Source organism: Prosopis cineraria, unplaced genomic scaffold (assembly GCF_029017545.1).
Source record: "Prosopis cineraria cultivar Desert tree isolate PC_DT_omini unplaced genomic scaffold, ASM2901754v1 PC15, whole genome shotgun sequence".
Lineage (NCBI taxonomy): Eukaryota > Viridiplantae > Streptophyta > Magnoliopsida > Fabales > Fabaceae > Prosopis > Prosopis cineraria.
This window is the reverse complement of record NW_026555346.1, coordinates 1729496-1782316: the sequence shown is the minus strand read 5'-3', so window position 1 is coordinate 1782316 and position 52821 is coordinate 1729496. Positions and strand designations below refer to the sequence as shown.

Sequence of the window (52821 nt, the reverse complement as noted above, 5' to 3'; positions counted from 1 at the left end):
CCTAAATTTTAACATGTTTTCAATCTTTAAAGTTTTATTTTTTAAAATAAAAGGAATAACATTTTAGATGATTGAATTACATTATGTTCTCATTTTGTTTCTCTTCTTTTATTCTTTTTATAACCGAGCCAAAACTACAAGTACTAACTTATAATGAATCAAAATTTAGGAATTGCGCACAATCATGTCAAAAATTTTAAAACTAATTGATTAATTTTCTCTTTTTATTTAAGACTTGTTTAATGCTGTTTTATATTTTTCAATTGTGTATATTGTGGAATAATTTTTTAAAAAAAGTTATGAAAATAAAAAATTTGCTTGAATTATTATTTTTAAAAAATACATCTAAAATGGTGAAATAAAAGGTGAAAAAATTATTTACTTTAATAACATGATTGACATTAATGATAACTTGATGTTTCCTCCCTTTAATCTAATTTTACCGAAAAAAAGAAGACAAAATATATAAAAAATACTCAATTTTTTATTTTATAGAAAAAATAAAATTTTAATTTTTCATAGCAGATAACAAAGACATATTGGAAATAGGTATTTGTATTTTTCTGTTGTCAGCACAAAAAAATATTTTGAAAATAGAAAATCTGCCCTGGTATTTTTTTGTCGTTGCCTAAACTTTTAATTTTTTTTAGATTTAAATTTTATAGATATACAATTTTTTTGGGTAAAATACAGATATACAATTCAATCCAGACAGTTCCTCGAAAGAAGGAGCAGGGGAACGCCGTCGTATGAATGAAGCGAAGGATATCATTAATGGATATTTTCCAGTTGTGGCAAAAAAAAGAATAAAGAAAAAAGAAAAAGGCTTGCAGCTGCAATGAAACTATTTACTTCCCGTCATATTTTTAACCCATTCACGTAAATAAATAAATATTAATTATTTAATTTAAAATACAGTAGCATTTTAATTTTATTTTAATTTTTATAAATAAAAAATAATTTTTTAAAATAAATTAATAGTATTTATTTTTTAATATAATAAGAATATGATAGTTCATTTATTACAAAATATATTAACAATCTCTTATATTTAAAAACTTAAAAAGTATCTTATATATAAAAACGAATAGAGCATTTAGTATCAGCTGCATCTCTAAATTTAACAAAATGGATTCGTTTTAGCGACAGTTTTTTTATTTTATGTATATATCTGCGTGATTTCTTTTCTTTTCTTTTTTTCAGCGAGCTATGCGCGCACGTTTTTATTAACTTGGCTCGGCATGTGCGTTTATTTTTTTCTAGGGAGAATCGCGCACAAGGTTATTGGAATTTGGAAGATAAAAATCGCACCTTATGAAGAAAAAATCTAAAATCTAATACATTTTTAATTATTTTTGCAGGTTTAAATATCCCAAATACAAGTATCTTTCTTTATGAAAATACACATTCTTTCCAAATGCATAAGTTTATCAAGTGTATGTATAATATAATATTATAAAAAATATGACAAGATTCATACATAATAACATAATATCTGTTTATTATGCAAAGTCTAGATAGTTAAGATAAATGATAATATACAAGTTTCCTAAATGTATATATAACATAATATCTATAAAGAATAGGACGATATCCGCACACGAACAATACAATATTTATTTATTATGCGTAGTTTATATGGTTAAGTTTATTATTAATAGATAAGTTTAACTTAATCATATAGACTATATATAATACAATATTAGTTTATTATACATAATTAGTGTGATTAGGGGTAAATGCATCTTTTTACAAGAAAACATATTTGCCTTTGAGGTATTTGAGCTTGTAAAAATGATTAAGAATGTATTGGATTTTAGGTGTGATTATTTTTTGGGTGCCTTGAATGCTATTATTCCTCTTTTTTAATGATGGCCTGACGTGAAATAGCCCATGAAGAGAAGAAAAAGAAGAAGAAAAACAGAGGTTGTAAACTCACTTTTAAGTTTCAAGTTTTGGATTGGGTAAGCGGTTTAGGTTTATTCACTCAATACGTATCTCAATTATAATCATCATGATATTTTATTGACACTTAAAATTTATTAAAATATATTTTTTCAGAAATTTTAAAATAATTTTCATGGTCAAAGCAATTCTCATACATGTATGCCGTGCTCTCAAAAAAATGGAGATTTAATAATTTTGTAGTATTATAGAACAAAATCTTCAACGGTGATTCAGTTAAGCCCAACGATTGTTAATATTTAATCAAACAATAATTATCGTGACATGTGAGAATGAGCAAGATTAAACAACTCACGGGGCTTCAAATCTGAGAGTTAAACGCCATGATTGTATCGTGCGCATGTAGTAACGCGTACGTTTAGATATCCCCACCGGAGACATGAGTCTAATGAAGTGAGCAGTCCTTAGACATGTGCATCGTTTATTGAACTAGCAACTTTTGCGGATTTGTGGACGATCCATTTTCAATATATGAACGAATAGGAATGGCGCTGCAGCATCAGATGATTGAATTACATTGTGTTCTCATTTTGTTTCTCTTCTTTTCTTCTTTTTATTGTGTTGTTGGTCATTTGCATTGCAGCCGTCGCTGTCCGTCCCTCTTGCTCTCCTGCTTTTCCTTTTTCCATTGCCCAGTACCCTCACTTTCGATTCGACAATTTTATTCTCACCAGGCCAACTTGCCCGAGTCCCTTTATCTCATCCGCAAATATCACCGCTTCAAGAAATAGGTATAAATCACACAATTTACGTTTTCCTCTCTTTATTCCAGAGCATATTTAATTACATCACCAGATAAAAGTGATCAGGTCATTAATCTTATTTTTAATTTTATTTATATTTAGATAAAAAATTTTATAGTTGCACCATATTCTCTCTCCCAATTAATGAAATTCAATGAAAATAATAATAAAAAATATATTAATAACTATCAAATATTTCGTATTAAAAATCAATTTTTTTTAAAGATTACCCTGTGATAGGAATTGGAAGGTGTGCGCATTTTGTGATATTTATTTATGATGCCAACAAAATACTTTTTTATTTTATGAGGCTCACCACTCCATCAATATCCTTGAATTCAGTACCCAACTTTTTTTAAGCCATTGTCCCATTGACATCACCTTGATCGAAATCATAAGATGTTTTATAAAATATTTTTTTATGTCATCCCCTATTTAACGATTTTTCCGAAACATCTAATAAATATAATTTATCACTGTAAAAGATTATTTAGGGGGCAGTTTTTCAAAAGAATAAAAGTAACACTTAGACAAAGCCAACTTTGTTGGCCGGTGATTAGCAACTACTAACTGAGTATTCCAATATATTAAAAATTGAATCAATTATTAAATTAATGAAAATAATAATTTAAGAGATAATAGTCCAATCAGGAATCAATTCAAAGTTATAAGGATTATAATTAAAATAACGTATTTAAATTTAAATATAGAAAAATATTTATAAAATCCTATACATGCCTTATATATATATTAACTATAAGCTTATAAGATAATAAAATACAATAACATTGAAATATTAATTAAGAGATTTATAGTTGATTTAGGTTTCGTTATTTAGAAGAAGAAAAAAAAAAATAACTCAGGTCAACCCATCAATACGCTTGGATTAACAAGTTCACAACTTTCCCAATTTAATTCATTCATCGCACCTGCCCATTGACCAGTTTACTGGATTATTGGAATATTGGTCCAACCGGCTAGTCTAGTCCCTTTTTTTTTTTTTTTAATTTAACCATCACGGAGCATTCACTGCTCCCTTTCCTTTCTGCACATTGCTCAGTCACATAAAAATCAAATTAATTTCAATAACAATAATACTCACCCTGCTATAACCACTAAGAAACTATCACAAAATCCTAAACTAGTCACATTTAAAAAAATAGATGATGTTTTTTGTAAGTCACTTTGATTTGCATAAAAAATAAATATTAATTATTTTATCCCAATCTCATCTCTCTCTCTAGCTAATTTCCTGAACCAGAACTAGAGATTTTAAGGAAAAAAAATCAATTTTTTAGACAAGTAATTGATCGAGGTTCTAATAATAAAAACTATAAAAAAAGGGATTTTATAATAACAAGAAAAGGGCGTAGTGAACAAGACAAACTAACGACAAGTCATAAAGATACTATATATGCCTAAAACCAGCTCGCTAGCAAATGAAAATGAAAATTACATATAACAAATTTAGCAGTACTGTAACTGTAATTGTACGTGCGTACCAAGCTGAAGAATCAACGACAGCGCATTCTCTGTCGTAGTCATGGAAGAATTAACAGACTAAATTCAGCGAGCATGCACATTGCACAGTCAGAAACACATCAAAGGAAGATTATATATGGAAGATACTTTAATTGCCACAGAAATGATGTACATATGCAGGGAGCCATGTATTTCCCGTAAGTGCCAGGAGCCATGCATGTGAAAAAGACTATGCTACCCTTGAAGTGAATATAGGCAGCTAGCTAGTGGGCAACACATGGAACCACCACTATATCCCAACTCTCGAAGCTTTTCACACTTGCCTGCTTTTGATACCCAACCTCTAGAAAGTGGCTGTCTTTCCCATCTCTCAGCACTCCATAGCTTTTTCTCGTTCCTCTTAATCCATGGACACAGCTCAGTGGGCACAGGTACACCACAGGCCTCCTTTAATTTTCTCTGTTTTTCTTTGCACGTCTCATCTCAAATTCCTTCTGTGGAGGGAATGATATGCATGCTTTGGGTTTTGTAATTTCTTTCGATTATTAATTCCCAAGTTCTGAGTGAAGTTTACCTTTTTCTCATCCACTTTTCAATTCTCAAGAGACCACATATAGACATGTTCAAATTTTGTTGCTAAGTTCGTGCTTTTTAAAGATGTAATATAATTTCTCCCATAAATAATTTTTTTCCTGTTATTGGAAGCACTGCACCTTCCTCCTTCTTCCCTCTTTTTCTTCCTTTCCACCGTCTGATAAAGGACCCAAGAAAAAGCCAACAAATTTGTTTGTATTGCCGCTACCTGTTGTGCGCAAATCCCTAGCATCGTCCTTGTTTGATCGTCCTGTTGGTTTGTACATATATAATTTGAAATTAAACTTTGGGTGAATATATTTCAGGGGATCGGAGTGGTTAAACAGCCCCTGGTGGAAGGTTCAGTTCCAAAGCCTCCTGTGACCGAAAGAAAGGCTAGGCCTCAGAAAGATCAAGCTTTGAACTGCCCGAGGTGCAATTCAACCAACACTAAATTCTGCTACTACAATAACTACAGCCTCTCTCAGCCAAGATACTTCTGCAAGACTTGTAGAAGGTACTGGACCGAGGGTGGGTCCCTCAGAAACGTTCCCGTGGGTGGAGGCTCCCGAAAGAACAAGAGACCTTTAACTTCTTCCTCCTCCTCTTCGTCTCCATCAGCAATATCGTCAAAGAAGCTTCCTGATCTGAACCCAAAGATCCACCAAGGTCAGGATCTTAACTTAGCATGCCCCCCACCAGCACCCGAGGACTACAGCAATAGCATATCGAAATTTATCGAGGTTCCTTTCAGTACTGAAGACAAGAGCACACCTTCTCATCATGATCAGTTATCCGCCATGGAGCTTCTGAAAACTGGAATTCCGTCGTCGAGGACTTTATGTTCTTTGATGCCCATGTCGGCGACGGATTCCTCCGGTTCAGCAATGTATAATTCAAGCGGGTTTCCTAATTTGCAAGATTTTAAGCCTCCTTCCGGGCTTAGTTTCAGTCTGGAAGGGTATGCAAATGGGTTCGGGGGTATTTCTGGAATGCACGAGGGAAGTGGTGGCGATGGTGGTGCGAGGTTGTTGTTTCCTACTGAGGATTTGAAGCAAGTTCCGAGTAGTGCTGATCATTATGAGCAGAATAGAAGCCAGGCGGATTCAACGGGGTTTTGGAATGGCATGTTAGGTGGAGGATCGTGGTGATAAAGTTATTATTATAAAAGCAAAAAAGCAATTGGGAGTTTGGTCTTCTAGCTGTTTCTTCTCCTTCTCCTTCTTTTCCGCTAAAAATTTGGTGAGAGACTGTTTGAATTGATCAGATTCAGAACCACTAACGAATAGGGTATATGACTTCTGTTTATGGTTCTTTAATCCATGAATTTCTGGTGAAGATCTTCTTGATTAATTTTTCTTTCCTTGCTTTCACCCTATTTAATTTTCGCATTTTGAACCACGAGTTTGTGGTCATGTGGTTGCATGCTGAAGCTCGAATTCTTTTCAGGTTAGACCTTGCTTCAGGATATCATAAACTTTGTCCTAAATTGGGAGCTTAATTTCCCCTAATTATAAGTAACACGTGTCAACAACCAAATTGCTCTCGATACTATTATACTACCAGATCTGCCTCACAATTTGCCTCAACAGTTCCACCACCGTTTTACCCTCAGCAAGTCATCGTACGCAAGTAAACCATTGTTTCTTTGTTGTCGGGTACGAAGATACAGTAGTCGGTCACACACACACACATATATATAAGCTGAGATTTTGGTCAAGTCGCGATCTAGAAGTTAATCATTTTAATGGTAATTAAACGAATTCGTAAAAGGGGATATTTCAAGTGTGTGGTTGAATTCGGTCGTGATATTTATGGGTTTAAAAATTAAAACCTCGAACATAAAGTGAGTCCGGAATGATGGGTGTCAAATCCTTTACAGCAAAAAGCGGTTTGCCTAGCTGTCCCTCTTCTCCCACCCCCCCTCCAAAAAAAAAAAAACTCCCCCACCCCTTTCTTTATCATTAATTTTTGCTCGCCAACTGGTCAGAACTCAGAAGTATTGTCAGATCTCAATCACAAACGTCTCGTTCCCGCAGATTCTTTCCGCTCATTAAAGCAGTTTTCACGGATTAGCCACTGTAGGATCTACTAAATAATGGCTATTAATTTAATTAAGCAGACACTACTCCACTTTAAGCCTGGCAACTAGAACCTCGAAAAATTAAAGAGAGCATATTCGAAAGCCAATTACTGGTATTCTTCTCGCCGATTACTTTCCTTTGATGTATTCGTGAGAGTGATTACTAATTAAAATGGAGCGAACAAGATGGCCGTATCAGAAATAGGAAGGCCAATGCGAAGCAGAACTTTTAATTTGAAGAAAGTGGGTTTCCATGTGTTGCGTGACCTGCATGGCGTGTTGCTTTTTCTGTTGTTGGAAGGCTCATTCAACCACATTTTGCTGCATTTGTGTACATTATCATTAATCTTAACTCACTCCATATCCCCCACATGGGGGCTTCCTTCTCCTTTTTTCCCTTTCTTATGTCGAAAGAAAGCTAAAGAAGTTCGGGCTTGACTCTTGCTAGTCTCCTCTTTTTCCACCTATGGGTCCCACAAACATTCCTCTCGGTCCCCGTGCGAGAATAATATCCTCCACTCTGCAAATCCTCCGCCCTCCGTTCATATATAATTATTACACATATGGATTACGCTTTATTCCCTTCTACTATTATTATAATATCCTAGATAGAGTAAACAATAGGGAGCGTCCCTTAATTGGTTGTTTTAATTTACTCGGATCTAACGTGTTAAGCAATAAGCATATATTTAAATCGTGGGTTAGAGCTTCGCATCATGAAGATCTCTTTCTTGCCAAACTCGTCCATATCCACTCCATTCTTGACTATCCATCAGAAAAATGCCCACATATCTTGTGAAATATTCCGAGATCTGATGTGATCACCTTCATCTCTCTCCCTCGCTCGTTTCTGGGGAATAATGCTTTCGGACTAGACTTGTGGTCACCCTTAGAACACCTACTGTTGACCCTCAGTGACAGAGCGACAATGATGAACGAAAGATGATATTTACGCATAAAAAAAGCACTATCGCTGAGTTTATATTTAATTTATTGGTTACGCATCTGCATCAATGCACTATCATTGATTTAGTTATGAAAACCTAGAAGAAAGTGCTTCCTCTATATATATATATATATATCTATTTAATGTTTTGCAAAGCATGGTCTGCATACTGACTCTAAATATTCTGCATCTACCAAGGGAATTTATTCATTATTCCTTATTATGCCAAATCATAGGGATGGAATTTGTGGGTAGGGATTGGAGATGAAGCCCTAGGGCGAGGAGGATGTTTTTGTCTTAACCGTGGTATCTCCAACAATGACTGTAAATTAGGGTTTCTAGTTTCAACGTCAAAGGCAGAGGCTACTTAAGAAAGAAGGACGAGAAGGGCAATTATTAAGATGTAGAGGTGCAGGACCATATACATGGAAGACAAAGGCGATCCATTGAATCGTATTACAAAGATGGACGTCATTGGGATCAGCTTCACACCATCTGTATCGCTATATTTGGCAACAGTTTTAAGTGTAGCTCGACAATCGATGGGCTTTTATGTACACCTTCTGATTTTTCCTCCTCCAACCTCCTTCCCCTGCTAGGTATGATGATATATGTTCCTGTTGCTTTGGAAACGTATTATGCTGTGACAGACACATGTACACTCTAAGTCTTGTGGGGTTTAATCCTTGTGTGAAAGTTAATGGTGTCACTGTCTTGCAAACACGCACACGCACACAAGCGTATATTTAAAATTTCGTTAGCACTTACCCGCACTCTTGAATTTGTTACACTTAGAGCAGGTTATTTTCACATGTCAGAAATTCAGGCAGTTCGTTGTCAAATAATTATTCCCAGGAAGACAGGAAGTAAAATTTGAAACGGAGCTCCAGACTACTAGATTGCTTGATGTATTTGATTAGTGCAAGGGACTAGGAGGCCTTGAGGTGATCACAGATCAAAAACCTTGGCCGTTCTGCCTGTTCATAATCCACTTAGTGCAAAGTAGGCTTGAACTAACGTGCATGTACCGTGTACTTGATTAATTTATACAGGCTAGAGAAGGGGGGGGGGATCAAATAACTGCTTGCATGACATGGCATTCTTTTCATGCTAAAGTTTAAATTTTTAAAACTTGCTTATTAATTTTCATTGCAGTCCTAATAATGTATCAACTATATCCTTTTTATTAATTGTGTTCCAGTTTTAGCCTATTCATGTGTATTTTGACGACTTAACTATTGCAGTAGTTAGGGGTGAGCAAAACGAAATTAAAATTAAAAATTAAACCGAATTAAATTAAATTTTATTTATTTGATTTGGTTTATTCGGATTCGGTTTTTTTAAAAGAAAATTTCATTTGATCAATTCAGTCTAAGAATTTTTGAATCAAATAAACTAAATCAATCGAATTATATATATTTTTATTTTATATTTTTAAAAATATGAATCAATTTCCATTTAGATAAGTAAGAAACATCTTTCTACCTCTTGTAATAGTAGTATTTTTTTGTTTAATGTGATGTTCTAATTTTTGATTTTTATAATTAGTTTTTAGTGTAATAATATTGAGTTTTATTAATTTTTTTATGTATTATAATATAAGATTGCTATTTTTTTTGTTGGGTCTTTGACATTGAGGGGGAAAAATTGGATAAAAAAATATATAAACAATTAGACCTCATAAATCCAAATCAAAGGTCATGAACCAAATGAACTGATCGAATCAAAACATTATAATTTAGTTTGGTTTTAATTCAATTTGATTTGATCCAACCTTTTTATATAATTTGGTTGATTTGTTTTGAAAAAATTAAAATCGAATTGACCAAATGCACACCCCTAGCGGCAGTTACATTTCCCCCCCACCTTTGATTGTATGATTAAATTTTGTGATGTTAGTTGTGTAGTTTCATTTATCACATGTCTTCGTATACGAGTATATGTTATTAAGCTCTCTTCTACTTATTCTGGAGGTTAAAAATTGCTTGATGCCAAATAAAATCTTCTAACTGTAACTGCAGTTTTCCGTTGATATTCGTTCCCAAGAAAATGTTTCCCATCTATATTCACGCCGGTCTTTATAGTTGACGAAGTCATTTGATAGGCCACGCACTCTTCAATTTATTGTCAAATCGTTGCTCGGCTTAATGTACTTTCAAACATTCCTTATGCCATTAGCCGTGTGGATTGAATTTGTTTTTGACTTATAATTCTGACTAAGATTTCATTTCCTTATGAATGTGACTGAATCGTCTTGTCTGTACATGTAATCAATATTCACCGGTTGCATCTTTTTGAATTCATTACTAAAAAAAATTGATATTAATAAGAGACGAACCTGTCATTAAATGATAAAATCTGTCATTAACATTTTATTTAGTGATGGAAATTTTTGTCACTAAATTTGTTAAAAATACAGTGTTACTAATTTGTATGATGAAAATATATCTGTCACTAAAATTAATATATCCGTCACTACTATTTAATTAATTAATTTCATTCATTCTATTATTAAAAAATAATTATATTAGATTTGTCTATTCTATTCCCATCTCCTCTCAATCATCATGGGTGCCTCTCCCATTCACTTAGGATTTGGGAATCAATTTATGTTGGGGCAATGCACGTCCCTCCCTGTTCTAATTGGCACCCTCGCGTTTACTATGCCCATATCCTCCTTGTTTTACCAATTGAGCTAGAAACAAAAGAAACACCTTGTTATATTCCCCCTTATCTATAATTTTTTAGCAACTACCAAGTTATATTCCTTCGCATAAAAAATATAAGAAGCTTTCAACTTTAAGTTGCTCATATATTTTGAATCAAAATTAACTTAAAAATGATTGTATTTTAAACCAAATGGAAAATATTTTAAATAAAAAATTATAAAATATATACTAGGATTTATTTTTTTAAAAAATATTGCACTGAAAAATTTGTCAAAAAAAAGTCAAAACCTGAAAAGGCGCAGAGGAATGGTTCTTTTTTAATTCTTGTGATTATTTTTATCCATTGTGTCTATTTTAAATTCATATAATTACTGCCTTGATTAATTATAAATTAAATATATTCAACATTTTATTGAATTAGTGATTTTTAATGACACAGATTTTATTTTTTAATTTAAAAAATAATAATATATATGTATACCTACATATTAATAATATAACTTTTATATGAAAATGACAACATTAAAAAGTTATCACTATGTATCAAAATATCAAATGATAAAACATTGACAAACATTCATTGATAAAAACTATATTATATTATATTCCCTTTATTTAAAAATATAAAATATTTTTAACCAAATTTCACCTTCAATAAAATAGTTACCTACTATTTAACTAAACTTATATTTGTATATTTACCTATATTAAACACCCTATAATTAAAGCAGCGCTATTTAAAAAAAATCCTTTTATGAATTTAGTTGATTAGCTATCTTCAAAAATTTAAAAAGAATGGATAAAAATTAGAAAAGGAAATGAAATGCTGTTCATCCTGATTCCTAAAACACTCAACTTCCGCGTTTTGGAGATGAGAAGGTCGGGCTCCTTCGCGATCTTCCCAGTCCCATTTTTGGCCCTCTTGATCTCTCCGCCACAACTTCATTTCGTCTGCAGAATGTGGCTCTCTGTGCATCGTATGCGTTTATCAAGAATCAAATATCCTCCACTCAGCCACCGCTTCACCGTTCCGTTAATCGATTGCTGGACGTCTCTTTGGCCGAACGGCAGCGAGGTGAGTCATGCTTGAAATTGATTTTAGTTTTAGACGGGAAATGCTTTAAGTGTTGTCTGGATGCTGCAAGTGATTTGAGATGCAAGGTCTTTGAATCCCCATGTTACGTCCATTTGGGTGCAAAAAAACATTTCTCGAAATGAAGTGACACTACAGTAAATTGTGAGACAAATTTCAGTGAATCAAACTAAACTAACCTTATGAGATTTGATATTTTTGAAACCTTGAAAGCCACTTCTGAGAACTTGAAAGCCAGCATTTTAGATTGGATGAACTGATGGAAAGCAAATTTCAGATTCTATGTGGAAGCGGCATTTTGTGATGGCTTGGTGGAGTTTCCTTTTATTTTTCCATATTGCCAAATAAAATTGGACAGATAACATGCCCAAAAAAAAAAAGGAAAGACAAGGTTCTGACACAGGGCTAGGCTGGGGAATGAGGTGAGAGAACAAAAATAGCCATTGGATTGGTTAGTTTTCCTTTATCTTTTTTTGTTGAGTGCAAGTCATATATATGGATATGGTACTTTGTAACTTTGACATTAGCACCTTTCATTCATACGTATATGCAGATAAGAGGAAATAGGGATCGTGATGATGTTTTCACCGGTTTTGCACAGATTATGCCGTTTATATTTATTGTTGGTCATTTTCCCTTAATTTACATGCAAGTTGAAATCTTGTTACTGTTTGGGGCAAATTAATGTATATATCTTTCCCATGCAGTGTGGTCGTGTTAAAGACGGACATAGTTGCCAAAGTTTATCCAGAACCATTGCTGCTAATCCTCCAGTGGTTGCTGGTGTGGCATGCTTGCTTGTTTTTTTGGTCATCCCTAAACCGAAAAACTAATCTAGGTGAATCTATTGACCAGAAAAATACGTACAAGGGAGTGGTAAATAGTTGTTTTCCAGCAAATTGGAGTAAGGGCAAGGCCAGCTGTAATTTGATGATATTTTATTAGTTATCAGGACACATGAATTTGCTGGCTGGGTCCTCTTCAATCTTCAATACAGTTCCACCTAATGAAAAGCAGTTCATTTGTTTTAAAAATTGAGAGTTGATTTAAAAAAAAAAAAGAGAGAGAGAGGGTGGGGAGAAAGCCACCCTAAACAATAAAGTAAGGGGGCATGCGTTATTGTAATAAAAAAAATTAATTTTTTAATTTTTTAACTTTTAACTTACTTGCAATTCAACCTATCAATCATGACTCACTTATAATTCAATCTTTTAACTTTTAACTCACTTTTAATCCAATCTCTCAACCTTTGTTAGCTTATTTTTTTATATTAGTTTAGATACCACATCAAAGAATAAGAGAATGGTATTTTAGAACAAAATATGAATATTTTTTATTCCTTTTATTTGATAAGAAATTTTAAAAAAATAAAAAATAAGGATCGAGTTATAAGTGAGACAAAAGTTGAATAACTGAATCGTAGTGAGTCATGGTAAAAGGACTGAGTTACAGATAAGTTAAAAGTTGAATGATTGAGAGATTAATTTTTCCTTAAAAATATCTTGTTTCACCAAAAAGCTCACAAGAGAGACTGGAGTCCCAAGTATATAGTTTCCTTTTTTTTTCTGTGAATTATAAATGCCATGTATGTATGTATGTATGTATATGTATATCAAATTAATAATACCTACACTTGTTAATTTTGGCTATCAATCCTTGCAATTTTCAAGAGGCCGGTAAAGTGACCTCAAGTTTGTACTCTTAGATGTTTTTGTTTCTAAGTATAAACTCTGTTGTCAAGGAAATCAATAGAAAAAGAAAAATTGAAGGGTGTTAGGAAAGCTCTGGTGCAGGGTTGGGATGAAAGCAGCAAACAAAGACATTACAAGTTGCTCATGGCATGTCAAGACCAGAGTCCCAGGATAGTAATGGGCTACTAGCCTCCCTTGTGAGGCACCTGAACTTGAATCCTTTATTTGGATTGAACTCAAACAAACATCAGCCACATAATGAAATGTAATAACTGAAAATGTAATGTAATAGGGATTGCAAGAATTTGTTTGATGTGTTATTTAAGAATATGGGAATCAAACTTAATATTTATATTTGATTAAATTGACATAAAAATAAAAAGACGCAAGTACCCTCATAAAAAGATATGATTCCATCCTCTTCTTCAATCCTCACCGATTACCATGGTTAGTCTCCTCCCAACACGAGCCAAGCACCATAAAAAAATCCCTTGCCTTTTTCTCCCATTGCAATAAAACACCTTTCAAGACTAAAAGAGAACAAAATTGAAAAATTGACATATAAAATTAATTTTCAAACTAGATCTTTAATGCATCGACAATGGGATCAACGGAGGCTGTGCACATTGAGGGACGTAGCATCAACTAGATAATAGGGAGGAAGAAGATTATATATGGTATCAAATAAGAGGTCAAAGTTGGTAGCATAATAGTGCTTTGTTTGAACTTTGAAGTGGCTGGTATTAATTTCTGGTGAGAACTTTGAATAAGTTGCCGTAAGCTCAAATTCACAAGGAGAATAGAGAGTGGTAAAGAAAAACAGGGTGGTGTTTAGTGAGGATGTGGTGGGGAAGCAATGAGGAGGAAGATGGGAAAGACAGATTTGGATAGACAACAATAGGTGTGACAAAAGGTGGACGATTTTGATGTTTGGTGATGAAAGTGAGGGCAGACGAAGGAAGGGGTACTATGATAAAAGCTTGATTTTTGATACCAGGAATGAGGATTGCATAGGTCCCTTGATGTAATCCATATTACATTGTTTCAAGTAATTTTAATTTCATGATGTAATCATCTTTACATTACCTTGCACCAACCAAACAACATGAATGGTAGAAATGAATCAAGATTACAAGTAATCCTGATTCATGGAATTGAACCAAACAGCCCATCAATGTTAGCTTCAATTTGACTAGGCAAGTGATGCTCCTGACTCAAGCTGTGGTAGAAGCAAGGCAAGTCTCTGCTTGATCTTCAGTAGTTCAATGTGCTATAATAATATTTATAATTATTAATGCTATGTGTGCAGCTTGTTAAATAAGGATAAGCATGAAAAAATAATATAATATTTTTAACCATGTTAACTATTTTTTGAAGGGTGAAAGTTAATCAATACTAATAATGTTTGTTAATCTTGGACTAAATGAGAATATCATTTGCAGCCCTCTCAATTAACAATTGAAACACGTTGAATATAATTATTTATCAGCGAATAACAAAGCTCTTTCTCACATATAAATAGTAATATACGAGAAACATGCAAAAATTTGATCATCTGTAAAATCTCACACAATCTGCACTGAAGAATGTTTGGTTAATATATATGCGGTCATTAATGGCCAACAAAAAATTGGGTCACTGAATATTTTTCCAAATCTATCTAACATCTCTATAAAAATGGATAAAAAAAGATATCTATGTTCAAAAAGTTAGTTTATCATAGGGAGAATGATAAAGAGATCTCAATAGGATCAATTAATTCAAGTTAAGTTTTAAGTGTTAAAGTCCAAAAATTTGCAACTCAAATTTTCAATTTTGCAATTGTATTATGATAAATTTGCAACTCATTATTCAAATTTTAATATAGTTGAAGAATAATTTTTTTTATTAAAATTTAAATATAAGTTACAAATTCATCGTAACAGGGTTACAAAATTAAAAGATTGAGTTTTAAATTTTTAAAATTTAACATTTGAATTGATTCTTTTAAAACTTTTCTATCATTCTCCCGTTTATCATAATCACAATGTACTATCTCTCCATTGCAATTAATGTGAATACCGTAAAAAAGAAAAAAAAAACTGCATTAATTTATTTTATAAAATGTCTCGCGTTTTGATTTTTTTTTTTTTGGGGTACTTTTAACACTCACGAACAAACATGTTGAAAATGTCTTGTACTTGGTGCTTTTATCTGCAAGAATGAAAAAATCTTGTCCTTTTGGCCAACGATACTTTTAAAATGAGCAGTTTTTTAACTTCATGTTCACAACCGAAGACCCAAACACGCCAGTAAACGCATCATCAATCACTCTCTCTTCCGGTGATTACGTCCGACCGTCCGACTGCAATAATCCTTATGTCTGATGCTTACTGGAGATACAGCGACTCGCGGCAGATGCCGTCGACGATGCCTTCAATCGCCGGAAAGCGCTCGCGTACTGACTATGGTATGTGAATTGTTTGCTCATGGTGGAATTTAGGGTTTGTAGACGCTATACATTATTTTAGTTGAATAATTGCCTTTATATTAGTCGCTGAAATGGCTAAAATTTTTGTTTTTACCAGTTGCAGATAAGCCAGTTTAGAAGTAGAAAACATGGTTTTTCTTTTGCTATTCAGTTCTCGAAGAGTTATGGTTTTCTCCGTAACATATAGTTTGGGCAGGGGAGGGGGATTCTGTGATGTAGTCGCAAACGAGCTACAAGGTTTACGACTGATGAAAATACCGGAGAATGGAGATATTGCCTAATTTCGTCGGATTATGTATATAAGGAGACATATGGGAAAATTGGGAAGGGATAGCTTTGTTTTAGGTCCAATTAGAATTCCGCTTGAGTGCGATCTGATGGTCTAAGAGACCTAATTACTGTTTAAATGATTTAAAGCATTGAGAATTCCCAAGAAAGGGGGAAAAAAAATCCCATTCAATGTCCAGTTGTTCTACCTGGTTCTGCCCAGGTTACTAGTATTTGCTCGGCGGCTCTAGGGGAAAAGAGGCGGTGAATGATTATCATTTCAACGACCAGTAAATAATGGGCTATCAATTATTTGTTGCGTGATATGATGTAGTTTTTATGGATTAGGTGACGTGTGTTTCCTTATCTTCAATTTCCAAATAGACCTCTAGTTCTTTTTTTTGTGATATCTCAATTTAAAGTCTGAACCTTTGCTAACTCAACAACACATAAAAAATACTTCGAATTGATAAATGCACAACTCTAAATATCATAAGTTTTGGTAGTTTATATATATTTTTACTGTTGTAAGCAAGGTAGTCAAAAGTGAAAGACACTAGACCTTAGAATGTGAGAGAAGCATTAGAAGGCTACATTCCCAGATGAACTAAGGCATTAATGACCTAAGCCCAGATATGGTGTCGTTGACCTTTTTTGTTCCTCACAGAAAGATTTCATAGAATTTTAGGATGTTCTAATTCTTTGTTAGATTTTTTTAATCCAGAGATTCATAATTTTCAGCAGATGTTTGAAATTTATATTATCTTACTGTTATTTTTTTATCTTAGTAAACGAACCTTTTCGCATTCCATCACAGTCACTAGTCAAATGATTATTTTCTCTCTTGTTCTAGTCTCTGTCTTATTGTTAATTTAAAATAATGCTCAACTTCGTAGATGTCTCTGGTGTTCATGACTTGGCCAATTACTTTCCTCATGATGATAATAGAGGCAGGCTCCAAGTAATTAGAGATACGGAATCCCTTGAAGCATCATATGAGCGCTACCTTCATAGTGCGGTACTACTTCTCCCTACCAATGACCATTCTTACATGGCTAAGAATATGTCTTGATCTCTTGTGCCCTTGGTTGGCACGTTAGCTTCCTTTTTTTGGCACTAGGCATGTTAACTTTTAGGCATATAGAATGTACTCTCTCCAGTCTTTTTTATAAGTTACTTCTCACTAACTCACCAAAACCAAGGCGAGTTAGTTAGAATAATAAAATTGTCTTAAAAATAAATGACTTTCCAATGTTGCCCCCAAATTTAAAAATGATTTGATTTGAAATGTTGGAAGAGTTTTCTTGGAAATTGAAATATTGCACTTCTTTTTAGAATTTGCTGGAGGGTAGTTTTGGAATTATACATCAAAGGTTGCAAAAAACAAGGGAAAGTTACTGACATGAAGGACCAAGAAAACATTCTAGAACGTGACTAACAAAAAGGACCACAGGGAGCATGTTCTGTTTTGTGTTTATGCATATGGAAGGAACATTCTTAGTTTTTGACTTTCAACTACTGGCATTGGCAATCCCAATTAAAGAATATTTTTCCCCTGATTGCCTAATAGGGAGACGTGGAGAAGTCAGGGGGAAATAATTGAAGGAAATTTTCTCACAGAAATTCTTAAACATTTTTTTGTCCTATTCTATTATTGTGTAATAATCACAAGAATACAGCATTAAACCTTGCTCAAGATCAAAGAGAAATCTGGTGTACCAAAGGCGCCCATAGATTTATGCCTAACATAGTGTACATGTTCCAGCAAGTTTCCTCTTATGGTACTGGGCAGTCTACCAGAACCGTTGGTGGGGTGGTTTCTAATTGTCCTGTTGATGATTCATATGCCCATGGTATTGGAGGAGTGGACCCAACAACAACTGTAAAAGACAAAACCATGGGACCAAGTGGTGGAAGGCTGAGCGTCTGCTTCCACCTGATGCTACGAATACACTGTATGTTGAGGGTTTACCTTCCAACTGCACAAGACGGGAAGTAGCTCGTATCCTTTTATCTGATTCCTCTTATGTTGATGCTTTCTAATTGCATATTTGCAGACTGCCAACTTTACAACTCTTTTATTCATCTCACACGTGATGCTTATTACAAAAATTTACCGATATCACCTAATACAGTATATGAAATCATTTGTAAAGAAGTAGATGTTATGAATGGTGTGCAAATGATGGTGTTAAATACTATTTTTGGCTTTAACTTTTATGTACAGACATCTTTCGTCCTTTTGTTGGCTACAAAGAAGTCAGACTTGTTTGCAAGGAATCAAGACAAGTAAGTTTAATTGTTGCTTAGAAAAATATATACCTATTGGGTTTGATTGACTTTTGAATGGGACTGCGTGCAGCCTGGGGGCGATCCATTGGTACTTTGTTTTGTTGATTTTGCAAGCCCGGCCCATGCAGCAACTGCTATGGATGCCTTGCAGGGTAAGATCCGTTTTTCTATGATTCTAGAAATGACAGCATTGAGCATGTGGCAATCCAATGTGTTGCATTATTTCTTTACTCATTGTTCTGATTATAAAGGAATATCACTCTTTTAGTAGTTTTTTTTTTGGTGGAATATCTCCAACATAACAGTGCAAAGAAGTGATTTTAACATGGAACTTCTTTATGCTACCTTTCCTCTTTTGATTGCCAAGAGTGTGAGACTGGTTGGAGTGATGTATAAGTATTTAGTTTTATGTTAATAAAATGAGAAACCATTGATCATTTCATGGAGTTGGATTGGGTCTAGGATGTGATTGCTTCTTGCAACAGCGCAAATGAGTAATGGAATGACTCTAAGGTGCCTTGATGAGATTGGAGCTGTTTTGCAGCAGAGTACATGTTAAAAAGCAGCTCCTATGCTTACTAATTATTTTTTCTGATGCAATTTATTTTCTTCTCCATTTCATTGTTCACTTTATTTGGCCATTGAGAGTTGGTTTGACTGAGATGAAGGTGAAACTGAAGCTGGGAAGGTTGCTTTATGACTTATAAATGTTAATGACTTATCATATCTATCACGTGCAATTGTAAAGCTGACAACAACTTTTGTAGATTTATTGGGTTATGTATATACACATATGGTGTTCAGCTATCAATGCCAGGCAGGCAGATATTTCCAAATGATAGAAGCATTCACATTCGTGGCTTAGTGTAACACATCTTGTTTGTATGGATTATGAAAAAGGAAAAAAAAAAACTGTTGCTTGAAATAAAATCCCATTTAACCAAAGGTACTACTAGTTTAGAAGGCAGACGTGATTCTTTGTATCCTACCAACTATTGTTAGATACGAGTGAGGATGACAATCCACTAAAACATTGTTTCTTGTTACAATGACTTGTCCCGCCAAGCCCTAGGAATATAATTGTGCCAAAATTTGCATCTTGCACTGTGTCCAAAGGCAGAGACTGTCCAACTGTGGAGAACTATTTAAGATGGCTCTTCTGTCTCTTTTCTTGGGTGAATTTTTGGCCCCTTTTGTTATGAGTGAGGAACTCACGTTTAGGCATATGTTAGATATTGGGTTTAACATTTTTCAGGCGTATGTCTAAAACTGAGGTAAGGTAGTGCACGCCTTATGCATTCTGTCTTCTGTCCCCGTAATTGGCCATTGACGTGGCTAGTTGTTCAGCGTAAAACAGTGAGCCTTAATTTTGCAGGTTACAAATTTGATGAGCTTGACCGCAACTCGGTCAATTTAAGGTTTCAATTTGCTCGCTATCCTGGTGCAAGGTCAGGTGGCGGGCATCGTGGCAAGCGTTGAACTATTCATCCTCAGGTGATGAATTCTATTGTTTCGTTCCATGGACTTCTACTAATGATGGTCATTTGGTGCTGACTTAGAGCTTCATTTATGAATGGTAAATCGTATTGAATCTTGAAGTGGCGATACTCTGTAGGATTCACTCATCAAATATAAGAGATCATGCCACTTTTTCAGCCCAAGAATTTCAGCTGCATTCGTTAAGACAAGTTGAATCTTGCGCTTTTCCTATGCTGAGTGTACATTTTGTTTGAGGAAACTGTCTAATTTATTAAGAATAATTACCTCGGATTGTCTGTGTGTTCAGTATATTTTCTTGTTATTGAAGGTGTTTTCCTGCTTTGTTATGTGGGTACTAATTAGATGCATACTATCCATGCTTGTGAGCCTTTTAAAATATCAAATGATGTCTATTACTTGTTTACATAGTTAAAAGGACAACGAAATTGTGGCTAATACGTATATTGCTCTCATGACATGTATTCTAAAGAATACAGATGCTCTAGCGAGTAACTTTGAACTTCTAAATATCTTTGTGCATGTAAAAAATTCATTATGGGAATCAAATCAGGAATACAGCACGATGCCTAATTTTCATCTATGGGGAGTCAATCTTTTGAAACCAAAATATTTGCATGCTTTTCACAGTTAGTTCTGTCATTTTCATATACGGGGAGTCAATCTTTTGAAACCAAAGTATTTGCATGCTTTTTACAGTTAGTTCTGTCATTCAGGCTTGAATGACAGGAAAACAGTGGCGTGGATTGAGTTGAATTTATGTTGTGATCTATTTTTCTGTTTAATAATGTTCAGGTTATAATTTGTGTTTAAGTTATAGATTTATATATTTGGTTTTTTGTGTTTATGGATTTTGCTGTTGTAGCAGTCACTGGTTTATTTCCACTGACAGCGGTGACCTTGACTTTAGTAACATTGAGAATAGTTGATGGTGATAATTATACTTAATATGCTCTCTGGTTTTTCAGTCCGTTGAAGATTAATTATAATTATTACAAGTATATTACTCTTTTCAATGTGACCAGAATTGTAAAAGTGTTGAAGAGTGATTATTAGCCATTTTTGGCATGTGACATTTTATAAGTGATGCATTCAGATATTTAATAGTTGGCGGTAGCCTCCAATCTGAAGCAGCTTCTGCTCCCGCTGTCACTCGAAAATATAAGCACTTATTAGTCATTTTCATCGTCCTTGCAGAAGACTTTATGAAATGATAATTCTAGGTTTTTTAACCTGGGTCTAGGATGGCCTAGATTGTCAAGTCAATTGATTTTTAAAACAGGGCTTGCAGGTGGTTTTGTCTGTTCTTCCATTTAAGTAATGTGCTTGGATGGGTATAAACAAAGCTGGATTTGGAGGGAGGAGATCTAGGGACTAGGATTGACCTCTTTGGTTGAATTTTTGGTTCATTGAGCATGCTCCTCCTGTGACATTCGTTGGTTTTGCCATCATAACTAAATCCTTATAGTGACGGGAAGTAGCTTCACAAGTGCTGCTTCAAAGTATAGCGCATGGAGTCGCTTTGTTGGTGGCTTATGTATCAGCTTCTTTGCTTATTTGTGTCAAGCAGGGGCATTTTTGTCAAGCTCCAAGTGTCAAAGCAGATCTTGGTCAAGTTGACTCAGCCGGATGACAGAATTCTTGTGTTGCTCGTGGTCAGAGAGAGAAGAATTTTTCAAGGTATTCGCTATAAAAGGGGGGTTATCCTAATCTTCATCTTAGTCGTCGTACTGTGGCGACTTTGGTGTTATCTAATGAATTCCGGCTGCATTGAAATCTGGATATAGTTGCTCCAGGAGAAAATACAGGGTGTTTGATGGTAAAAGGTAGATAGAGAATGAGAAGTGTTGCATTTATGTAGTTTCATAAGTAATGTCTCTAGTTAATCTCGTGAATATTTACTGGCGGTAGTAATACTTGGCTAAAGGATAAATGAGATGTTTGGGATATTCCCACACCCAGAATGCAGTTTCTTAGATTTTGAGCTTACTTCCGTGTTTTCCTAGACTGTATAATGCAGTTTTCGTGCATGGGACGAAGTTTCCCGGCGCATTTTTTCAGAAATCAAATTGATTCAGAGAGACTAGTTATTGATGTTTAAATTTACAGCCCCCTTTTAGTTGATTTTTTCGGTGGGACGAGTATCCCCAATTCTTGTTGAGTGGTGGCGATTTCAATTCAAGCAGCTTTTTAATTTTTTGGCCTGCATTAGTACGGTTAAAGAAAGGAAAATACACGCGTTTTTGTTGACATCATTTGGCATTGATCATCTCTCTCGCTCTCGTGGGTTTGCCTGCAGCAGTATCTCGGGACACACAGTCTGTTTGCTATTTTTGTTTTTTGGTAAAAAAATCTGTATATTATTAAATATATGTTAAAAGTTAGTTTGTTGAAAATTCATTTAATAAAAATTAGTTGCTATAATAAAATTTGTATTTGGATATATTTTTTAAAAAATTAGTTTGGTAAACTAAATGTTATTTGGATTATATTTGTAAAATGTGTTTTTAAATATTCAATTATCAAAAAAAATATTAATTTATGATAATTTATAATTTTTTGTTATATAATGTAATATATTAGAGAGTTTAAAAAATGTGATAAAAATTTTAAATGATATAAAATTTAATATCTTAAATAATGATAATAATAAAAATGTAAAGTTAGATAGATGGAAAAAGATTATTATTATTTTATAACTATATTCGAAATTCATCACAAAATTTTACCAACTAATTTTTATATGTAAAAATAATTTTTATAAGCTTTGTTTGTCAAATTTCTTAAAAAAATTGTTAATTCCACGTGAGCTATTAATCATATGCCATGTGTGTTATGTCATTAGTATTTCAAAAACTTCTTCCTGGCAAGTTTTTAAATCCACTCTCAATAGGTTATTAAATGTATATTAAAAAGGTAGTTTGATTAAGCATAAAATTTTAAACAACATTCGATATTTTAAAAGTAAATATGTGTTTTTTAAAAGTTAAAAGTAATGTAACCAAACCGGCTCTCAATATTAACGATCATGTTGGTTCTGTTGTTTCTCATTGTAACGAGCCCAAAAGTATTTCCAATGAAACAACAGCTGATTCAGCCATTCTCGGTCATTTGTTTTTAAGTTTTTCTTTTCAATAAAAATATTCAAAATCTTGAGAAAAAAAAGTAGATATTTGTATTTTAAGTAGCCTTTAAAAGCAATGTAATATATTGAAATAATCCCCTCCTCCTATTTTATAAGATGCTTTTGAAGATACTCAGCATTTCAAAATATTCTCTTCTTTTAATATTTTTGGTTAAAGTATATTTTTAATTTTTTAATTTTATATAAAATTTCAATTTAAACCTTTAATTTTGTAAAGTACTTTTTAGTTTTTCAACCATAACATCATTAATTTCAAATAATTTTTTTATTTCAATCATTGTTATTTTAAAAAATTAAACTTAATATGCTAATATTTGAATGTATACTTTTTACAAATAAAATATTAAATAAATGATCTTTTTGAAAATTTATATTTTTTTAAAAAATAAAGCTATAAAGTATAATTAACAGGTTTCTTGCTACGTCACTAAAATATCATAAAATTTAAAAGTATAAATTTTTTAATCTAAAAATAATTTATTTTTTAATTTTAAATAAACGACTCTAGATCATAAGATATAGTGAAACAAATTGCCAAAGATTAAACACATAGAGGCCAACAGTAGATAAGATAATATTTAAGTAGATTGTGTGTATCGTGTTATTTATATTCTGTCCAATAAAATCATAACATTTACATGATCTTAAATATAAATTAATTTTGATATTAATAATAACAGAGAAAGAATGTAAAAAATTAAATGTACATTCTATTATAAAAATAAAAATAATTAAAAAATGTCACGTCAAATTATATAATCACATTAGATTCTGTTTTATTTATCATAATATCCTAATAATTAATTGAATATATCATCATTGATTTCAGTTATCTCAATCGCAACTGAAAGGGAAAAGCGGGATATTCGTCTAATTTCCGCTGCGCCGATGTGTAAGGCAATGGGAGAGTGCCAAATTTTTTGGCCATTCTCATTCGTATTAATCATTCTTTCCATTTAATCGCGATGCCACATTCACAGCTCCTGACAAAACTTCCTTCCGTGTTTCAAAATCTTTAATTTGCGATAGGTCGTGTACTCGGTGTTTCAGAGAAGCATCTGTGAGTTGCAGGCCATGGATACGACGAAAACACTCGAGAATGATGAGGAAAAAATGACCTCAGAGGAGGTGTCCGACGAGTGTACAATCCGACAAGTTGAACTCACAGTGCCAAAAAACAGATGATCCGACCATGCCTATCCTCACTTTCAGGATGTGGGTTCTCGGTGTCGCTTCCTGTGTGTTGTTGTCGTTTGTGAATCAGTTCTTCTGGTACAGAAAGCAACCTTTGACTGTGAGTTCAGTCTGTGTTCAGATTGCCGTCGTTCCCATCGGCCACTTCATGGCAAAAACGTTGCCGGCTCGTTCCGTGTTCAAGGACACGCGTTTTGAGTTCTCTTTGAATCCCGGGCCTTTTAATATTAAGGAACACGTTCTCATCACCATCTTTGCCAATTGTGGTGCTGGTTCTGTCTATGCTACTCATATCTTAACTGCTGTCAAGCTTCTTTATAAAAGAAAGCTTACTTTTCTTCCAGCCTTCCTTGTTATGCTCACCACCCAGGTACCGCCTCTGACTCGTTCAGACCTGTCAAATCGAAAAAAGAGATGAGAACTTTTGATGGCGTTAATGAACTAGTAGACAATCTTTCACTGTCCTTCCTTCGTTCCTTGTTATTTCCACTCCATCATATTCAATATCTCTCATGCAAACTTATTTTTTAAGATTTAGAATGAAAGTGATCAGTGTCTGTGTATCAGATTGGCGATCACTTTCAGTTAGAGAATGACTTTTTTGTGTTATAGGTGCTAGGGTTTGGCTGGGCAGGATTGTTCAGGAAATTTTTGGTGGAGCCGGGGGAAATGTGGTGGCCATCTAATCTGGTTCAAGTTTCATTATTCAGGTTACTTATCATCTAATATATATGGCGCGTGAATACAACCAAAACCAAGCTGACATAAAATACATGTAAAAACAATGCAGGGCTCTGCATGAGAAGGGAGAAAGACCCAGAGGCAGTTCAACCAGGACTCAGTTTTTCCTCATCGTGATGATCTCTAGCTTCGCTTACTATCTGCTTCCAGGCTATCTTTTCTCAATGCTGACCTCTTTCTCTTGGGTGTGTTGGCTTGCCCCCAAGTCAGTCCTTGTCCAACAATTAGGTTCTGGCTTAGAGGGCCTAGGGATTGGCTCTTTTGGGGTCGATTGGTCTACCATTTCTGCTTACCTTGGGAGCCCACTGGTCAGCCCCTGGTTCGCTACTGCTAATGTTGCTGTCGGCTTCGTACTCGTCATGTATGCCATGACACCCCTGTCCTACTGGTTCAATGTCTACAAGGCCAAAAACTTCCCAATTTTTTCTAATCAACTTTTCACCAGAAATGGCTCCATATATGACATCTCAGAAATCGTTGATTCCAATTTTCATCTCGATCGGAAAGCTTTTTCCACCATTGGGCCGCTACATCTCAGCACCTTCTTTGCAATGACTTATGGCATGGGATTTGCCACACTTTCTGCTACTCTCATGCATGTTATACTCTTCAATGGAAGGTATGGTATAAAATGATCACCGCTTCAAGTTCTGATTGATTGTCAGTCCCCTGTAGATGGAGCTCATGATTTGCACTTTCATTATGCAGCGAAATCTGGCAGCAAAGCAGAAGAGCATTCACAGAGGGTAAAACAATGGACATACACACAAGACTTATGAAGAAGTACAAAGCTGTGCCCACGTGGTGGTTTCTCATCATCTTAGCAGTGAACCTAGCTCTTATCTTCTTTTCTGTCCAGCATTACAATGAGTCGCTTCAGTTGCCTTGGTGGGGTGTATTGTTAGCCTGTGCGATTGCAGTTTTCTTCACTCTCCCAATTGGTATAATCTCAGCAACTACAAATCAGGTATGTACTGAAATTCTCTCATTTTGAAGATTATTTCAGTAAACTAAGAATACCTTGTATGAGGTAAACCTTTTATCCTAAATATCTCCTAGAATTTAACTTCTTTCTGCTGAACAGCAACCAGGTTTGAACATTATAACGGAGTACATCATTGGCTACATGTACCCAGAGCGCCCGGTAGCTAACATGTGCTTCAAGGTGTATGGGTACATTAGCATGACTCAAGCACTAACCTTTTTGGCAGACTTCAAACTCGGTCACTACATGAAGATTCCCCCAAGGGCAATGTTCATTGCCCAGGTCAATTATTCTGCTTGCTCCGTATCTTTAAAATTATGAACTATATATAACAACACAAATATAACGGTGAGGTTTCTATAACCAGAAGCTAAGCATGGCCAACGTTAATTGCAGGTCGTAGGAACAATCTCGTCAGTCATTGTTTACACAATCACTGCATGGTGGTTGATGGGGTCGATCCCTAACCTCTGCGACGCGTCAAAATTACCAGAAGACAGCCAGTGGACATGTCCAATGGACCGTGTGTTCTATGATGCGTCTGTTATTTGGGGTCTGGTTGGCCCACGCAGGATCTTCGGAGACCTCGGTGAATATGGCAATGTGAACTGGTTCTTCCTAGGTGGAGCCATAGCCCCACTGCTGGTGTGGCTGGCTCACAAGGCATATCCAGGTCAGAAATGGATAAGGCTAATTCACATGCCAGTGCTGTTGGGGGCCACGTCAATGATGCCTCCAGCGACTGCAGTGAACTTCACCAGCTGGGTCATTGTAGGGTTTCTGTCGGGCTTCGTTGCATACAGATACAGACCAGATTGGTGGAGACGTTGTAATTATGTTCTGTCTGGGGGTCTGGATGCTGGAACTGCCTTCATGACCATCTTATTGTTTCTTTCTTTGGGATCAAAGGGCATTGGCGTTGACTGGTGGGGAAACAGCGTTGAAGGCTGTCCTTTGGCTGCTTGCCCCACCTCCAAAGGCATTGTTGTTGACGGCTGCCCACTTTTCTGATTGCCTTCGTACCCTGTTCTCATTTATCTGTATATACGGTCTTTCGCTCTTTCCTTCCTATCTATTATTGTCTCTCTGGTTGCTAGTATTTCTCATTCTTTCACCAGTGTTGCTTTAGTCCCTTAGATTCTATTTCACCGGAGGCAACCAGAAGACAGGAGAGAAAACCAAAGGGAAGGCGACGACATGTGAACAAATTAAAGAGTGATACTATGAAAAAACTCCAAATATGCATTCTCCGCTTCAATTGGATTTGTTAACGAATATAACGGTGAGGCCAAGAGAGAGGGTGCATAATTACGCACGCTTGGGTCATTGAATATGTAACATTAGGACAGAACACAATTAAGAGTTGAAATTAAACCTATAGTTTATAAAGTTAAGAGAGAATAAAATGATATTTCAATCTCATGCATGTCAGAATTTTGGGATTAAAAGTTATGATGTTTCTATATGTTAGTTATTTTTTAGACTGACTCGCTCCGACTGTATCATCTCTACTTATCGATCATAATTGTCTCACTTATCATGCCAGTAACCATGAAGACTGGATTTAGAGTGACGAATGGAGGGAGGGAGATCGGAAGAGAATTATGGTAGAGGGCAAAGTGTTTTTTTCTTTATCATGACAAGTATCTCGCCTTGCACAAGGGGTTCTTTTATCGGCAAGCTTTGAATTTAAGTATTGTTTAAAGGGTATTTCAATGAAAATAAATAAATAAACGATATATTTGAAGTGTGATCATCTCATTCCATCGACTAGAGAAAACGAGTGGGTGTGATTATTGTTGAGCAATAGAATCGGATCTGTAGAAGGCTCAACTAATTTGGTTGATAGACCTCACCACACAAGGCAGCAACAGTAGTTATGAGTGTAACGGCCATCTGGACAGCTTGCTCCGCCCAACCTGCAAAGTTTTGGTTCTCAAACTCAAAGGCTTCGTTGCTTCAACGTCTATTCCTGCCGTCATGTTGAATCATCGCACTGCTTTCTCCATTTCGCCGACGGACTGCTTCTCTCTCTTTTGGTAGCTGTGGGCCCCACTTCCGGTACCCTCCACCTCCCTTTCCTTTGTTTCTCTTTCTCCCACTGCCTGCAACTGTTCATATTTCTTCACATCCATGGTTCATGATAGCAGTTTTATTGGAGCCTCAGGTTATTTTGAGGGCTGACTAATGGATTCAATCTCACGCCCAATTTGATTAAGACTAAGTCATGAATTTAATCAACTTGTTAGGCTGTAAATTCTGGCATTACATCCCCCCAAAAAAAAGGCCAAGACTATTAAATCAAATTTTCTATAATTTTAATCATTCATTAATAATTTTATTATGGGGATATGATTCAAAATCAAGAAAAACTATAAGGATCCGTAGATTAATTTTCCCTAGGGTTTAAATCAATTCTTGTTATTTAGTTTACTAAAAGATAAACGTTTCCGAAAAATTAGGAGGTATAACTCTGCTCATAGTTATAGGAATTAATTTACTAGTGAGAATTTAAATTAATTCTATTGTTCTATCATTTTATTATATATTTTTAAACCTACCCTTAATATCAAGACAGTTTTTTTTTAAATTGAAAATAAAAAATTTTGTTTTCCATTAAAATTATTTAAAATCTATTAATCTAAAAAATATAAACTTTCTTGAAAGAACTTAAAGAAAATATGGAAAGAATAAAATGTAATAAATTTTTTGAAAGGAAGAAAAGAAATGATAGGATGGGTTTGGCAAAAGAAACTAAGATAAGGAGTAAAGGCACCGAATGAATTAGTAAAAGACGAGATGGATGGCAGCAGCGGCCAGTTCTTGGGGTCTGGCTGGTTTTAAATTTCATAATTATCATTTATTTTTTAACCGATTAAAACCTTCCTCCAAAAAGTCTTCATCTACAAATCCATTTCATTATTGCCAACCAATGGATCTGGGAATGTGCTATGGTGCTGAAGATATGACACTTGGGTACGATGATTTTTAATCTAACCATAGTTAGATCCTCAAAAATTTTAATAAAAACTAAATTATAAGTAACGAGTCAAGTGAAATTTAAGTTATAACTTGTAAAATTTAATTGTCAATCATGGTTTACAAATCAAGCTCTTATAGTTACGGTCCAAAAAAAGTCAAACTCTTATATTTACACCAATTTAAATTAATATTTATAATCTATCTTTTAATACAATTTTTTTAAAATTTAATTGACATTAAGCTGAAGTTGTGGATCTAACTGTGATTCTTTCTTTTCTCTAGCTCCTTCGTCCCATCTTTGTATTAACTAAAGGAGTTTCACGAGACGTGTACCCAAAGTTGGCAAGAATTTTTCCCCTCGACATCAAAAGCTGGCAAGATTGAAACATGAACAAATTAAATGACTTGTCATCATCAGTATTATTATGGAACAGATTTACCCATCTAAGTTGCTATTATTATTTTCACGCGAAAAGTTTAAGTCCTGGAAATAGGTTTCTCGTAAAAAAAGAAAAATTTAGGTTTTCAAAATATCTCACATAATTTAAATTTTTATTTAAATATTCAAATTAAACTCATCATTAAGCGAATATTTTTTTTTGAGCAAAACAAGGCCATTTTATTAATATAAAAATACAATCTTACACACACTAAATCATTAAGTGAGTATTTAAATCAAGAGTATTTGAATAAATTAAAGTATTCAATTCAGTCTTTATTACAGAGCCTTTTTCTTGAAAAAAAAAATAATTCACATTGCTCCTTGCAAATTGTTAGAGATTGACTCCCCCCCCCCTCCCGGGGTCTAATTTACTGCACACATGAATAATTAGTTAGTGTTTTCTATATGGGAGTGCTTATAACTATGGAGAAAGTGGGATTAATTAAGCCGGAGAGAGAGAGAGGGGTACGTAAGAGTAGTAATTGTGAAAACTAATAATCAAGTGATTAACAAAATTAGTAAGATTACTTAATTTCAAAGGAAATCTTCTCATGAATGTGAAGTGATTAAAGAGACCGTGTAATAAATAATGCTCCTACAAAGAGTATCACTAAAATTGCAAATGAGTATAATTTAAATTATTTTATAGTCGCTTTTCCCGGTAACGATAAATGAGTGATGCGCAAGATCCAATGAAACCTGTCCGTATTAGGCCCAGACACAGAAGAGGCCATCTTCCTGCCTTGTTCATTACGGGTCTCTCCTTCGTCCCAAAATTGGGTCTCACCCGTCCACATCCCCAGCCACATATAGAATGTAGAGAAGAGATAGTGAGAGAGAGAGAAAGGGGGGGGGGACCCGTTTCTACTTTTCTAGGCCTTTTCCCCACTGTTACAATAAGTTCACCCACCGACATGACGTCACTTCATAAAAGCAAGTTGGTAAGATTGGAAAGATAATAGACAAGGATGTCATCATCATTGTTCGAATTAGGATTTAGGAGAGAATTTCCCATCAACTTGTAATCGTTCCACTATAAGTTCAAGTTTCCGAAACATGCTCATTTCAATTTTTATTCACATGTTTTCAATTATAACTTTTAATTTTAATTTTAATAAAATAACATTTTTTATATCAAGATCATCAATTATATGTAACTCTTTAACATGTTTTATATCAAGATCATCAATTTTTATTCACATGTTTTCATTTTATTGGTCAAAAAATAGTTTCCATTTTCCACCCTATAGTTTTTTTAATAAAATTGGATATCAATAGTTAACAACTAAACAAAGTATAGAGCAGTTGGCAAAAATCAAATAAAAACTAAACTCTTTTATTATCCTTCATCCCTAAGATTAGGAAATTGATGATGATTAAGAAGGCAAAAATTGTTATCCAAAGTGTGTGATAATCTTGCAAGAAAATTTGCATTTCAATTTTTGTTCCTATCAATGTGATTAAAAATAATTCCACCCTCTATATAGAGAAATGTTCTAGCTTTTCAACTAAGTCCTGAAAAGAGTAGTCACAACCACACTCATTTAAAACCAAATTCATAAACTTTGTATGATACCATAAACTTAACTATGATTGAAGGAATCAAAACAAGTTGGCAGCTAAACCCGCAAATCTAATTATTATTCCTATCTTGCAAGATCCCATCACATCCACTACTCCCATTCTCTCTAATAGAGCCATCAACATGGAGTTGAAAAGGGTCCACATTATTGGGATGTCCTTGATCCTTTCTAATTCTTGTTGTTCTCAATAAGGAGTAATTATTAACCAGGTCTTTATCAATACAAGCTTTGAACAAACTATAGCCATCGTCATTAGGACTACACATAGGGTTTGAGTCAAATAAAATACTACATTAACTAACCCAAATGTCTCAATATATATATATTTAAATGGCATTATTCAATGGATTTTTCTTATAAAGGCTTGACCTATTTCATGTTTTAAGTTTCATTTGACTTAATTCGTTCATTGAAGTAAAAAGAAACTTCCTTGAACATCTTCTTTAAGAATAAATTTCTAACTATCCAACCTATAGTTTAATTTATAGATATGGATCCATCTTTTTTTTTTTTTTGAGAGAAATGACTTCATCTTTGTAAGTTAAGAAATACGATTAGTATGTTAATTTTTTAAAAACTTTTATAACATGCCCTCAATTCAATTTAGCAATAGTAATGCTGTGGACTTCTATAGTTAGTAAAGATAAAGACATAATTACAAATATACTAATGAAGACCGTCTTAAGACTTTAAACATTAAAAAAAATCACGAAATATAACACTAAAAAATCGTAGAGCCATGCTTCTCTCCTTAGAAAAATCAATCTTTTATGCGTTTTTTTTTGGTAAATCTTTCTTAGGTTACTTCAGGGGTGCGGCATGGTTTGATTTCATTAGTTTTGTGTGGTTTTCGCGGCTTTTCTATTGTGCAACAATCACCCAACAAATAAACTATTATTTATCGCAAATCTCGAGTTTTAACCCCGAGTCTTGTGATTATTAGGAGTATTATTTTTTTTTAAGAAGGTCGTTACTATTTGAATAAACAAAAATTTCATTAACAATTCGGGATCAGAATGCACCTTAGTTCAAAATCAGAAATGGCCGTCTTGACTAAAATTATGAGTTAGTAGATTATGTTAATCCGTAACACTTAAAAAATGCTAAAGGACACGGAAAATCCACTACAAGGAGTGGAGTTCCTTTTCTACTTGACTCCACTTTTGTCTGGACTCCCATCTTAAATGCACGCGGCAAAGGTGATGACTTTCACTTCTTAACCAAATTCTTTCAGAGGGCTGCCATACAATTCAGGAGCAAGGTGACAGAGCATATCTTCTTCATTTTTGCAGCCATGGCCAGAAAATGTGATGTCGAGGGAAAGCACGGTGGTCACTCGGCCTCCGAGGAAGTAAACGAAGACTGTCCAATTCGACAAGTGGATCTCACAGTGCCAAAAGCAGATGACACCAGCTTGCCCCTTCTCACCTTCAGAATGTGGGTTCTGGGTATTACTTCCTGTGTGATTCTGTCCTTTGTGAACCAATTCTTTTGGTACCGAACACAGCCCTTGACTGTCACTTCCATTTCCGCTCAGATTGCCGTGGTTCCACTTGGCCATCTCATGGCCAGGACCTTGCCTAAGCGCATATTCTTCAAGGATACGAGGTTTCAGTTCTCGCTTAATCCTGGCCCTTTCAACGTCAAGGAACATGTTCTCATTACTATTTTTGCCAACTCTGGTGCTGGAACCGTCTATGCTACTCATATTTTGACTGCTGTCAAGCTTTACTATAGAAGAAGCCTCACCTTCTTCCCGTCCCTGCTTGTTATGCTCACCACCCAGGTTCTCTTCAATCTCATTATCTCCTTCTCAAGACTTTTCATTTTTCTAATTTGGAAGAAGGCATGTTCAGGATGCTATTACCAGTGAAAGTATATGCCACATCTAATTTCCATTACTTTGTTTCTTAACAAGACAGTAACTAATGAGAATCAATGGTCTTGCCCTCTCCTGCTCGGAAAATTGGGTGCAGAGAGAAGAAACTAGATTCCGAAATGCTAATATGATCAGTTAAAACCGTCTTTGTAATATTTGTTAAACTACCAACATCTATTGGCAACTCACTCCATACAAGTATAGGATAGTGCCTTGATTCATGCCTTTTTTCCTTGTTCACTCCCAGGTTCTAGGGTTTGGCTGGGCAGGGATCTTTCGGAAGTTTCTGGTTGAACCTGGGGAAATGTGGTGGCCATCTAATCTGGTTCAGGTCTCTCTGTTCAGGTAGGACAAGTCATAAGTGCATCTTTTACATATGAAAGACAGTTGCTTTAATTATTAGCTTCTCAAATTTTGTCCCCTAAACACAGTTTATTTCTTGATTTCTTGTAAATTTATTTAGTTTTTACTTACTGCTCAATAGTCTCTCATTGATCAAGGGCAAGTTGTGTGAGTGCAAGAATAGGATTCAAACTTCAAAGACTGGAGACATGCACCTTTTAGGGAACAAAACTATATATGCCCGTTGGATTTAACTAAAATATGCTTTGATAGCTTATGCAAGACCATCATCCATGACAATACTGACTGAAGTGAAAAAAACAATGCAGTGCCCTACATGAGAAGGAAAGAAGACCTAAAGGTGGCACTACCCGTACTCAATTTTTCCTGCTTGTGATGATCTCTGGCTTTGCTTACTATGTCCTTCCTGGCTATCTTTTCTCAATGTTGACATCTTTCTCTTGGTTGTGCTGGCTTTCCCCCAAGTCTATCCTTGTTCAACAATTGGGTTCTGGCTTGAAAGGTCTTGGGATTGGTTCATTTGGCTTAGATTGGTCCACTATTGCTTCTTATCTCGGTAGCCCTCTAGCTAGCCCATGGTTTGCTACAGCTAATGTTATTGTTGGATTCGTTCTTGTTATGTATGTTATGACTCCCGTAGCTTACTTTCGAAATGCCTATAATGCCAAGAACTTCCCAATCTTTTCTAGCAAGCTTTTTGCTGGCAATGGTTCGATATATGACATTTCAAGCATCATTAACTCTGATTTCCATCTTGATCGAGTTGCTTATGAGAAGGCAGGGTCTGTTCATCTCAGCACCTTCTTTGCAATGACATATGGTCTTGGATTTGCCACACTTTCTGCCACTCTTGTGCATGTTTTTCTCTTCAATGGAAGGTAATTGAAGTAAAGATATTGCTTTTTGAATTAAGCACAAGTAGTGAAGATGCAATTTGTTTCTCTTGCAATGGATCAGTCGGCAAAGAGCCCATCAAAATCGTAGCCCCATGATAATTGAGTTGCATGTTTTACGAAAGCTTAGTTTCATTTTTACTTACCTCATGCTCATGCAGTGAAATATGGAAGCAAAGCAAAAGGGCCTTCACAGGCACTAGGAAAATGGACATACACACAAAACTTATGAAGAAGTACAAATCAGTGCCCACTTGGTGGTTTCTTATCATCCTAGTGCTGAACATAGCTCTCATTATCTATGCTTGTGAGCACTACAATGAGTCACTTCAACTGCCGTGGTGGGGTGTATTACTTGCTTGCGGAATTGCCATCTCCTTCACTCTTCCCATTGGTGTAATTACTGCCACTACAAATCAGGTACCTCAACAAATTATCTACAAGAGTTTCTGGATTCACTTTCACATTTTGTGTTGTGTTAAATTCTTTGGAAAGTTAATATATTTCTGCTTAACAGCAACCAGGTTTAAACATTATAACAGAGTACATCATTGGCTACATGTATCCAGAGCGCCCAGTGGCTAACATGTGCTTCAAGGTGTATGGATACATTAGCATGGCTCAAGCACTAACCTTTTTGGCAGACTTTAAACTCGGTCACTATATGAAGATTCCACCGAGAACTATGTTCATGGCCCAGGTTAGTTATATTTTCATTAAACATACATCGTTTTTTTTTTTTCAATTATTTTTGGCCAGAAACTAAACATTGCATCATATGCAGGTGGTAGGAACAATCTTAGCAGTATTTGTATACACATTAACTGCATGGTGGCTGATGGCAGCCATACCTGACCTGTGTGTTACCACCATTGAAGATAGCCCTTGGACATGTCCTATGGACCGTGTGTTCTACGATGCATCTGTTATTTGGGGTCTTGTTGGTCCACGCAGGATCTTTGGGGACCTTGGTGAATACGGTGGCGTGAATTGGTTCTTCCTAGGCGGAGCTGTAGCTCCCTTTCTTGTTTGGCTTGCTCACAAGGTCTTCCCAAGTCAGACATGGATAAGCCAAATTCACATGCCTGTCTTGTTGGGCGCTACATCAATGATGCCCCCTGCAACGGCAGTTAATTTCACCAGTTGGATAATTGTAGGATTTCTGTCTGGTTTTGTTGCTTACAGATACAGACAAGATTGGTGGAAACGCTACAATTATGTTCTGTCTGGCGGCCTTGATGCTGGAACTGCCTTCATGACGATCTTACTATTTCTTGCGCTGGGTTCCAAGGATATTAGCCTTAACTGGTGGGGAAACAATCTCGAAGGTTGCCCCTTGGCTTCTTGCCCTACTGCCAAAGGCGTTGTTTCTCATGGCTGCCCTGTTCAGTGATCACTGCAACACTCATCAAGCTGCTTGTACTTTGTTTGGCTTTGATGCTATGTTAAGACTTCGGCCGTGCTAAGTTCAGGGCCTTTTCCCCTTCCTGGCTGCCTTGGCCTCAAAATCAAAAACAGCACGCCATTGCGATGTATAGTTTGGATTTTACTATAGAAGCCTTTCAGATTTAGTCTTGACATGAAACCTTGGCTTATGGAAATAAATTTGTTGATTTATTTTTATGATTTATCTTGTCTAACTGATCGATTCGTTGTCAAGGAATGGGAGTTTTTCCCTGTAACCTGGGACAAAAACAATAGAACGTACGTGCACGTGCAAGCACCTTGCTTCCAATCTGCAGTGTTTCAGCACCAAGCAATGTCAAATCTTTTCTAACAATATACTATACCAGTAACAGTAGGACTCGTTATCTAAATGCTACACCGTGGATGGTATTTATCCAAATGCTACACAAGAAACCGTTCAAATAGAGAATGAGTTAATGTTTGTGTATAACTTGTTTAGCCCAAGAACAATTTTATAGTCATAAATTAATTTTTTAAAATGAAAAGTAAAATCATTTAATTAGTAAATGAGTTCAGAAGTTAATTTTTTAATTAAAAGTGAAATAGTCCAGAATGAGTTTAGCTTTTTTGACTGACATAATATAATATTCACTTTGGATATCTTGTGAGAATTCAAGCTTGTGTATGACATAAAAAAAAATGTTATCATTCAATGTCTTACTATTTATTCTAGGCTGACATGATAAAGGAGTTTTATAAGCTAACTATTAATTTTTATTTAGAATACTTTCATTGTATTGATTATCAAGATAGGGTTATTTAAAATTAACGTAATATCTTATTTGCAATAAGAGAATATTGATTTAATAGAGACCCTCAACTTGATTTACTAAAAGTTGAGTTATTTTGTCCACAAATTCTTCAAGACGAATTGAGCAAGCGACGTGGTAGTTATTTGTCTATCCAATCACTGATTGAAAATGAAAATGTAGGGAACAAGAGCCTAAAAAATTTAGTCAATTTCATTATATGCCTACCTCATCGTTATCATTTCCCCTTTTCATCTCTCTTAATCTTAATCAATTTGAGCCTCATAACATGCCACCCTCATAATCATCATTTTTCAACTCATCCACTCTTACTTAATTTGAATCATTCATGTCTTTACTTGATGTGTTTTCACACTACTTTCGGCTCAATACAACACTCATACGTTTGAATATGGTAAACCATTAAATGAAGCATATGCCATTCTCAACAATCAATTTCTTTAGTTGAATCACCTTAATTTAATTTAAATACGTTGATTATATAGATGAATGAAACACTTGAATCTCAAAAAAATGAGAATATACAATAGTAGCAACAAGCAGGCTCAATGTATGAGAATGAGAACAAAATATAATATTAAAAGTCATTATTTGTGAGGTAAATTAAATTTTTATTCATATAACACAATCATTTATTATTAATTTTCATAAAACCTAATAATCAATTATTTGTTATTAGATAATTTCTTAATCATATTAGTAATATTATGTATTTATTAACACCTTCTTCTCCAATTATTTAGTCACCATTTTTCATTCAAATGATTACTAAATAATTAGGCAAGTCATTCATTTCATTTATTAGGGGAAAGGAAGTGCTGGAGAGGAAGCTCAAAAATCGTTCATGCCAAGAATAATTTTCAAAAATTGTTCATGCCATACCAACTTTTGTTTCACTTTTGAAGTAAATATTGAAGAAATCAGTCGTGGTATAATTAATTTTGTAAATTGTTCAACATGAAAACAATTTTAGGTGTAGTATTTTGCGCAACAATTCTTACAATATAAAATTTTGATATTTTTTATTGCTGTTTATAGCGTCTTTGCAAAAAAAAAAAAAAACCATAGTCTGCTTTTAAAATAAAAAAAATGCCATATTCATCTCACTTAACGACACATCTAAATTATACAAACATATATGTCAAATAAAATATCATTATATGATATTTATATAATACAACAAGTACTAAATATATATTAGCAAATTCGCTGGCAAACGGTGCCCAAAACAAAAAGCAAAAGATCGCATGCAAGATTTGCTTGTCCTTATTATATTTTCTTTCTCCTTTTTATTAAATTTAAATATATACTACTCCTTTTGTTCCTAAAATAATTGTCACTTTTTTCACCCTAAAATATGTCATTGCAGGATTTTTGTTCGGCTTTAAAATAATTATTATCATTTAAGAAAATGTTAATATTACTTTTTTTAATAAATAAAAGAATAAAAGTGTAACTTTAACTATGAAATATTTTTTCATAAATACTAAATAATTTATAATATTAAGTGATATAAAATAAATCATCAATTATAAAAAAAAAAATGGAGCATTTGCCACCTCGAGTCAATTTCCAGCAAACGATCATTTCTTCGTGAGTGTGTTGCCGCATTCATTCACCTTTTCAACTCAATGCCTTTCCGCGCAACGCCTTGCCTGGAACTCCTTCACTGGTAGCATCCCACCATTGCCAACCTTTGAGGTTAGAGGGTAACGACAAGATGATGATATCGTGTCTGGTCTTCACGAAGGAAGAAGAAGGGACTGAGAAAATAGAGAGCCTGAGCAGAAAAGAGAGGGAGGCGTGTGAGACTCATGGCTGCTTCGTGCTCCTGTCTTGATCTTCCTGAAGAGATCAAGAAGAAACACACTAGCCCTAAACCTTACTGGATGCCAGCTGTCCCGTCATTCCTCTCTGTCAAAGCTTCTGCGTCGACGACGCTCCCCAGCCTCAAGCTGCTCAAACTTCAGCCTTGATCTCTTTCCTTTTTTGATGTTTTTAATGTTGCTAATGAAGATGGTGGTCGGAATGATGTGGACATAAACACGGAGCGAGACATTGAAGTCAGTGAGTGCATAAATGTTGGAGTGGAACTTCGTGTTGATGAAGAACAACCGTCTCTGTTCGTGACATATCCCACACCATCCAATTAACCCATTCAGCTTAGATTCAAGGTACACGCGACAGAGCTTCACCACTCCATATCGATATTCCATGCTAATTATGTGAATCTCACCTAGTTCAATCCATACCCATTTGTTCCTGATGGGTATATAGCTCTATGGTCTGAGATCATCTCTTCAGGTGATATAAACGTTAAGGAAGAAAAGATAAACTTTTCTTTCGATTGACAAATTGCTAATAGAAATGGTTAAATCATGCTGGAAACCATCCGTGAAAGGTGAAGATGGAGAAGGGGGTGGGAAGGTTGATGGGTTGCTATGGTATAAGGATTTGGCCAACCATGTGTCTGGGGATTTCTCAATGGCTGTAGTTCAGCCCAACAGTTCATTGGACAAGCTGAGAGGGCTACAGAGAGATGAGAGGGTTAAAGAGAGAAGATGAGATCTAGAGAGGGGGAGGGACTCTAGTGAAATTCGAGCGAGCGCCACAAAAAATTTAATGTTTGTTTGGTCAAATTTAATAATATATATTGACTAATAATTTATTTTACATTATCCAATAATATAAACTATTCAGTATTCTTTATAAAATAATTCATGATTAAATTTAAATTTTAAATACACATCAGGTTTCTTGAGATATCATTTTTTATTATGTGTGTTAGGATATATGGTGTCATAGATGTAGAAGGGCCTTCTCTAGCAAGGATGTGGAGAACATAGGGTCAGGAAATGCGATGTTATACAAAATAAAGCATGATTTACAACTTGTAAAGCAGTCTTTTACTTTTAAAAAACATGTTGGTTTTGTTAACGACCGTTGGAAGGGACCTAAGTTGGGATATGTGAGATTGAATGTTGATGGATCAAAAATAGATGGAATAGGAAAATGCGATGGTGTAATCCGTGATTGTAATGCTAATTGGATGGGTGGTTTTAATGTCTGTGTTGGAAACTACTCAATTGCTGTGACTAAGTTATTAGGAATTGTCTATGGCCTTCAATTATGCTAGGATATGGGACTGTAAAAGGTTAAAGTGTTTATTGATTGTGCAGATGTGATAAATCTTCTCCTCAGATTCAACTAAAAATTTCATCCTTGTGCAGATATTATTATTCAAGTTCAGTCCCTTTTTTATAGAGATTAAGATATACATGTGAATCTCATATTTAAGGAGGCAAATTTTTATGCTCACTTTCTAGCTAAGTTTGCTTAAGACAGAGTAGTAAAGTATTTATCTTTTGATCAACCCTCACCTTTTTGTCTAAAGGTGATGGATGATGATAAGGGGACTCCTATTTGATTATTTTTATAAGCTTTGTTAACTCTTGATGTCAGCTGTGATTCAAAAAAAAAATTGCACTTTTACCTAAAATAAAAAGTAATTATATGAGAGTGCAACAAATGAGGGTATTTTTTTAAAGAGTTAAAATTTATTTTTATTTATGAACTATACCTTTATAAGCATCTAACATCCTATACTTTATCTTAATCCATTTTTGCCCCTAAACATTCAAAACTGGATCATTCATTATCTTGTCGTTAACTCTAGTTAACTTTAACTGTTAAATCTCTTTTTTGACTAAAAATGCACACTTGATAATCATGTGTGCTCATATCATCCACATCATGTAGACAAGTTAGATTTTTTTTAAAAAAATTGCAAGTCAAATTCATCAAATGTAAATCTAAAGCAAATCCAACAAATCCATTTAATGATTCAAGAAGCATTGATAAACAAACTAGAAGCAAAATCAACAAAGTAAATCAACAAAAAAGAAATTAAACCCTACAACTAGTATCAAACCTATAACAAAATCAATGAGGACTCCAAAAACTTTTAAGGAGAGGGGATGAAGGTGTCAAAGTGCAATTTTTCCTTTCGATTGAAGCATAACGAGGATGAGAAAGACAAGTTTTTTTTTTTTTTGAAAAAAAAATGGACTCATTTTGACACACGTGTGGCACACGTACGTGGCTGCCAAATGTGTTAATTCATGGGCTCCACTTGCCTCATTTAACGCTTGTTAACTTCAATTTAACAGTAAGATATTGGGTGATCTGATTTTAAAAATTTAAGGGGCCTATTGAAACAAAATAAAATATAGGATAATGATATCCCTGACACTGAGAGCATAGGCATCGCCAGCCCCCGGTCCCAGCAAAACGACGCTCCGAGCTTCCAGAGTCCCAAGTCCAACGGCACAATTGGCGCCGAAAGTTATCTCAGGCTCCTCAGGTTGGAAAAGACGTACAAGAAGAGAGCCAAATATTGGTCTCAGATCGGAGGTGATGGTCCGATGTAAGACTGTGGCTCTGGTGCGCAACTTCTCTGGTGATTTCAGAACGTTGCTCTCAAACTCCGGTGAGCTTAGCAGTTCTGTTAATTTCTTCTAATTTTTTCAGTCTCCCCTTAGAGATTTTGTTTTTATTTTTCCATAACTGCAGTGAAACTTGTCATTCTGTTTTTTCACGATTGCAGTTAAACTTGTTAAATGGCATTCAACTAGTTTACTTCAGCCTGAAACTCCAGAAACTTGTTCAGATTCAGCTGTTCTAGAGGACAGCAAGTGGGACAATTTATGCATTATTGACGATATTAATCTTCTTCGTCCTAGTTTAAACTCCAAAACAGGTCTTTATGTTCTTGATCTTATAGACAGCGGTTCGATCGAAGCGGACCGGACACTGTACAATAAATTGCTCAAGAGATGTACACGATCGGGGAAGCTTGATCAAGGAAGACTAGTGCATTCCCACATTCTTGGTTCCAAGTTCAGAGATGATATTGTTATTCAAAATTCGGTTATTTACATGTACGCGAGGTGTAAGAATTTGGAAGATGCTCGCAGGGTGTTTGATAAAATGACTTCCAAAGATATGGTCACTTGGACTTCTTTGATAACTGGGTATGCCCAAAATGAGCGTGCTGAAGATGCACTTATGCTGTTCCCTAAGATGCTCCGTGATGGGTTGAAACCAAATGAATTTACATTGTCAAGCCTCGTAAAGTCTTCTGCTCTTTTGCCTAGCTATAGGGATGGGAGGCAAATTCATGCATGTTGTCTCAAGTACGGTTGTCACTCCAATGTATATGTGGGGAGTTCACTTGTTGACATGTATGCTAGATGTGGCTGCTTGGGTGAAGCACAGGAAATTTTTGATAATCTGGTGAACAAGAATGAGGTTTCTTGGAATGCTTTGATAGCAGGTAATGCAAGGAAAGATGAAGGAGAGGAAGCTCTGTCGCTGTTTCTCAAGATGCAAAGGGAAGGTTTTAAACCAACTGAGTTTACTTATTCCTCTCTTTTTTGTTCTTGCTCTGCTTTGGGATCTTTGGAGCAAGGTAAATGGCTTCATGCACATTTGGTAAAATCAGGCAGAAAGCTTGTTGGCTTTGTAGGGAATACTCTTCTTCACATGTATGCAAAATCGGGCAGCATTGAGGATGCCAAAAAAGTTTTTGCTCGATTGGTAAAGGTTGATTTGGTTTCTTGGAATTCGATGCTCTTCGGATATGCCCAACATGGGCTTGGAAAGGAAGCTGTGCAGCAGTTTGAGGAAATGATAAGGGTTGGGATTGAACCCAATAATATAACATTCCTCTGTGTTCTTACTGCTTGTAGCCGAGCTGGACTTCTGAACGATGGTAAATATTATTTCAATCTAATGAACAAGTACAAAGTAGAGCCAAAAGTGTCGCATTATGTGACAATGGTTGATCTTCTTGGCCGAGCTGGTTTTCTTGATCAAGCTAAGAGATTCATAGAAGAAGAAATGTCAATTGAACCCACTGCAGCCATCTGGGGAGCTTTGCTTGGTGCTTCTAAAATGCATAAGAACCTGGAAATGGGTGCTTATGCTGCTGAACGTATCTTTGTGCTTGATCCTTCTGATTCAGGGCCTCACATTTTGCTTGCTAATATGTATGCCGCTGCTGGTAGGTGGGGGGATGCAGCACGAGTCAGAAAGGCAATGAGAGAGAGCGGGGTAAAGAAGGAACCTGCTTGTAGTTGGGTTGAGATTGGGAATTCTGTCCATGTATTTGTGGCTGATGATGATGCCCATCCCCAGAAAGAAAAGATCCATAAAATGTGGGAGGAGTTAAGTCAGAAAATTAAGGAGATTGGCTATGTTCCAGACACCAGTCATGTGCTTCTGCTTATTGACCAACAGGAGAAGGAAGGGAAGTTACAGTACCATAGTGAGAAGCTAGCTTTAGCATTTGCGCTTCTGAATACTTATCCCGGATCCACTATACGTATTATGAAGAATATTAGGGTTTGTGGTGATTGCCATTCGGCAATCAAGTATGTCTCACTGGCAGTGAAAAGAGAAATCATATTGAGAGACAAAAATCGATTCCATCACTTTCGTGATGGTTCCTGCTCATGTGGGGACTATTGGTAATGCTAATTGCGAATGCAATGTCCCAAACTTCTGTGCAGATATAACCCAAGAGAAGGCTAAGGCTCTTTCCGAGTTGGTTCAAAGAGAAATGCGCTGGCAAATGAGATATGCCCAACTGCCTTCTGAAGCTGAAGGTGAGATTATGGTGCGAATCCATTTCAGTAACTTTAGACTTATTTAGATATGTTATCAGCTTTTACTTGATTACCCCTACACGCATATACAAGAGGGTTAAATTCTTCTACTTCCGTACATAGTTGAAGTATAACAGAAGGAAGATAGGTCCGAAAAGGAGGATAAGAAATCATTTGCTCTTTTTATCAAAAAGGAAGAAAAATTCTTTGCATGAAAGCTCAAAAGAGATCCCCATTCCTTCTCTAAAATTCGTTTGGTTAAATGGCCTTGGGGTGGAACAATTGGGGATAATTTTGGACGAGGGACTCGGATGCCATGAGCGTATGGTAGATCCATTGCTTCTATAGTCATGGACTTTGCATATACGGCTACTTTATCTTGTCTGTGCTATTTGTTCCAAACTTATGAGTCAACATCAGCAGGCCTTGTTATGAGTTCATGGACAGAACAGACTGAGATCAAAGCGAAGAACGTGAGAATGAGTCGCTTCTTCAAGGGATGATGCTCTTCTCTCATTTTAGACCAAAGCTTATAAAGGCCGATCAGCATGTTGAAGTTGGACTTCTTTAAAAACAGAATTTCAGCATCCTCGTGTGTCACTGCTTCTATGGTTGCCTGGCCCAGACTTCACAAGTTTGTGGAGGGCCAGCTCCATGCCTCCATATGCTACGACGGTCGACGGGTCAATGTGTTCGTTGGTGACAAGACTTGGAAAACATTATAGAACAATGAAAGCAACTTCAGGTGCAAAAAAGCAAAGGGATTCTTCAAAATTTTTTCATGCACACGCGTTTCTATAATAAATTCGATTCTGATTTTCCATCTTTGTGGAATGGCTGTCCAAAATCCAAATATCCGGATTTAAATTTTTAATTTTCATTTTTAAAATAAGAAATCATTTTTGGATATAGTGATGGTATTGGAAGAAGCACCAGTGGATTCCCGTATGCATGACATGAGAGAGAGAGAGAGAACAGAAAATTATATTAGATTGGGATAGAAATTAGAGATTTTATTTTATTTTTTACTTTTTGAATTCAAAGTGATATCATTAACCAATTATAGTTCAAAACAGTACAATAGAGGATGGTGTCTAACTTTTTGGTATAAAAAATAAGAGATTTTGAATTAAGGTAGATTAATAATTTTAGGTTATTTCAACATTAATTTTAACTAACAAAATATAATGTAGAATAATTAGTGAATTTTTTAATAAAAAAAATGGAGAGTGACATGGAGGTGACACGCTGCCACGTGGTGATCTCAACGACGCTAGACACGTGGTGGCAAAGCTTCACCTGTTATATGATCTCCTGGATCGTCCGAATCCGATAGAGCAAGTGCTTTTTACGGTCGAGGAAATAGTGAGCAACGAAAGTTTCGCGTCCTCTTATTCAGGACGGTGGAAGTAACTAGATTTCAATCAAAGGAGAAAGTGAGAATCAGTACCGCATATGATGATATCAGAATCCAAGGGAACTCAATAGACCCTGCCTCCTTGTGCATCTTGGAATGGAGAGTTTGCCTGGGGAAATATGTTTGAAGATATTTTGTTTCTTGGACTACCAACATCTTGTCGTTGTTCAACAAGGTTAGTGGGTACTGCTGCATACTCTGTTCCCTCTTAATTGCCGATTACGTTGTTTTGTTGGTGGGGATATGAAAAATTTTCACCCATTTATGTGTTTTCAATCGTTGGCCATCCGAAATAGTTTATTCATCTTTCTGTTCATTCTGCATATCATCTGATTTAAGGTTATTAGATCTGAAATGTGTATATTCTTCAATTGTACCGCCAGATTTCCTTTCCCGATCTATATTCGTTGGATCCTCCATTTGCCGGTATAGATGACCCTTCAAAATCTGTAAAATTGGTATTTGTCTGTTGAGTTCGTGGCCGATTCTGAATTTTGACCATTAAATTGGTACACTTAGATCAGAAACAAATTGGTCGGAATGGAATGGAGGATCTTATAAGCGTGGACTGTTGACCTTGAGAAGATCGATCCCAAGCAACATGGCATTTTGTCCGATCTGTTTCCCATGGTTCCTACCTAATCCTCTGGCACCCGGATTCGAATCCTCATAATGTTATCAAGTATCTTGATACAAGCTTTTGTTTTCAATTGCTCGACAAAGCAACCTTTTTATTAGGTTGTAGCTGCATGATCGTGAAGGTCCATGTCTTTCCTTGCATTGTTTTCAATTGCTCGACTCATTTCTTTGGAGCAAGGCCAAATTTAAAAGACCCTTGATTGGCTAGAGGATTTGTTTCCCAAGCTGTAACTCCTGATCGTGTCTCTTGAATACGACAGAAGCAAGCATTTGTTTATTGGCGACTGATATGGCTAACTATGTGGATATGTAGTAATAAAAGCCATTCATCACTTATATCACGTGGCTATTTCCTTTCCGTTTTGAGGATTCAGAGTTTCATTGCCTTATTTGGTAAATCATGAGTTTGACACTTGGCTGTACAGTGTGTAGGAAATGGAAGTTGTTGGCTTCAGATAATAGTTTGTGGTCTAATCTTTTCAAGGAGAGATGGGGAGAAGATCGTGCAGCTTTCTATGCTCCTAATGCTTCAAAATCATGGAAAGATGTTTTTGAGGTTCAAGATCGCTGTGATCGAGTTGGATTGTAAGTATGTTTTCTTATTTTCTAATTAATGATTAAAACACAGACAAATATTGATGTCTAATAAATATGCAGTTCCCTTTGTCATGCTGCCATATTAAAAAAAAATAAATGAATATCTCGAACATTAGCATAATTAAATAAATAACATATCAAAAGTTGTGTCGGAACATTTTTGGCAATTCAGTATGCTTGAAGAGTGGTCTAAAGGGAGTGTGTGATTTCATTGATCACGAAACAGGGGTTTGAAGATTATAAGAGAAGGGCGTTACTACTATCTTGTTCACCAAGGTGAGATACAGAGATGTCTGGGTTCAAGAAGAAACAGCGAAGAAGCAAGAAGCCTCATCTGCCATAGTGATGGTTTAGAAAGGGAATTCACGGGAGAAACTGGTTCTTGTCTTGGAATTTTGGACAAAATTCTGTTTTTCATTGGGGATTTGGAAGTTGCCTCTGCAGATGCAAAACGCAGCCGTGTGACATGATCACCTCTAAATCTCAAGTGAAATTGTAGGTCCAATTTCCATGTATGTATAAATTTACGATTTTTTTATTTTTGTCACGATAAATTTACGTATTTATCTGTAGTGTATCTCCAGTTTGTGCGTCAATTTATTTATCAACCTTTATCGAAACAGGTGTTTAACCTGTCTTCAGCCATTCAAATATCTGTATGCAGGAACATAGGAGAATTAAAAATATGTTTATGACATTTTATAGTGAGTGATAAGTTGGGTTGTTGCGTAAAAACTTGTATGATTTATTAACTATACTCTCTATTGAGTAAATTAAAAATGAGAAAAAGATATCTAATCTGAAGTTAGTTTAAAAGATGGGAAATGGTTGTTCGTAGTGTTATTAAAATCAGACTAAATCGGTCAATTCAACCAATTAAATTGGGAACTAACCAAGAATTGGGTGCAAGAAATTGGTTGAATTGGATATATTATTTTTAATTTTATTTAATTTTTAATTTTTTCATATTTTTTAGTTATAATTTACATATATTCATGCCTAATAAGTATTATGAAATGAAAAAAATGCAAAAAAATGTATAAATTATGTATATATATGTATATATTTTAAAGTTATAAATTATGAAATAATTATAGATATTTTGGATGAAAATAATGTAATATTAATAAATATTTTTATTGTATATTATTTTGTTTGAAATTTAAACATTCATTTTTGTTGATGTATATGATTATTTTTTTTACTTTAACCATATAATATTTAAAATATATCAATTTATTTATGATTGATTAGACCATAATTTAATTATTGAATCATAAATCAATACCTTAATCAATTTAATGATTGATTTTGCTTTAATAACATTGGTTATTACATACAATGAATAAATTCCATGAGAGATTTGGATAACGGTAACACTGCTTTTGGAGGAAAGCTGGACGGTGATCTATTAATGTCGTTTATAATCTGTCTTTTTTAATTAAAAAGAAAAATAATCTTTAAATTTTATTTAACCAAATGTTTTCATATTTTTTAAATATACAAAATAACAATTAACAACCTTTACAGGGGGACAAAAATATTATTTTCGCCTATCATTTCTAAAGAAACGATATTACTGAAACTGGAGCCACCAAAAAAAAAATATTTCAAGAAAATCAACCTTTCGGGAGATTTGAGAAGATTTTTGGTCATGCCTATTTTCAAATTTTTTTTTTTATTTTAACTTCTTTATTAAATAGAGATGTTAAACATGCCTCCAGAACTGTTTGCATAAGGATGGCCACGGAACCATAGTATACCTTCCAACGGATAATTACAGGCCAAAATGGTTAGCGGGCCAAACACTAACCATTTTCCATCATCGTTAAATCAATCCCCAAACACGGACCTATTCACCCGGAGAAGTTCAAAATGACAAGGAAATTCCTTTTGGGTATATTCGTTGAGCCTTGACCAACGACACAGGATATTATTATTAAATTTTTGGGTTGAAGTAGCATTACCATTTGAGTAACACCAGGACAGATTATTTATACCAGGTTGCAGACATTCACAGGTAGAACAGTTGAGCTTATCAAACCTTAAAATCCAAGAAGGTTGAGCAGATTTTGCGAACAGCACAAATGGTGCTTCAAAATTTAAATTAACATTACAACGCATTTATATTGAAAGGTTGAACCAATAATTCTAACAAAACAACAACCTACATTTTGGACGGAAAAATGAAGATTGAGAAGATGAATTGACTGGATGCAAGTCCATTTCCGTTACAGAAGGGGGTAAAAGGAAGGGAGAAATGGTGTGCCATGTACACTGTCGATCCCGCCTCCAAAGAATAAATCAAACAACCAAAACGGAGATTTCTCCTCAAGCAGTTGCCAATAGACATACTACAACAATGATACAAAAGCACTTACGATATCCTTTTCGTTTTCCCCCCTTCCTGGGGAGATAACCGTTCTTTCAAGGTGAACTGTCCCCAAGTCATACCGTCTCTGACATGGAAACTACAAAACGTTAAACGAAGCAGCAGATGGGATGGCTCAGATCTTCCTAAAAACTTCATTGTAACTTCAGTTAGATGTTCAATGGCTCTGACTCCGTGTTCCTATCCTTCAATGCCCAGTCTTCTGTTTCTGTTCCAAACACAAGTAATCAACCCCCAAGCAGGAAAACGCTTTCTAGGCAGAGATTATACATGATTTTATAGAAAGCACATTTTGTTTCACAAAAACTAAACAAAAAACATAAGTCACCACCAAAATAAAAGGAAAGAAAAAGAAAAAAGTTGCCTAGAAATAAAAAAATTTTAAGTACAAATTTTTTTTCGCTGATGACCTTTTTTTGGTTCAAATTCTATTTATACTAGCCCATGAAAGAAATTTTCAGTTTGCCTTGTGAGCACGCCAGAATCAACAGGAGGTCCGGAAGGATTTGGGACAGGACTATACATGTAATACCACAACAGAGGTGATTAATCGCAAGTTTTGGAATTCCTAGCGCTGCAATTTCTAAAAATTAAAAACAAGAAGGCCATTTTACCAAAAAGAGGGAGGAAAAAGATCAGGGGGGGAATTTTACTTGGCTTATCTGCAATCATCATCAACCGCTTCTGAAGTATACAAGCCACGAAAAGGAAAATTGAGCACATGCCAAACATAACAGTAATAGGGAATGCATCAACCTGCACAGACAAACGAAATAATTAGTCGGATACTCACACACACACTCAGATGGAAGCAAGGACTTAATTTTCCATGCATCTTTTCTTCCCCCTTTCTTTGCTTTTTAAATGGGGTGAGAGTAAGGAGGGAGGGAGGGAGGGAGGATGATTTTTCCAAACATGGAGCTATAGCTTTGTGGGGTTAATGAGATAATGCCTGCCGCTGGGTTTAAAATTTTTAATGTAAATGATTACCAGTTTAAACCATACAATAAAATGAAAAGTATATTAGAATGCTGAGATCCAACAATCTGTATCCACGTGTACTGATATAATCTTAGGATCAAGCATTTTATCTAATTAGATAATGCAACATACATTGTACAGCACAACACACACGAATATGTTGAGAGGAATGCGGAAAAAGTTCATGATGGTGCTCCTGGCCTCCTCGGGAATGTACTGAGATCTCATCTTCATAATGGATGGCCAAAATATGCCTACACAAGCTTCAAAAGTACAGAAGCCAAGAAGCTGAATGCAACCTGGGAACGAGATGCTTCCACTTTTCTCTTTGGAAGGAACTACCAAGAACTGATAAACATTAACCAAGTCAAAATAACAGAATGTGATGCATATCACAACAACTCAAATTCTTTTTCAAGAAAATAAAGTATACTGAAACTATAGCTTACAGTGGTCAAAATGGGAAGCAGTAGAGAGGCAGAAGATATAGCAAAAACAATCTGCATGTAGCTCTCTACTCTGGGTGATGTTTGGGCCATCAATCGAGATGCAATTGAGCTTCCCAACATGGAAGCTAACATGAATGTTGCAAAAATAAAGCCATGGGGAATTTCTTCATCATTTGGGCTCAAAGCAGGAGTCCATAGGAACACAAAGGTGTACATGGAGCCTTCAAAGAGAGACTGCAGAGCACCCAGCAATGCAATTTTTTCATCTGAAATACCAAGACAGTAACAATAAACAAAAATGATGATATGCCGGGAAACAAAAGTATGCATATAGATGACTTCAACAGATAAAACATATAGATGATTTAACCAGACTATCTTTGTGGAATTGTCATTAACAAAAATGACAATGTATAATGTGTGAACTCTACCAGAAGCAATGGCCATGGCAGCAGCCCTGAACTGGGTGAGCAAGTCCTTGCTCTCAGAAGGATCCCCGTAATTTTCTGCCCATGACGATAGTATGATAGCCATGCCAATTGCAAGAAAGCATGAAGCAGCATCAAAGGGAGCCACAGGTCCTAGAGCCAAAGTATCAACAAGGACATTTCCAAACAGCCCAGACAAGATAGCAACAAGACCATTGCCAAGAAATATGGCCTTCGAGAACGTTATTGATAACCATTGTTGCTCAAATCCCCTCTGATAAAAATTTCAGAATAGGTTAGGTCATCATCAGTTGGAATTAATATCTTCTCAAATTACATATTTGTTAAGTAAGAAAGTTATGTATTTGTTAACTTAAACAAAGTAAAGATATCAAAGTTTCAAAAATTCAGATGGCATCAAGATTTAAAAAGTCCTGTTTCATAGTTGAACATTGTTTGGTAAGCAGACTCTATCCACAAAATCACATCTATATGGCAGTTAATAGAAGTAAGAATGGAGTTTTTGTCTAAAAGTTGACATTTATAGGAACCAAATCAGTTTGTTTATATTTTACAATAACATATTCAAAATTTCATTTAATGTAAAAAGTAAAATATACAAAACAATTACAATTTGAAATTCCGGCCTCGAACCTTTATATTAACAAATCATTTTGAGAACAAAAACCTATTCTGGACAACTGCCTTGAAATAAAAGGATATCATTATATTACTATAGTGACACCATACCAGTATTAGAGTACTTTTTATGTCTAATAATAACACATCCACTTGGTCAAACATAATAACAACACATCCAGAAGTAATTTCTTTTAATCAAAAGCAATTAAATCTTTAAAACTCGCCTTGTTATGCTCAGCCACGAGCCAGGACTCAAATGCTGAAAATAGGAGTGAGGTGGCAATGCCTCCCAAAATACGGCCCACCATCAAGATTTTGTATTGAGGAGAATGCTTCGTAATGCAACTCAAGATATAGGTTATGCAGTAAGTAACACAAGCCCTCTTCCGTCCCCTGATTAAAATAAAATAGCATGATATATTGAAAAGTGCCATGTATGCACAAAATGAAACAAAGCAACCAAGGAAATGAAAAGGAAAAGAAAAAAAAGAAGAAGCATCTCACTGTTTGTCAGCAAGAGATCCCACAATTGTTCCAAAAAGCATGGATGAACCAAAACCCGCAATGAAAAGTTGGCCTATCTCTCCTTTCCCATATCCATATGTACTGTAGAGGTAGTAGACATATGGACCTTGCAGCCAGTCTCCAGCTATAGACATAGAAACAGCAAACTTTTAGATTTTCCAAGATATTGAAATAGTAACCAAATAAAATTAAAGTTCCCATTTCTACGGTATTTCATAAGCAGATGTTTATAAATCAGGGACAAAGCCATGTCACAATTTCTAGTAGACAACTTGTATAGGTTAATATAGTTTGCAAATAATTGTCATCTAAAACATGGCTTTTGTGATGAAAATTGCAATTAAAAATTGAACTAACTCATGAAATATCATACTAGCCGGCCCTTTTCAAGTCAACCATTAACATAGCAAGAGAGACTAATCCAATTTGAATAGAAGCTCGAGGACTGTCATGATAATTCAAAAAATCAGTGAGGAAGTTTAGTTATATTTTATTTTTAATATGCCCAAGTAAAAACAAAGGAACAAAGAAGTGTCATAGTGTAGTAAACTGTATACATCTATTTCATAACTTACCAAAAATACTTTTAGAAAATAGAGTAAGGCAACAATTTCATCGCAAGCAATCAAGAGTACATGTGGCATCACTTCTCCATTTATATACTGAAATCAAATAAGGATCCGTCTCAAAAGTTTGACTTCCCACTTGTTTCTTTGTCACCATCTAACGCCTTATCTTTAATTTTTGACAACACCAGTTATTTGATAAACAGACCGTTCGTCAATTTGCTTTTGGCACTTGGGTTCATTTGAACCAAGAGCCAGCGCAATTGTATGAATACCGAAAACAAGTCTCTAGAAACTAGAAAGTTCATGAAATCACGTCCAGATCAACCAGCAAAAACACAAAATAAGCAAATTCTGATCTCAAGAAAATGAGCAGTTTCAATTCGTGTACAGCTCAACGAACTAGAAAATCCTAAGAGACTAGATCTAAAGCCACCAGTTACGCACAAACGCAAACAGACACACAAAGCCATACAACGAGCACATTCAGGCAAGATCTAGCAGGGAAATAACAAAAACACAGATCTAAGGTAGAGAGATGGCAAATATACCCATCATGAGAGAATAAACCAGGAGGTAGTTGTTCTTGAAGGAATTGAAAGCTGAAGAAGTATTAATTCGATTGGTGGTCTTGCTGAGCTCTAGAGCTGCCACCACCGCACCCAGTGACCCAAACACCAGGTAGTAAAACAACTCCATTTTCGTTCTGCTGGTGATTTCGGAGTGCGAGTGCAAGAAAAGATATTCGGGCAAAGACGAAAAAGAAAACGCGGGTGAATCACCGGAATTATAAGTAGAGTGAGATTTCAGAGAAGGGGGTATTTATACAGTGGTTTAAGCCCAGGACGAAGCTGTGATTCCTCGTGATGATGCGAATTTATTATAGCATGGGGAGTTATGACCCAATCTTTTCAACGATAATATTAATTTTTATTAATCCTACAAAAATTTAATCTCTCTTTTATGAGACACCTTGTGTCCTAAAATATAATATATTTTAAAAAAATTAAAAATTTATTAAATAAATTTATTTTAATATTATCCTTTTATTTATATTTAATGTTAATCTATTTTTTTTAATATATGAAATAAAAAGTGTTTTTGAAAAATTTATATTTCTTTAAAAAAAGGTTTATGTCTTAAAAATTTAATAAATTTTTAATTTTATTTTTATTTACTATTTTTTTACAAGCTCAACCATGTATTTGTTCATGACTTCTTTCTAATTTTCATACTAAATAAAGTCAAACTGAAACATTAAAACTTGAAATTAAATTAAACTCGTAAATTTTTACAAGGGTT

General features: G+C 35.0%; 7 protein-coding genes and 1 pseudogene across 9 annotated transcripts; 7 read left to right on the top strand and 1 right to left on the bottom strand.

The window, feature by feature from the left end:
* Positions 1 to 4396: 4396 nt before the first annotated feature.
* Positions 4397 to 6101, top strand: LOC129294502 (dof zinc finger protein DOF1.8-like). Its single transcript, XM_054932935.1, has 2 exons — positions 4397 to 4621; positions 5090 to 6101. The coding sequence occupies exons 1-2, from the start codon at positions 4598 to 4600 to the stop codon at positions 5912 to 5914; spliced, it is 849 nt and encodes a 282-aa protein (XP_054788910.1). The 5' UTR covers positions 4397 to 4597; the 3' UTR covers positions 5915 to 6101.
* Positions 6102 to 11276: 5175 nt separating this feature from the next.
* LOC129294108 (uncharacterized) lies at positions 11277 to 12862 on the top strand. The gene is made up of 2 exons (XM_054932241.1): positions 11277 to 11536; positions 12262 to 12862. The coding sequence occupies exons 1-2, from the start codon at positions 11285 to 11287 to the stop codon at positions 12385 to 12387; spliced, it is 378 nt and encodes a 125-aa protein (XP_054788216.1). The 5' UTR covers positions 11277 to 11284; the 3' UTR covers positions 12388 to 12862.
* Positions 12863 to 15456: 2594 nt separating this feature from the next.
* On the top strand, positions 15457 to 21873 carry LOC129294339 (RNA-binding protein 1-like; annotated as a pseudogene).
* A 2016-nt stretch (positions 21874 to 23889) lies between these two features.
* On the top strand, positions 23890 to 26919 carry LOC129294814 (oligopeptide transporter 6-like). Its single transcript, XM_054933314.1, is given in 7 exon segments — positions 23890 to 24089; positions 24091 to 24480; positions 24723 to 24820; positions 24901 to 25470; positions 25560 to 25818; positions 25936 to 26118; positions 26233 to 26919. Coding segments are annotated over 7 exon segments (2214 nt in total). The 5' UTR covers positions 23890 to 23990; the 3' UTR covers positions 26848 to 26919.
* Positions 26920 to 27645: 726 nt separating this feature from the next.
* Positions 27646 to 35604, top strand: LOC129294815 (oligopeptide transporter 6-like). 2 transcript variants are annotated; one of them, XM_054933315.1, is made up of 7 exons: positions 27646 to 27897; positions 32136 to 32629; positions 32970 to 33067; positions 33394 to 33963; positions 34140 to 34398; positions 34496 to 34678; positions 34763 to 35604. In XM_054933315.1, the coding sequence occupies exons 2-7, from the start codon at positions 32138 to 32140 to the stop codon at positions 35369 to 35371; spliced, it is 2211 nt and encodes a 736-aa protein (XP_054789290.1). In that variant the 5' UTR covers positions 27646 to 27897; positions 32136 to 32137; the 3' UTR covers positions 35372 to 35604. The 2 variants fall into 2 exon arrangements, with proteins under 2 accessions (XP_054789290.1, XP_054789291.1); XM_054933316.1 differs by lacking the exon at positions 27646 to 27897 and adding an exon at positions 32029 to 32042.
* A 4852-nt stretch (positions 35605 to 40456) lies between these two features.
* On the top strand, positions 40457 to 43794 carry LOC129294390 (pentatricopeptide repeat-containing protein At3g24000, mitochondrial). The gene is made up of 2 exons (XM_054932724.1): positions 40457 to 40704; positions 40822 to 43794. Exons 1-2 carry the CDS (start codon positions 40632 to 40634, stop codon positions 42747 to 42749), a joined length of 2001 nt encoding a protein of 666 aa, XP_054788699.1. The 5' UTR covers positions 40457 to 40631; the 3' UTR covers positions 42750 to 43794.
* Positions 43795 to 43926: 132 nt separating this feature from the next.
* On the top strand, positions 43927 to 46233 carry LOC129294391 (uncharacterized). Of its 2 annotated transcripts, XM_054932726.1 has the most exons (4): positions 43927 to 44475; positions 44684 to 45061; positions 45365 to 45528; positions 45763 to 46233. In XM_054932726.1, the coding sequence occupies exons 2-4, from the start codon at positions 45050 to 45052 to the stop codon at positions 46004 to 46006; spliced, it is 420 nt and encodes a 139-aa protein (XP_054788701.1). In that variant the 5' UTR covers positions 43927 to 44475; positions 44684 to 45049; the 3' UTR covers positions 46007 to 46233. The 2 variants fall into 2 exon arrangements, with proteins under 2 accessions (XP_054788701.1, XP_054788700.1); XM_054932725.1 differs by lacking the exon at positions 44684 to 45061 and having other exon boundaries at positions 45365 to 45524.
* Positions 46234 to 47606: 1373 nt separating this feature from the next.
* Positions 47607 to 52366, bottom strand: LOC129294190 (uncharacterized). The gene is made up of 8 exons (XM_054932375.1): positions 52071 to 52366; positions 50933 to 51077; positions 50653 to 50821; positions 49790 to 50060; positions 49359 to 49624; positions 49042 to 49257; positions 48582 to 48684; positions 47607 to 48136 (listed from the first exon to the last, which is right to left on the bottom strand). Exons 1-8 carry the CDS (start codon positions 52216 to 52218, stop codon positions 48078 to 48080), a joined length of 1377 nt encoding a protein of 458 aa, XP_054788350.1. The 5' UTR covers positions 52219 to 52366; the 3' UTR covers positions 47607 to 48077.
* Positions 52367 to 52821: the final 455 nt, after the last annotated feature.

What these genes read in the sequence shown, in the direction of transcription:
- LOC129294502 (XM_054932935.1), top strand. Translation starts at nt 4,598, where the DNA reads ATGGACACAGCTCAGTGGGCACAG. An exon ending in ACACAGCTCAGTGGGCACAG is followed by an intron (nt 4,622 to 5,089) that starts GTACACCACAGG and finishes AATATATTTCAG; the next exon opens with GGGATCGGAGTGGTTAAACA.
- LOC129294108 (XM_054932241.1), top strand. Translation starts at nt 11,285, where the DNA reads ATGCTGTTCATCCTGATTCCTAAAACACTCAACTTCCGCGTTTTGGAG. An exon ending in TTTGGCCGAACGGCAGCGAG is followed by an intron (nt 11,537 to 12,261) that starts GTGAGTCATGCT and finishes TTTCCCATGCAG; the next exon opens with TGTGGTCGTGTTAAAGACGG.
- LOC129294815 (XM_054933315.1), top strand. Translation starts at nt 32,138, where the DNA reads ATGGCCAGAAAATGTGATGTCGAGGGAAAGCACGGTGGTCACTCGGCC. An exon ending in GTTTTTCTCTTCAATGGAAG is followed by an intron (nt 33,964 to 34,139) that starts GTAATTGAAGTA and finishes ATGCTCATGCAG; the next exon opens with TGAAATATGGAAGCAAAGCA. An exon ending in TTACTGCCACTACAAATCAG is followed by an intron (nt 34,399 to 34,495) that starts GTACCTCAACAA and finishes TCTGCTTAACAG; the next exon opens with CAACCAGGTTTAAACATTAT.
- LOC129294390 (XM_054932724.1), top strand. Translation starts at nt 40,632, where the DNA reads ATGGTCCGATGTAAGACTGTGGCTCTGGTGCGCAACTTCTCTGGTGAT. An exon ending in AACGTTGCTCTCAAACTCCG is followed by an intron (nt 40,705 to 40,821) that starts GTGAGCTTAGCA and finishes TCACGATTGCAG; the next exon opens with TTAAACTTGTTAAATGGCAT.
- LOC129294391 (XM_054932725.1), top strand. Translation starts at nt 44,397, where the DNA reads ATGGAGAGTTTGCCTGGGGAAATATGTTTGAAGATATTTTGTTTCTTG. An exon ending in TCTTGTCGTTGTTCAACAAG is followed by an intron (nt 44,476 to 45,364) that starts GTTAGTGGGTAC and finishes TTGGCTGTACAG; the next exon opens with TGTGTAGGAAATGGAAGTTG. An exon ending in CGCTGTGATCGAGTTGGATT is followed by an intron (nt 45,525 to 45,762) that starts GTAAGTATGTTT and finishes ATCACGAAACAG; the next exon opens with GGGTTTGAAGATTATAAGAG.
- LOC129294190 (XM_054932375.1), bottom strand. Translation starts at nt 52,218, where the DNA reads ATGGAGTTGTTTTACTACCTGGTGTTTGGGTCACTGGGTGCGGTGGTG. An exon ending in GGATCTCTTGCTGACAAACA is followed by an intron (nt 50,822 to 50,932) that starts GTGAGATGCTTC and finishes TATTTTAATCAG; the next exon opens with GGGACGGAAGAGGGCTTGTG. An exon ending in TCGTGGCTGAGCATAACAAG is followed by an intron (nt 50,061 to 50,652) that starts GCGAGTTTTAAA and finishes AATTTTTATCAG; the next exon opens with AGGGGATTTGAGCAACAATG.